The 72,089-nt window shown below is 35.0% G+C and overlaps 1 protein-coding gene across 1 annotated transcript; it reads left to right on the top strand.

Moving 5' to 3' along the window:
- Positions 1–12,048: 12,048 nt before the first annotated feature.
- On the top strand, positions 12,049–64,722 carry CUNH14orf39 (chromosome unknown C14orf39 homolog). The gene is made up of 18 exons (XM_027111414.1): positions 12,049–12,097; positions 12,195–12,251; positions 13,248–13,374; positions 17,102–17,191; positions 35,149–35,336; positions 35,429–35,471; positions 37,161–37,281; positions 38,224–38,315; positions 39,753–39,886; positions 40,958–41,034; positions 45,511–45,596; positions 45,686–45,741; positions 48,790–48,851; positions 49,910–50,082; positions 51,482–51,487; positions 51,776–51,914; positions 55,806–55,863; positions 64,523–64,722. Exons 1-18 carry the CDS (start codon positions 12,049–12,051, stop codon positions 64,720–64,722), a joined length of 1,758 nt encoding a protein of 585 aa, XP_026967215.1.
- Positions 64,723–72,089: the final 7,367 nt, after the last annotated feature.

Below are 72,089 nucleotides of genomic sequence, written 5' to 3'. Positions count from 1 at the left end.
GTTCATCCCTTTATAATAGCCCAACTGTCATTGCAAAGGGTTAATGACCAGGGTTCATGAGTGATCACCAGCCAAACTGCTCTGAGTTCAGCCCACTGGCTGCTGTGGTTTGTTCCTGTTTCCAGGCATTTGTTTATCAGATATCAGCAGGAATTTCCTCCACTCCCTCTCTATAGGCTGCAGGGGCTGCCACAGGAATAGGGGTGGAGGCATTCAGAGCATCTTCATATTCTACAGGACTTAGTAGCACCTGTATTTCTAGAGACAGTGGGCTGGCAGACAGGGTGCTCTTCTGCTGCATATAGGCATGCCACTTAGTCAAAGTGGGAATTTGAGCCATGACAGAAGTGGGTTGATGAAACATATTCTCCATCCACCCTTTGATAGAAAGGGAAGTTCTTACCATGATATGCTGTTCTTTAGTAAGAGAATCTACCCTGAGGAGCACTGTATACACTGTCAGGAGCTGTTGCTGTATGTGTGTGTTGGTGGTGGGGTGGGTATATTGGGTTTCTGCCCCCTTCCAGGACTGGGACCAAAATCCTAGGGATACTTTCTCATTCTGTTGCCCCTGCCACAGCACCCAACGCAAAGCTTCCAGAGTCACAGATACATCTAACTCAAATGGTAGCCCTGCATGAGAGATGCCCAGAGCTTTAATCTGCTTCACTAATATTTTTGTCTTTTCAGAGGTAGCTTGTTGCTCTCATTCCCAGTCCCACACATGCCCTTTCTTCAGCAGGCAGATAAAGGATGGAGGCACTGTACTAGGTAGGGAATAAAACCAAAACCCCCAAATTCCTACAAAAGCTTGGACCTCTTTCATGTTCTTAGGGCTTGGATAGGCTTGCACCTTTTCAATCACAGCTACAAGGATAATGCACATCTTACCCAACCAAATAACTCCCCCAAACTCTGTGGCCGTGCCTGGGCCTTGAATTTTCTATGGGTTCACCACCCATCCTTTCCCTCACAGATGTTCCAGCAAAGTCTGCAGAGTGTCCTACAGCAGAGGCAAGTCTTCACATGTTAACATAATATCAGTGTAATGGGCCCGTTTTACTGTAGTGGGGAAGGAGAACAGGGACAGATATTGGGCTACCATCCCATAAGATACTGTGGGGCTGTGCAGGTAGCCTTAAGGAGATATTTGAAAGGTCTATTGTTGTTCCTCCCACATGAAAGCAAATTGATCTTAATTATCAGAAACCTGTACTGTCAGAGTCTTTTCCTTAAAACACCTTGAAGATGAAGCACTTTTGCAGGAACATTTATATTAATAACATACATTTATACAAAATAACCTAACGAAAGTTTAGCATCACTTCTTATTTGACAGTGCTTCCCATGTAATTTAATATATCAAATAAGCCTAATTAATTTAATTCTCTTTTATAAGGAGAGATTACATATCTCTGAGATGTTCCAAGGGCCCTCTAGAAAATCCCAGTTAGTTCAAGGTCAACAGGACTTTGTTAAGAATTTGATTTGGGGTAAGTTTGTCAAAAATATCAAAAGGTTTAAAACACTTGATTGAATAGGACCATAGGTCACCGTGAAACAGTACCTAGTTATCCAGTTAACCAAAGTGATAATTAGAGACTTCAAAGGCAAATACATAAAGTTACGTAGTTGTAAAAACAAAAACACAATGTACCTCTTTTAATAGAGAAGACTCAGTTTTCTTAAGTAATCAAAGCCTGATAAAGACAACATGAAGCACAGAAAATTATTTTGATAAAACACAGAATCTCTGTTTTCTAGGCAGATTACTTAAAAGGTGAAGAAAAACCTTTCACAGTCCCACTAAGAACAGACCAACAGTCCAAAACAACTTTGTCCTTTTAGCAGACAAAAAAAATTGTTTCATTTTTACATAAGTACACTATTGATATTAAAGCTTATTTTTCTTTAAGCCAATTAAATAGAGCTCATTTACAGATTAATTTTGACAACACCCTCCAGAGGTAGAAAAATGTCACATATATGTAATGTATATTCATAGACATACATCAACATACAGACAGACACAGAGACCCCATAGTTTTCATTCTAAAACTTTAGCCAAGAATCAGGTACAACAATATAAAACTCACTAATTTATAAGCCAGTTGAATCCAAATGTGTTTCTGGTAGATGGAACAAGTTAAGTTTACCCACTCACATGGCTAAAGCTTTTTACTAATATTTGTGGAGAAGACTTTTAAAATTAAAATTTGTATTTGCCCTTTACCGGTAATCTTATAGAGCTGTGGACTAGATTTTGAGCAAGGGAGCTTCTGTAGTCATCTGTATTTTAAATAGTCTCTTTCCCTCCTTTTTTCTATTCAGTCTCAGGCAATCATGGGCTGTTTTAGTTATCTCCTTAGGTATTTACATTTCAGATAAAATTTAGAACTTGAAGGGACAGAAAATGAATGCAAGTTTTCTCCTGGGAGTTTTGGGGTGTATTTCTCTATTATCAAAGTCTAGGGTAATTACTATTTAAAATTTTTCTTGTATTAAAGGTCGGATGGCATGGGCCTACTCTGCCTATTTCATTGTCAATCGCCACAATACCCTCCTCTTTGCTCTCCTCACTTTCCCAAAGATTCTACCTCTTACTGTCCTAATCAGGCTTTATCACAAGCATACGGACTTTAATCAATGGCAGCTTGTGATCTCCTAGCTTTCCAAAATAGCATTCTAAGGTCTCCAGCTTATTATTCTGGTCTTCCAAAATTGTCTGCCGCTCCTGAAACTAGCAGCGTAGTGGATAACTGCATGTCCTTTTCTAACTTCAGCTCTTCTTCCAACTTTCTAACTTGAGTTAGTCTCTAGTTGGGCATCGATGGTCAGCCAAACTGCCCACAGTACAGGCCAGCCCACTGTGGCAGCCATTTGTTTTCCTTCTTTACTTAAGTTCTCTCTTAAGTGTAGTTTCTCAAACAAGCTCATTAAAACAGCCACATTTTTGGGGTGTCCTCATACTCATGGGGTGGTCCACATGCATCTGACATATGGGCCACCTCTCCTCACATAGAGGTCAATGGCCAACTCAGGATTTCCCCCACAGATTACTCTTTCTCAAAGCCAATTTATTCCATCTCCTGGCTGGCTCACCAGTTGTTGGTTTGCAAACTGGCCCCCTGAACACAGACAGCAAGGAGAGAACAAAGAAAGAGGCAGACTACTCCAGATTGATAGCTGGCAGGTTTAATAAGCAAGGGAACTTGCTTACAAGATTTGTCTTCGGTGACTGCAATTTGAGTAGGTCTCTGAACCAACCCACCAAATCTTAAAAGTTTATAATAGAGGCCTTAACTGGGTTCAGTCACATATACAGTCCAGATGGTCTCAACAACACCTCACTCTCTTAAGGCTTCATCCTTGAAGATGAGCCCCACTGTTGGAATGGTAAGCAAAGTGTACATTCCATGGACAGAGGAGGGGGTGAGGAGCTTCCAGTTGCCTGGGTCCAGCTCTTGGGTCAACTGACGGTCATGTCCTCTTGATGACCTCCTGCAACAAGTTTCATTACATAGATTAATTTGGGATAAATTGCATCTTTACAATGTTGAATGCTCCCATTCAGGTACATAGACTGGCTCTCATTTATTCAAACACTCTTTTATGTCCTTCAATAAAATTTTATACTTTCCTCATGTAGGAAAAACAGACATGAGAATTGAAAAAGCATCATGGCTTGAGGTTATTATAAAGGTCTTAAGTCCTATACAACTCTGTGGATTTTGAAGGCATCATTGTATTACAGCATGGTACAATAATTAACATTTACTATTGTTTAAAATGAATGAGGAAGTTTTTCCGTTGAGTCCCCCTGAGTTGGTAGATATAGATAATTGGAACAGGAAGAGGAGCAGAAAATGAGGTTAGAGCTTGAGGAATTGTCTAGGGCAGGGTCTTGATAATTGGCCTTTCCTATCTGCCCCCTACTCCTGTGAAAGCACCCAGACTGAAGCCTAAGAAATAGTCTTTAATGAAATTGAGTGGTTAGCCTGGGAAGGTATAGGTCTTTCAAAGTGGAGAATTTATGCTTACTCAGGGCTTAGAAATTATGCTAGTACATTCAAAAATCAGTAAGGAGCCTGAGGGATTTAGTGATATGGTAAAGAAGACATATGGTTCTTCTGTATACAGGGGGAAAAAGTACACTTAGAAACTCTGGGGAAAACAAAATCTGTATAAGAAATCAAGGATCAAATGTGAAACAAATGAAAATATGGCATGGTTATAATCAATTGGTGGAGACTAAACAAAGAAAATTTAATTGATTTTGATGCTTGGAAATTTTATACTTTTAGATTTTTTTTGATGTGGACCATTTTTTTAAAACAAATTTTATGACACTTTGGTTTTATTTTATTTTATTTTTTAATATTTAGTTATTTATTATTTATTTGGTTGCACTGGGTCTTAGCTGTGGCACACGAACTCTTAGTTGTGGCATGCATGTGGGATCTAGTTCCCTGACCAGGAATTGAACCTGCACCCCCTGCAATGGAAGGTGAAGTCTTAACCACTGGACCACCAGGGAAGTCCCAATGCTTGGAAATTTGATGCAAGTAAATTTCAAATGGCATGTGTAGTGACACGAAATTTCATCATCTCTACTTTTCTGCTTTCTTTAAAAAGACTTTCAGGGTGCAGGCAATATAAACCCAACTCAGGCTATCTTGAATGAAAAGAGAATCTCTTGACTTACAGAACTGACTAGCTGACTCTTCTATATCTTGCTTATGCGTTCATCTGTGTTGCCTTCATTATAGGGCAGATTTTTCCATGTGGTGAGAAAGATAGTTATCATCTGCTCCATCTTTACAAGGTTTTTGGAGTTCACCAGCTCAGAGAGACAATTTTCTTCTATTATTCTACATGTACCAGTTAAGGAAAGACTGGCCTCAGAGGTGGAGTGCTGTGATTGGCCAGGCCATTCCCTACCTAGTCACATGTCCATTTCTGAGATCAGAGCCCTGTGGGAGCTAGATAGTAGTGTTACTGATTACTGTTATGAAAGAGGAGTTCTGTTGTCTGAGAAGGGAGTCTTGGATGTCCTGAGACTTTAGCTCTTTATAACTGATTGAATCTTTCTTGTGAGCTTCTACCCTGCTGGATACCAGGGGCAGTCAGGGTGACAACTTTAAACTTCTGATAGATACTGCCAGTTTAAAAGTTTCTTTTAGATAACAGTCTGCTTCAGATGTATGCTAAATCTTTTAGATTTCCTTTGCCTTCCTCTCTAAAATGGCATTTTAATGTATGGGGAGTGGAGTAAAAGTGACTTCATTGTGGGGTAGATGGGGCTTCAGATACATTTGGTTTTCTTTGGATCCTTTCTGGTCTCTGCTTTGGAATGGATGGTTTTGCAGTATGGATTGGCCCCATATGGCTTTTTGGAGTGTTGAACAGCCACCTGTTGCTAGAATCTGGGTTTCTAGACATTTACCTTTATGAGTGAAACACCATACACCTTGTGCTCTGCCTGTACATTTATAAGAAGTCTCTTCAGTAAAGTCTTATCACTTGAATCATCTGGGGCGATTTTTGTTTCCTGCTGGAACCCTGACTGGTACAGAGTTGCTGACTGACTTTGAATTAAAGGTCACTGAAGTCACTGATTTAATATCCCCAAACTATCATCCCATCACATATGTGTATTTATATGATAGTAGTCATAACTATCAATATCTGTCTTCACTGTCAAATGGTGAGGTTTTTGAGAGCAAGGACTTTGTTCATCTTTATAAAACCAGTGTTTGTTAAGTAGTACACACAGTGCCATATACTTCAGAGAAAAGGAATATCTATAATAGTCAGGGAAGGCTTTCTTGGGAATTGAACTCTGAAGAATCGTAGATCTTGATTGGATCAAGGAAAGAAGCTTTCCAGTTGGGAGGAACATTGAACACAAAGCCATGGAGGCTTAAATAAACATAATGTCTTCTTGGATCAGTGAGGGAACAGCTTAAAATAGAGAGATTTTGTTGAGAAATAAAATTGAGGTCAAATTGTAGAATATCTTAAAATAGTGCAGAGGCATTCCAATTTGAAGCAGAGGAAAATATAATCATTAATTTCTTTGAATTATATGAGAATCATGATGAAATGCATGTAAGAAAAACCAGTATTGTTATAGGATGGAATAGGAAGAATATAGAATAGATCAAAGGGGAAGGGTTGTCCCCAGCCTGTTACAGTAACCCAGATGTGAAATGATGTAACCACTTTTTGAGCATTTACCATTCATTCATTTATTCCTTAAGGTATCTGTTGAGTTTCTATCATGTATTAGGCACTCTGCTAGGTGCTGGGGATAAATGATGAGCAAAAAAAGAATAAAATTAAAGAATTATGTGACATAAAGGATAGTATAGTGAAGAGTAAATTAAAATTTAAAATCCCACTTAATAGGATTTTAGAAGTAAGTAGACATATTTGAGGGAAATAGCCTTGCAACAAGAATAAAATCAAAGGTACATGAACAGTAAAGCAATGGATGAGTCAGATTAATGTTAAATGGCATCTACAAGAACAAAAAACGGCTGTTTTTTTTTTATTTGCCTAATATGGTTTGCACACACTTGGAAACCTACTAGTGTTAGAATTACTGTCAAGAAAGGTCAGCAGAGTTGTCAGACAACTACCTATATTTTATTGACTTGGTAATTCAAGGAGGTGATGAAGGTATAGACCTAATTTGACCGGGAAAGTCAACTAATTTCAACACAGGGGATCAACTGAGAAAACAAAGGAGAGGTTTTTGTTTTAATATTAAAATGTAAATTTAATCATACATATTTGAAAATCCTGGCACACTTTAATCCTGTTGTTTTTGCCACCGACCTGATTTCTATTCATGTAAATAAATTTGTGTTAGCAGATTCACATTTCTTCACTTCCTATTTTATGACTATTTTCCCTATAAGGACTGTTCTTAGAATGAAGTGGCATTTATTCCCTTGGAATTGCTTGTGAATTGAATTAGGACTATAGCCATTATAACAAAACACTGCTGTAACCTATTCTTGTGGCTGCCAAGATATTTGTATGTGTTGGGGGAGGGGAAAAAGGGGGGCCTGTTTTCATGGAGCCTACAGTATGGTAGATGATATAGATATTTATACAATACCTGCACAAATACTTTATAACAATGTGAAAGGCTATGAAGGATAAGTACAAGAACTTTGAGAGTTGATAATGGGCATTGCTGAGGCTGTGATACTTTAGTTGAGATTTGAAAAATGAGTAGGAGGTTATTAAATGAGGAAGGATAGAGCATTCCAGCCTGAGGAGCCAGCAAGTGCATTGTCCCTGTGATGGAAAGAAGCATGTTAATGCTGGATTTCAGGAGGAAGATAAAGTTGGTATAATATGAAGAAGCAGAGATAGATGGGGACAGGATCATAAACGGCCTTGTAAGCCATGATAAGAATTTTGTCCCCTATTCTTAGAAGAATAGGAAGCCATTGATGTGTCTTAAGTTGTGTGTGTATGTGTGTGTGTGTGTGTGTGTGTGTATGTGAGAGAGAGAGAGAGAGAAAGAAGGAGAGAGACAGAGACAGAGAGAGAGTCAGAGAGAGTACAAAATTTGCAATTAAGAATTGCTCTGTTGAAGGATGGATGATTAATGGACAAGAGGGCCAGAGTAGATATGCATTAAAACCATTTTGGAAGCTATTACAATAATCTAAATGAGAGACCGGTGGTAACTTGGCCTAAGATGGTGGCAATTGAGATGGAGAGAAATGGGTGGATTTGAAAGATACTTAAAAGGTAAATTTGGTAGGATTTGTGATGGATTAGTTATGGGGGATGATAGGAGAGGAAGGCTGTCAAGGATGATGCCTAGGTTTCTGGTATGTACAGCTGGATACTGATCCCATTCATGAAAAGAGAGATGATAAAAAAGGTCCAGGATTAGTGGGGGGAACACACGAGTTGTGTTTTGACTTATCATGTAGGCAGTTAGATATGTGGGTTTAGAATTCAGAGGTTAAATATCATGGAAAGTCCCTATTGTTTTTGACTTCCCAGCATTTAAATCCACTTCTTATGTTTGGAGTTCATACCTTAACAGTCTGAAAGGACAAAGAAGTGGAGTATGGGCCTAGGCTTCTCTAATCAAATGTATCCATCCAAAATTTTGGATTGGGAATAAATGACACAAAGAAGTATGCCCTAGGAAGAACCCCCTCTGGCAGTGGAGGCAGTTGAAATAAGATCAAGTTTTTAGGGCGGTTGTGGTACTGAAGCATCTTGTGCCGGTAGTAGTGGTGTGAGCTGCAGCCTGTAGCTCTTGGTTGTGATTGGGTATCTTGACCACCAGTTCTGTAGTATGAGTTTGGGCAGTGATCCTTGCTCTGCTGCTTCCTTGCTAGAGCTTGGATCTCAAGCTTTTCTGGGGATTGTGTGTTACACAATATCCTCTTTAACAAATTTGATATTAGCTTAAGTCAGCCAGAATCAACTTCTGTTATTTGCCACTAAGGACTTGAATTGATACTAGAGGTCTGTGCTAGAGATACACATTTGTGAGTCATATGTATAGCGGTAAGCTATAGACAGTGATGAAATTACTTAAACATAGAGAACAGAATGAGAGAAAAGGGCTAGGACTGAGCCTATGAAATTTATGACAGTTAATGACTGAGTAGAAGAGGATGAATCTGAAAGAGGAGATAGAAAAATTATTAGAGATAGAAGAAAAATCAAGTAAATACTGTGTCTTAGAAGCCAAGATGTAGAATTATTAATGCTCACTTTACGTTTGAGGAAACTGAAGTTTAGGTTAGAAACTTGCCCAAAGTTTTGACTTAACAAATAACAGAACCAGAAGTTGAATCCATATCTAACTACAAAGACTATTTACAGAGTTGATTGGATGTATACAAGGGATATATCAAAGAAAAAAATCAACAAGATTTTGTGAATAATTATTTATAAGAGGGAGTAATGAGTCATGTAAGATACCAACTCTTCATGTATTGATTTTGTGGAGAATTACTCTGCCACTGAGACAGGTATGTCAGAGGGAGAGGAAGAGATGACTTTGGATTTGGATCAGATTGAACCCAGATTGATGGAAAGGCATGTAAATGTAAATATTGGATAACTCTCAGATAATAGGATACAACTGGGAATATAGATTTGGGAGTTTTAAGCACATTTTGAATGAATAATCCAAAGAATGTATAGAAGGGAGTATAGTTAAAGAAAAAGCTTAGATAAGAGTCTATAGTTGTGTAGTGATGGTGAGAGGGAAAGAAGTAGAAGCCAAAATCAGAAGGGCAGGTAAGAGAAGTGGGAGAACTTTAAGAAAGTAGTGTCTTGGAAGCCAGGGTTAGGGTTGCAGAGAATTTTAATGGGACCAAGTATGGAAGAGAGTTAGGAAAAAAAGAGGGAAGGATAAGACTGAGAAAATACCATTATATTTGGAATAAAAGTATTTTATTGATTATCTGAGAAAGCAGTTAAATGTGATGGGGTACAGTGGTTGAGTTGAAAAAGTCAATGAAGAAAGGAGTGGAAAGGAATTGTAGGTAGGAGACGTGCTTTCTATTGATAAATTTAGCGGTAAATGTAACAGTGATACAGTGCAATTAGAATGGGCAGCAGTTTTAAACTAAGAATTTCTTTAGATTCTGATTTACATGTGTGGAGCAAGAGGGGAAGTTGCTAAAAATAGGTAGGGAGAGATTTTAATGAGTTGTTAGGATAAATGCTTACCTGAGTCAACATTCTACAATTTTTCAAACAGAACATTATATATCATTGAGGGGATTTAGACGAGAGAATAAAATTTATTATTTAAAACTCTCCAGTAGATGGAACATCTTCATCTTCATTGCTTTTCCAGAAGGAATTTTCACAATGGAATAAGGGGTAGTGGAGTTGGTAGAACTCAGGTATATTTTTATGAGAGTAATTAGGATATGCATAAATGTGAATGTAAATGCAAATAAATTGATTTTCAGGTCTCAGTAAGGTGGTGTTTCTCGGTTTCCACAATTTTACATAAGAGAATCTACTATTAAGTTGAAGTGGATCAGCTCTTTTGACCTGTCACATTTTCTTGACAGTCATAGCAAAGCAGTGCTAGCAAGACTAATGATAACTGAGACTTCATATCCATTCTCTCATACCTTCCTAAAAAGGGATAGCTAATAAATATAAACAAGTATAAGAATAAAGCTTCTAAATCTCTTATGTCATCAAATTAGCCTTGATGACTATCATTAATACTAATGAGCAGCATTACATCACATTATAATAAAATTGGTTATGCATATATGATCTGAAGTACTTAAGCAAACAAATCTCTGAAAGTATCTTTTTCATTTTAATAATCTGTGAAACAGGTTGTTGGGAATTGAGGCAACTATTTACATCATTTAGTATTAAGAATATTTTCACCAGAAATACACCAATAATGAAGGCAGTTTGGGGGACTATTTGTTTAATTATTGTGAACAAGTTATAAACCATAAATAATTTATAAATTATAAATAAAGTGAACTCTTTATTTCACCTTGTATATGCAAAGTCTAAGCATAAATTACCCAAAGACAGCATTTTGGACAGAAAATATTAATGTGCATTTCATTTCAAACTAAATAAATGAGTCACTCTCAAAACATTTTGTTGAAAGAAAACGTATTTGAATTCTTATACTTGCTTTTCAAGAAGTTTTGAATGCTGAATGCGAAATTGAATTTTGACGATTGGAGTGGTTTTTGTTTTCATGTTAAAAGTTAATATAAATTTTAGTGCTGTTCTCCACAATATATTTTAAACTGTTATTTCACAAGCGGAATGGATAGCCTTAAAAAAAAAAAAGAACCAGCCCCTGACAGGTTCCCTAGCCTGGTTTTAGGGCTTCTGACCCCAGCACACCCTTCTGGGGCGGTGGGATGCTGGGTTCTCGCTTCGCCGCGGGAGGGAGGAGGGGGCGCCGCCGCACAGATCTCGCGTGGAGTTGCGTCTTTCTCTTCAGCGTGATCTGCAGCTCCGGCCGTGGGCTTTGTCGCGCTGGTTGGGCCCGAGCGGGGCCGAGCGGGGTCAAGGTTGGGCTTGGGTCGTTCTGTGTCGCGACCTGCTGTAGTGTCCTCGGCGCTCGCGACCCTGATTTAGAGTCTGGGATCCGGGAAGGAAGGGTTGGCGTTCGGGTCCCAGAGGGGCGGCTGAGGTGGGTGGGAAAGAACTGCGTGTGGCGGTTATTCCTTAGGCAGGCGGCCCTGAGGGGTTTGGGGGGTTGGCGGGCCCTGTCCCCGATGTACGACCGGAGGTCGCGTTCTGGGGGCTTCCCAGCGCGTGGCCTCGCCCTTGGCCACACTGCCGCCCGAGGCTTCGGGGGCCGCCGTGTGGCCGGAGTTTCGGGGGCGGACTCGGGTGAGGAGAAGCGAGTAGGCTGTGAAGGTAGTCGGCGAGCGAACTCCCCGCTTCAAAACGCGCGGGAAGAGTAGCTCCTCGACTCTGCGGGTAGCGAGTGATCCAAACCCCGCCATACGCGTTTTTTTTTTTTTTTTTTTTTTTAATGCGTCTTGGCAGTCCAGTGAATACCTCCGCTTTTGGATTCTCGGTGGTAAATTCGCAAGTGTCAAATTGCACGGTTCCTGTAGGTTTTACTTCGCTATTGGTGACTGACTTTCTCTAAGAGTTTTTCAGCGTGTAGTAGTACGCACGCCGAGAAAGGACATATTCAGAGATATTTATTTTAAAGGCATATCCTTTTAAGAAATCTGGATGTCCGTGGACTCCAGAATATCCAATAACTTATGGCACGACCATGTATAAACAATTATGAAGTTTCAGTCATGCAACGACATTCAATTTATTTTATTATAGATAACTGTATACATTTATTTTAATATATATAACGACACTCATTTATTAAATACCTGCTAGAGCTCTGCCCAGTACCGGGATGAAGGTGTCTCTTCCCTCCCCACTTCGTGCCCCACCCACATTTTTATGTAATAATGCTATGTCAAAAGGTTGTTTTTAGAAAACCCTTCCTTATTATTATTTTTTTTTAGCAAAGTATCCAAGATGAATGACAGCCTATTTGTCAGTTTGGACAGACTTTTGCTAGAATTTGGTAGGTATAAAATGGAAATAAAAAGTAGATAACTATTTGTATTATCATTGGACATTTTAACAATAAAATGAAGTCACAAAAGAGTAATTTATTTTAGTTTTCCAGTATGAACAAGATATAAGTACTAAAGAAGATATGATTCAACGAATTAATAGTAAGTAGTTTTGCATGACAAAGATTTTTTTTTTTATGGAATGTAAGGTATTATGCTGTTGCCTTGTTTAGGGTAATTTATAGTTGGCATTAGAACTTTTCCCCTGGTTCTATCTAGTGACTAATAATGAGCTATTTACCCTATGTTTTCAATAATTTTCTGTATTCAGTGTTTAATTATTTTGTGTTTAAGAATTTTGTTTTAAGTAGATATCACCCTTAATGAAATACAATTGAAAATGTTATTTTTCTCAAGTAACACAGGTTATTTTAAACATTTGAGTGAAAATTTTAAAATATTTTTAGAAATCATCAAAAGTCAGTGGCCAGGATTAATGGAAGCCACATTTTCAGGAATGCTAATTATGAAAATTAATATTATGAGTGGAATGACAAAGCAAATTACATAAATATAGTATTTTAAGATCCTACATAAAAACTATCAAAAGAAACTACACTCAATAATTTCTTAATAGTTCTGAAAGGTATAGAATTTGGTTATCTTTTCTGCAGCAAAAAAGGATATTGGATATTAAGAATTTATTTTAATCTTTTTAAGAAATTACATTTTATTTTTAGCTTGTGTTTACTCACTATAACAAAGAAATAAGTGAGTTGAAGGTGCATTAAATAATGACATGGAACTGATGAATAGAAATTACACATTTGTCAAAAACAAAACTCTTATGTTAGTATCATATGAGTAAATGTTTACATGAACTCATAGCATCATAAGATGCCATTGATCTTAGATATTACTAATCCAGCCCTCTTACATTAAAGATGTGGGACAGGGGACGTTTATTTCTCTTCAATCTAAAACACAAATTCTTAGCTTCTGGGTCTAGGAGCAAGCCTGACTCTGGTCCTGTGCTTTTTAGTATAGAGCCCTTCCCATCTCAAGCTTCACTTCCTCTCCATTCTCTGGTTCTCCTTTTCTAGGTCAGTTGCCATACCTTTTTTTCTACTGTATTTATTTTGAATTTATGATTTCCAGAATGCTTTGAAGATATTAAAGAAAACAAAGCGACCATTTGTAAGATACATGAAACTATAAATACAACAGATGAGGAAATCGGTCATTACTGTAAACATAGTAAGGAGATCGAAGACAACTGTAGTAAGTGAGTATTTTAAAGAAATTTTCAATAGTTGTCATTAGATTCTCTTATTCGAGGTTTTTGAGTTTATAGTTGAAGACACTGTTGCTTTAAAGTAGTATTTTATATTAGGAAAATGATGAAGCAAGTCTTAAATTTCCTTGTTACATGCCACTGTAAAAGGGATCACAGAAGTTTCAAAAGAAAAATAGAAGAGCTGTAAGATCTAATTCAGATCCAGTTAGTCTAAATACAGTATGTTGAATAATCTAGGCTCAGTATAGAAAATTCCGATTAGATAAATAAATTTGAAATAATTTCCATCTTCGAATTTTCAAGATGTTATTTTTGTCTAAGGGAACCTAGCCTAAAATTAGTAGCTTTTCAAAATAAAACTATTTAGTAAGTTAAGAATTCTTTCAATATAGCTTCAGGTTCTGGATTCTAGTAGTTACATCTATTATAAGACAAACATTTTGAAACAAAGACTTGTTAATGGAACTTAATTGTATGGACAGGTACTTACAAAAATAAAATGTTTAGTTTTCTGTATTTAATTTTATATTGATCACTGTCTTTGTAATAAGTACTATATTAAGAATCATATTTGTTTTAAAATATTTTGTTATTTAAAAATTTCATAAACTTTTTGGTTTTCCCTCATTACTTTTTTTATATTGGTTTTAAAATTTTATAAAAGTAACACATGCCTAGTATAAAAATTCAAAGACTATACAAATGTATGGAGTAAAAAGGTTTTCCCTGCCTGTAGTCCCCATCCCCACCCTGTCCTCTTCCTTACAGGTGATCACTCTTAACAGTGAGTACCCTTCCAGACCTTTTAAAATATATATTCAACATCACTATTACATATGCTTATATATACATCTACCTGTATATCTGCCTTTCCTTTTTTAAAAAATGTGATCATACCATACTTATTTTTCAACTTGTTTTTTAAATTTAACAATATGTAATGTAAATGGTACTATACATGTAATGATTATGTATGGATTTCATTCTTTTTTTTTTAACAGCTCCATAGTATTTTATAGTATTGATGTATCCTAAGTTATTTAACCATTCTCCTATTAATAGACATTTAGGTTATTTCCAGTTATTTCCTATTATAAACAACATGTACAGGTATCCTTCCATATTTCTAGACCAGTTGCTATAGAATGACCTCCTGGAAGTGAAATTGCCAGGTTGAAGAGTATGCATGTTTAAATATTTGATAAGTAATGCCAAACTGCTCTCCCAAAATAATTATACTAATTTATACTTTCACCAACAATATATGAGAGTTTCTATTCCTCACACCCTTGCTAACACTGAAATTATCAATGTTTAAATTTTTTGGCAATCTGATCAACGAAAAAACTACATATTGTTGAACTTTTTCTTTTAGTTTGATTTAGGTTTATGGTAGTTAAGTTTTACCAGTGGTTTCCCTCAAGTAGCTGCAAAGGGTGCTGGAAAAGTACTGGTAGTTTCCCCGCAGAACCTACTGTGTCCAAGATGTACTTTACTTTAAACAAGATTATTCTCTGCTGGGTTCTGAGGGCAGTTAGTAGGATCTGTTGATTTTAGGATCTGTTGATTTTAATGCATGAATACCTCTAGTTCATGATTTCAGCATGCTGGTTAAGAGGTTTAAATGTGAAATATGAATTCATGAAAGTATTAGAAGAAAATATAGGTGACTATAATCTTTGAGAGAGGAAGACCTTCCTAAGTATGTCATCAAAGGTAGAAACCACATAGGAAACAATGGATAAATATGACACATGCAAATTAAAAAGAAAAACACCTCAAAATGATACAAAAAGCAAAAGGATAAGGTAGGAAAATGTTAAAGAAGGGTTAATTTTTAAAATATAAAGTGCTTGTAGAAATTAATAAGAAAGAGCCAAAGTCCCATTAGAAAAATAAGCAAAGAAGGTAAACAGGTAAATACCAAAATGAAGAAATGTATGTCTAATAAATGTGAACAAATGCTCAATCTTACTAATAATCAAAGATGTCCAAATTAAAGCAATAATAAAATACTATATATTCTTTTGCCTTTAAGTTTTGCAGAAATTTAAAGAAGGATAATACCCAATGTTGACCAGGAAATAAGAAAATCACCCCTCTCATACACTGTAGGAATGTACACTGGTATATACCTTTTGGATGACATATAAGTATACTTCAAAGGCTTTAAAAATAAGCATGACTTTTGATTAAACGGTTCCATTTCTGATAATTTTTCATAAGGAAATAATTAGGCATTTTCTCAAAGATGTACAACAAGGTATTTATTTCAACTTTTTTACAATAGGAAAACATTGCAAGCAACTCAAATGTTCAACATTAGGTGATTGTTTAGATGAATTTTGGTATATCCATATGAATGAACAGTAGGCAGCCCATTAGTTTATGATATAAGTGAATATTGACATGGAAAGGTGTTAACAGTATATTACAAATTGAACAAAACATTAAAACAACATTCATAGAATAAACTCAATTTAGTAATTGTGTATTTATGTGTAATTTAAAAAGTCTAGAAATATGTACATCAAAATGGTTACAGTGAATATCTTTTTAGTGAACATGTATTTCTTATGGAATTTAAAAAATATTCAGAATGTGTGTATATATAACCTTTGACCTTATAATTCTATTTTGGGGAATATTGCCTAAGGAAATGGTTGCAAACTCAGACAAGTGTTTAAGTACAAGTTTTTAAGAGAAACTTAGACTAACCAAAATGGCCAACAATATTGGAATGGTTAGATAAATTGTGTAATATGTTGTATTTATTAAAACTTTTACAATGAATTCTTAGTGACAAAGAAAATGTATATATTGATAGTTTAAAAGTAAGTGATAAAAGATGATATGTTGTATATGTGAATATGATCTCAAAGATGTTAAACTATATACTTATGGTAAAATCTGGAAATAATTTATTAAAATAATATCAATATTAGTAGTTATTATTCAGTGTTGAGAATATAGATGATAATTATTTTCTTATGTATACTTTTCTGTTCTTCCAAAATGGGTATGCATACTTCTTGAATCTGAAAAAATAAAAAAGATTAGAAAAAAGAGCTAGAGGAAATATTTGAACAATACTTAGAATGTAAGCTGCCATGGTGTATACTTAATTTTAGATTTTTCACACTGACAACATTTTTTGAGTCATGTAATAAAACAAATGTATAAGTTGAATATTCATTTTATTCTTACTATCTGATTTTATAATTCATTATGGTCTAGTTTCTTTCTTTCAAGTTCAGGAGGGTATAAAACCTGACTTTCTAAATTTCAAAGGAGAAAAAAGCCTCTCTTTATCCCTTATCCTAGCTCTTTAAATGTTTACTCCAAAAGAATTTCTTAGCTAAGATCTTAGAAGTATGATGAGGAACAAAGCCTGATGTTGGAGCGTTGCAGAGTATATTCCAGAAATGCCATAGTAATACACAGTCCATCCATGTCACATTTGTTCCTTCCCTAGTCATGGTTCCAAAACAAGCTTTATGTAAAAATTAATCGATATTGATATTTGAGCATATGTATGATTGCATGAATGGTCATAGTGGTGGTGATCGGAGATGGGAATGTTTTTCTTGATGTAAGCTTGTTTTTTCCAGGAAAGGAAAGATTTGTTTATCTTTAAATGGTTACATTCATTTTTATTATTTCTTAAATTAGTTTATCATTCTGAGATGCTAATTACAGTATTTTTTTTCCATAGCTGGAGGCCAACATGTGATATATTTCATAAACATGAAGACTATATGAAGGACCACTTTACTGTTTATCAAGAAACTGTTGAAAAAGACAGGTACAGATATTAATTTAAGCTTATCAATTCTATAACTTAGTATTAATAAAATATTCTTTGCAAAAATATTAATTGAAAAATTTTTTTAGTTTATTTATTTTTAAAGCAAATTCAGTGTTTTGGACTCTGGTTGTCACTGTTGGCCTACCTATTTGTTATAAAGCTCTATCCAACCTTTGATATATTTAAATATATCCTTAGAAACTATTTATCAGTAGCAGTTATAAGGCAGAGTGCTTCAATTAATATTTTTTATGACTGAATTGCTATAGTCAAACATCTGGGGGAATAGTTAGCTGTATAATTAGCTTATGAAAAATTTGGAGTGTTGACTTTTGAAGGGTATATTTATATTGAACTTGTTTTTCGGAGTGCTGATTTAGTGGGGTGTTATATTCTGACAGAGAAATACTATTGGGTTGGCCAAAAATTAAGATGTTACGGAGAAATCCGAATGAACTTTTTGGCCAACCCAATAATATTTGTGTGGGCTTATTTTATTATGTGTTAAATCACCTGGTTTGGGGGAGTAAATGTAATTAATGAATATAATGAAACAAGGTGAGGAACTTTGAACACGTTATATAGCATTATAATTTCACTTAATTTAAAAAATTGAAATGTTTTTATTTTTAACATAATTGGACAAGAGCAGTGTTGATTTAATTTTTATTTATTTATCTTACTACTTTCCCCCTAGCTTTATTGAGGTATAATTGACACATAGCAGTAAGTCTGAGGTGTAAAACATGATTTAATACATGTGTGTATTGTGAAATGATTACCACAATAAGGTTAGGTAACACATCTATCACTCTATTATATTTTTTGTAGTGAGAATATTTAAGATTTACTCTTTTAACAACTTTCAAGTATATAATACAGTATTATTATATTCACCATGCGTTATATTAGATCCCCAGAACTTATTCAGCTTTTAACTGGAAGCTTGTACTCTCTGACCAACATCTTTTCATTTCCTCTACCCGTCAGCCCCTGGAAACCACCATTATACTCTCTGCTTCTATGAATTCAGCTTTTTTAAAAGATTTTACATATAAGTGAGATCATAACAGTATTTGTCTTTGTCTGACTTATTCAGTTAGCATAACACTCTCAAGGTCCATCTGTGTTGTCACAAATGGCAGGATTTCCTTCTTTTTTAGTGGCTAAATAACATTCCATTTTTATATATATCACATTCAAAAAATCTATTCATCTGTCAGTGGACACTTAGGTTGTTTCCATGTCTTGGCCATTGTGAATAATGCTTCAATGAACATGGTGCAGATATCTCTTTGGGATAGTGATTTTATTTCCTTTGAATATGTAACTAGAAGTGGGATTACTGGATCATATGGCTTTTCTATTTTTAATTTTTTGAGGTGCCTCCATACTGTTTTCCATGGTGGCTGTATCAATTTACATTCCCACCACCGGTATACAAGGGTTCCCTTTTCTCTACATCCTTGCCAACACCTATCTTTTGTCTTTCGGTAATAGCCATTCTACACATATGAGGTACTATCTCATTGTGGTTTTGATTTGCATTTCTCTGATAATTGGTGGTATTGAGCATCTTTTCATGTACCTGTTGACTATTTGTCTTCTTTGGAAAAATGTCTCTCAGCCCTTTGCCCATTTTTAACTTGGATTATTAGTCTTTTTGCTATTCAGTTGTGTGAGTTCCTTATGTATTTTGGATATTAACCCCTTATTGGATATATGGTTTGCAAACATTTTCTCCCATTCTATAGTCTGCCTCTTCATTTTGTTGATTGATTCTTTTGCTGTGCAGAAGCTTTTATAGTTTGATGTAGTCCCACTTGTTTATTTTTGCTTTTGTTGCTTGTGCTTTTGGTATCATATCCCCAAAAATCATTGCCAAAACCAACATCAAGGAGATTTTTTCCCTAGGAGTTTTATGATTTCAGGTCTTACATTTAATTTAAGTCTTTAATCCATTTTGAGTTCATCTTTATGAGTGGTATAAGATAGGGGTCCAGTTCCATTCTTTTGCATGTGGCTATCCAGTTTTCCCAGCATTGTTTATTGCAGACTATCCTTTCCGCATTGAGTATTTTTGGCTTCCTTTCCAAATATTGATTGACTGTATATGCATGGATTTATTTCTGGACTCTTGATTCTGTTCCATTGGTTTACCTGTCTGTTTTTATGCCAATACTATGCTTTTTTTGTTTGTTTGTTTGTTTGTTTTGGCGGTACGCCGGCCTCTCACTGTTGTGGCCTCTCCCGCTGCGGAGCACAGGCTCCGGATGCGCAGGCTCAGCGGCCATGGCTCACGGGCCCAGCCGCTCCGCGGCATGTGTGATCTTCCCAGACCGGGGCACGAACCCATGTCCCCTGCATCGGCAGGCGGACTCTCAACCACTGGGCCACCAGGGAAGCCCGATGCTATTTTGATTACTATATCTTTGTAGCATAGTTTGAAATGAGGAAGTGTGATGCTTCCACCTTTGTTTTTTTTTGAGATTTCCAGAAATTGACTATTTGGGGCCTTTTGTGGTTCCATACAAATTTTGGGATTTTTTTTCTATTTCTGTGAAAAATGCCATTGTAATTTTGATGAGATTGCATTGAATTTTTAGATAGCTTTGGGTAGTATGGATATTATAACAGTATTAATTCTTATGATCTGTGAGCACAGAATATCTTTCCATATTTATGTCTTCTTCAGTTTCTTTCATAGTGTCTTATAGTTCTCAGTGTACAAATCTTTCACCTTCTTGGTTAAATTTATTCCTAAGTTTTTAAATGTGTTTGATGCTACTGTAAATGGGATTGTTTTCTTTATTTTTTTTTCAGGTAGTTCGTTGTTTGTGTATAGAAGTGCAGCTGATTTTTGTATGTTGATTTTGTATCCTGAAACTTTATTGAATTTGTTGATTAGTTCTAATAGGTTTTTGGTGGAGTCTTAGAATTTTCTATATATTGATATAAGGATATACTATTTACAAACAGACCATTTCACTTTTTCCTTTCCTATTTGGATGCCTTTTATTTCTTTTTCTTGCCTAATTGCTTTAGCTAGCTCTTCCAGTATTATATTGAATAAGAGTGGTGAGAATGGCACCTTTGTCTTGTTTCTGATTTTGGAGGAAAAGCTTTTAGCTATTTACCATTGAGTATGATATTAGTTATGGACTTGTCATATATAGCCTTTATTATGTTGAGGTATACCCAATTTATTGAAAGTTTTTATCATGAAAGGGTGTCAGATTTTGCCAAATACTTTTTCTGCATCTACTGAGATCATATAATTTTTATCCTTCACTCTATTAATGTGGTATTTCATGTTTAATTATTTGTGTATATTGAACCATCCTTGCATCCAAGGATAAATCCCATTTCGTATTCGTGTATGATTCTTTTAGAGTGCTGTTGAATTTGTTTGCTAGTATTTTTTTTTGAGAATTTTTTCATCCATATTCATCAGGAATATTGGCTTCTAGTTTTCTTTTCTTGTAGTGTCCTTATTTGGCTTTTTATCAGGGTAATGCTGGCCTCATAAAATGAATTGGAGAGTGTTTTCTCCTCTTCCATTTTTTGGGAAGAGTTTGAGAAGGATTGATGTTAATTCTTCTTTAAATGTTTGGTACAGTTTACCAGTGAAACCATCTGGTCCTGGGCTTTTCTCTGTTCGGAGGGTTTTGATTACTGCTTCTATCTCCTTACTAGGAATTGACCTGTTCAGATTTTTAAATTTTTTTCATAATTCAATCTTGGTGGGTTGTATGTTTCTAGAAATTTATCCATTTCTTTTAGGTTATCTAATTTGTTGTCCTATAATTGTTAATAGTAGCCTCTTAAGAGCTTTTGTATTTCTTTGGTGTCAGGTATATTATCTCCTCTTTCATTTATAACTTTGAGTCCTCTCTCTTTCCCTTGGCTAGTCTAGCAAAAGGTTTGTAAATTTTGTTTATCTTTTCAAAAAAGCATCTTTTTTTTTTTTAAAAAAAGCAACTTTTTGTTTCATTGATGTTTTCCTGTTGTCTTTCATGTCTCTAGTCCATTTATTTCTGCTCTAACCTTTGTTATTTCCTTCTTTCTGCTATCTTTATGGTTAGATTGTTCTTCTTTTTCTAATTCCTTGGGAAGTGACCTTCTTTGTCTCTTGTGACTGATTTTGACTGAAAGTCTATCTTATCTGATATAAGTATAAGCACTTCTGATTTCCTTTGGTTACATTTGTATGGAATATCTTTTTCTATCCCTTCACTTTCAGCTCATGTGTTTCATTAAAGCTAAAGTAAGTTTCTTGCAGGCAGCATATTGTTGGGTCTTGTTTTTTTTAATCCACTCAGCCACTCTTTGTCTTTTCAATTTAGTCTATTTACATTTAAAGTAATTATTGATAGGTATGGACTTACTATTGCCATTTAATTAATTGTTTTCTGAGTGTATTTTTAGTCCCTTTGTTCCTTTCTTCTTCTCTTGCTGTCTTCCTTTGCGATTTTTTTTTTGTAGTGGTATGCTTTAATTCCTTTCTCTTTCTTTTTTGTGTATCTACTATAAATTTTTTCTCTGTGGTTACCGTGACGCTTACATAAAACATCTTATAGATATAACAGACTTATTGATAACAAGTAACCTTCAATTGCATACAAAGACTGCACTTTTACTTCTCCTCCCCCCACATTTAATGCTATTGATGTCATACTTTATATTGTGCATCCATTAACAAATTATTGTAGCTATAATTTTAATAATATTTTAAACTTTCATACTAGAGATTAAAGTGATTTGCATACTATCATTACAGTATTATGGTATTCTGAATTTGAGTATATATTCACCTTTACCATTAAGTTTTATTCTTTTATATGTTTTCATGTTGTTACTTAGCATCCTTTTATTTCAGCTTGAAAAACTCCCCTTAATATTTTCTAAAAGGTAGTAGTAATGAACTCCTTTAGTGGTAATGAACTCCCTTAGCTTTTGTCTGTCTGGGAATGTCCTTATTTTTCCTTCATTTCTAAAGGACAGTTTTGCTGGGTGTTGGCAGTTTTTTCTTTCAGTACTTTGAATATGTGATCCCATTCTCTTCTGGCCTGGAAGGTTTGTGCAGAGAAATCTCCTGATGACATTACAGGGGTTCCCTAGTGATGAGTTATTTTTCTCTTGATGCTTTCAAAATTCTTTTTGTCTTTGCATTTTAACATTTTGATTATAATGTGTCTTGGAAAAATCTTCTTTGGGTTGATCTTGCTTGGGGTCTTTTGGGCTTCCTGTACCCAGATGTCTATCTCTTTCCTAATATTTGGGAAGTTTTCAGCTATTATTTCTTTTCTTTTTAAAAAATTTTTGTTGGGGTATAATCAATTTACAATGTTGTGTTAGTTTCAGGTACACAGCAAAGTGAATCTGTTATACAAATACAGATATCCACTCTTTTTTAGATTCTTTTCCCATATAGGCCATTACAGAGTATTGAGTAGAGTTCCTTGTGCTATACAGTAGGTCCTTATTAGTTATCTGTTTTTTTTAAAATAAATTTATTTATTTATATGTTTATCTTTGGCTGCGTTGGGTCTTCATTGCTGCGCACAGGCTTTCTCTAGTTGCAGCGAGCAGGGGCTACTCTTCGTTGTGGTGTGCGGGCTTCTTATTGTGGTGGCTTCTCTTGTTGTGGAGCATAAACTCTAGGCGTGTGGGCTTCAGTAATTGTGGCACATGGGCTCAGCAGTTGTGGCTTGCGGGCTCTAGAGTGCGCTCTCAGTAGTTGTGGTGCATGGGCTTAGTTGCTCTGTGGCATGTGAGATCTTCCTGGACCAGGGCTCGAACCCATGTCCCCATGCAGGTGGATTCTTAACCACCGTGCCCCCAGGGAAGCCCTAGTTATCTGTTTTATATATAGTAGTGTGTATGTGTCAATTCCAATCTTCCACTTTATCTCTCCTCCCCCAACCTCTGGTAACATAAGTTTATTTTCTACATCTGTAACTCTATTTCTGTTTTGTAGATAAGTTCATTTGTAGCCTTTTTTAAGATTCCACATATAAGTGATATCATATGATATTTGTCTTTCTCTGTATGACTTACTTGACTCAGTATGAGAATCTCTAGGTCCATCCATGTTGCTGCAAATGGCATTATTTTGTTCTTTTTTATAGCTGAGTAATCAGCTATTATTTCTTTAAATAAGCTTTCTGCCTCTTTCTGTCTCTCTTTTCTCCTTCTGGGACTTCCGTGATGCAAATATTTGTTTGCTTTGCAGTGTTCCATAATTTATGTAGATTTTCTTCACTGTTTTTCATTCTTTTTCTTTTTGTTCCTCTAAGTAGCTAATTTCAAATGAATAGTCTTTGAGTTTGCCGATTCTTTCTCTTATATGATCAAGTCTATTATTGATGCTCTCTATTGAATATTTCAGTCCTGCTATTGTGTTCTTTAGCTCCACAGTTTCTGTTTGGTTCTATTTTATGGTTTCTATTTCTTTATTAAACTTCTCATTTTGTACATGCATTGTTTTCCTGATTTCGTTTAGTTGTCTGTGTTCTCTTGTATTTTATTGAGTTTCTTTAAGATGATTACTTTGAATTCTTTTCAAGGCAAACTGTAGATCTCCATTTCTTTGGGGTCAGTTACTGAAGATTTATTACTTTTCTTTTGATGGTGTCATGTTTGCCTAATTCTTTGTGATATGCTTAGCCTTGCATTGGTGTCTGTGCACTTGAACGAACAAACACTTCTTCCAGTCTTTACAGTCTGGTTTTGGGAGGTAAAGACCTTCTCTTGTTGGTTTCCTGGGCTGATGGGGTTACCTATAGAACTGCAGTTGTGCTGGGTTGGAGCTGATTTTGAAGCTGTCATTGAGTTTGTAGTGGGATCCATGGTTGGTGTGCTTGTTACCAGGGGCTCAGGCAGGTATGGATCCTGTCTGGTCCCTGGGTGGGTGAGACTTCCTCCAGTACTTTGTTCAGTAGAATAGTACTGGGACAAAGGTCTGATTCAGGTTCCACAGTTGGGTCCTTAGTCAGCAGGCATATTACCAAGTGTGTAGACAAGTTTGTCTCCCAGCAAGTCCCTGGGAGAGTTCATGCCTAGTCACTGAATGGATTCATGGGTGGTCAGGACTGGCCCTGGACTGTGGCTGAGAGGGGCTAGAACTGAGTCTCAGGGCTGTTTCAGATTCTGCAAACAAAACTGAGGTCTACAGTCCTGGTTCTCAAGGCACAGATAGGCATGTCTCCAACCAGCTCTCTCCGAGGGCTGGACTGCTCCCTGATTGTGGCTAGAGGGGCTGGAGCCAAGTATAGGGCCCTTTCAAGATCTCCAGGGGAGCATATAGCAGTATCTCTTTGGGTCCCTGGGCCAGAAGTTCTGTTAGTGCTAGACTGCTTGAGATCTAGAATCAAGTATGGGTCCTTTCATGATCTATGGGGTGCAGACAGGAGTGTCTCTTGCTTGAACCCTGGACCCGCAGTACTGTGGAAAAACTGTGCTGTGAGAGGGCTGGAACCAACTATAGGGTGCTTTAGGATCTTTAGGGGCATAGACAGGAGTGTCTCCTGCTGGGTCTGTGTGCCAGCAGGATTCTTCAGTGACTGTGGCTGGGACAGGTTGGAATCTAGTTACAGGGCCCTTTCAGAATCTACAGTCTCACTGAGCTTGGCAGGTTTATCTCCTGGTATTCCCAGACTGTGGCCATGAAGGGCTGGAACTGGTTCACCTGCTACTTCTGAGACCACAGCCAGGACCAGGGTCTGTATGCCTATTGCCTGACACACAGGTAGGTGTGACTTCTCCCAGGTCCCTTGGTTTATGGGGCTGGTTACAGACCCAATGCTAGATAGGCCTGTAGCTGAGTTCTCAGGGGTACAGAGATGTTTTCTGGGTCTGTAGCCAGGACCACAGTCAGCAAGTTAAACCACCAAGATGTGAGTCCGTTTTATCAAAATGGCTTTCCTCAGTCTTGGACTGCACCAGGATTTCACAGTCTCCTACCTGGATTCCAAAGCTTCCACAAAGGCACTTTTGTCCATGGTTTGATGGCAAACTTTTATTGCTGAGGGGGGTGATATGCGCAAGGGGCATTTTATTTTGCCATCTTGCCGATGTCACTCCTATTCTAATATTCTAATTAAAAACACCCACACAAAATCTAGAATGCAGTACATTTCATATTAAAAACTGGGTCTTAAGGTAGGGACTGAGGTATAGATTTGGACTTCATTGGCATTTGAAATCATGAAAATAGATGAGATTGCCCAGGGAAAGTATAAAGCAAAAAGAAGAGAAAGCTGGAGTACATGATCATCCAAGAAATAGGCAGAGGGTAGAATTAACAAAGGAGACTTACTTCGTTATTTATAGGCCCCACTTCAATTCAAAAAGAATTTGAAATGATTTATATAAATAATACCATAGTGTTAAAATAAAGTTAGACATACAAATTGAGGCTATAGGGAAGTTAGGGTAATATAGGAAGATGAAGCCTTTGATCTGGATAGAAATTCATACGATATGGTCTTACACATTTGTTAGATATAGGCAAAATTAGGCTTTGAAATTCCTAATAGTAGTCAAAGCATTGTGGAAGTGTGATCAATTTGGAATTCAGAATATTCGTTTAAAAAACAGTTCAGGGCTTCCCTGGTGGCGCAGTGGTTGAGAGTCCGCCTGCTGATGCAGGGGACACGGGTTCGTGCCCCGGTCCGGGAAGATCCCACATGCCACGGAGCGGCTGGGCCTGTGAGCCATGGCCGCTGAGCCTGCACATCTGGAGCCTGTGCTCCGCAGCGGGAGAGGCCACAACAGTGAGAGGCCTGCGTACCGCAAAAACAAACAAACAAAAAAACAAAAAAACAGTTCAGTTGCTTAGGATAAGCAGAGGTTTTTTCCCTAGTACTCAGACTTGAGAGAAATTTGTTCCCTGGATTCTCATAAAGGGGAAATTGTGCGATATGGTAGTCAGTATCTTCAGTGGCCTCCCTCAAATAAACACAATATGTATTACTGCTTTTTATAACATCTCTCAGTGCAAGCTATAGCTATAAAATATTATTTAAAATGATTCTATGAGGGACTAAAGCAAACCAGTCCAATAAGTACCTCTCTGATAGTGTTTGTTGTGATGACTTCTCTTAGCTAGCCAGAGGTATGGAAGTGAAAACAGCTATCCCTTTCTTTCTTAAACCAGCCACATAGGTTGATTGACTTGATGACTCAATACTATTATTTATAAGAGGAAAAGAGTCCATTTGTTGGTATCATGGGTAATGAAGGAAGTAGAGGCACCAGCTACTTATTTCTCCTAATCTCCCATCCCTGTCCCAGGCATTCACGAAGACTAGCATTGCTGAGATGAGATAGTAATGGCTCTTCTTGAATCATGGCTTGGGGTGGCAAGGTTCTTGTATGGAGTATATTAGAAGAATTGCCGTGAATATGCAGTCTGAACAGGGTAGATGGGGTGTGCTAATCTCATCTGAAACTGGTGTCCCAGACTCAGTTTTCTTATAGGTATTTCCCTCCTTTTGGACTATTTTCCCAAAAAGTGAAGGCTTAATTAGCAAATATGCATTTAGAAGAATAGGAAGAAACTTGTTTTAGGCTAAACTACTTTATTTTGCATAAGGGGACAGAGTTTAGTAATATTAAGAAATTAAAACATTCTTAAGATTCAGACCTGCTGACCAGTAGAAGGCTGTTATCCTTTTCTTCTTACTATACAAGCAGTTTATGAATACTTCTTTTCTCATCTGCTAAGGCAAGATAATCATTGAAGTATCTTTTAAGAAATTCCCCCATATAGTATGGCTTGATTTAGAAAATTTATAAACTTTTGAGGAATATAAGGACTATATATTTTTAGAAAATTTTCTATGAATGTTATTTTTTGAAAGTATGTATTTGTTAATAACTGGGTAAAAAAAGGATCCAAGAATATATTTTCTTTTTTTAAATTGAAGTATGGTTGATTTACAATATTTACAATATTGTGTTAGTTTCAGTGTACAGCAAAGTGATCAGTTTTATATATATAAATACATATATTTATATATACATATACACATTTTCCGATTGTTTTCCATTATAGGTTATTATAAGATATTGAATACAGTTCTCTGTGCTATACAGTAAAGCCTTGTTGTTTATCTGTTTTATATATGGTAGTGCATATCTGTTAATCCCATACTTCTTATTTATTCCTCCCCCTCTTTGGTAACCATAAGTTTGCTTTCTATGTCTATGAGTCTGTTTCTGTTTTGTAAATAAATTTATTTGTACTATTTTTTTTTTTTAGATTCCACATATAAGTGATATCATATGGTATTTGTCTTTCTCTGTCTGACTTACTTCACTTAGCATGATAATCTCTAGGTCCATCCCTATTGCCGCAAAAGGCATTATTTCATTGTTTTTTATGTCAGAGTAATATTCTATTATATATATATGCCACGTCTTCTTTATCCATTCATCTGTTGATGGACACTTAGATTGCTTCTATATCTTGCCTATTGTAAACAGTGCTGCTATGATCATTGGAGTGCATGTATCTTTTCAAATTAGAGTTTTCATCTTTTACAGATATACGCCCAGTAGTGGTAACTCCATTTTTAGTTTTTTAAGGAACCTCCATATTGTTTTCCATAGTGGCTGCACTAATTTACATTCCCACCAACAGTGTAGGAGGGTACCCTTTTCTCCATACCCTATCCAGCATTTATTATTTGTAGACTGTGAGGTGATACCTCCTTGTAGTTTTGCTTTGTATTTCTCTAATAATTAGCAGTGTTGAGCATCTTTTCATGTGTCTGTTGGCCATCTGTATGTCTTCTTTCGAGAAATGTCTATTTAGTCTTCTGCCCGTTTTTTGATTGGATTGTTTGTTTCTCTGATATTGAGTTGTATGAGCTCTTTGTATGTTTTGGAAATTAAGCCCCTGTCAGCTGCATTCTTTGCAAATATCTTCTCCCAGTCCGTGGGTTGTCTTTTTGTTTTGTTTATGGTTTCCTTTACTGTGTGAAAGCTGTTAAGTTTGATTAGGTCCCATTTGTTTATTTTTGCTTTTATTTTGCCTTGAGAGACTGACCCAAGGAAACATTGGTACGATTTATGTCAGAGAATGTTTTACCTATGTTCTCTTCTAGGAGTTTTATGGTGTCATGTTTTATATTTAAGTCTTTAAGCCATTTTGAATTTATTTTTGTGTGTGGTATGAGGGAGTGTTCTGACTTCATTGATTTACATGAGTCTGTCCAGCTTTCCCAACACCACTTGCTGAAGAGACTGTCTTTATTGTATATTCTTGCCTCCTTGGTCGAAGATTAATTGGCCATAGGTGTGGGGGTTTATTTCTGGGTCCTCTATTCTGTTCCATCTCTATATGTCTGTTTTTGTGCCAGTACCACCCTGTTTTGATTACTGTAGCTTTGTAATATTGCCTGAAGTCTAGAAGGGTTATGCCCCCAGCTTTGTTCTTTTCCCTCAGGATTGCTTTGGCAATTCTGGGTCTTTTGTGGTTCCATATAAATTTTAGAATTATTTGTTCTAGTTCTGTGAAAAATGTCATGGGTAATTTGATAGGGATTGCATTAAATCTGTAGATTTGTTTGGGTAGTATGGCAATTTTCACTATATTAATTCTTCCAACCCAAGACCATGGGATATCTTTTCATTTCTTTGAATCATCTTCAGTTTCCTTCATCAGTGTTTTATAGTTCTCAGCATATAAATCTTTCACTTCCTTGGTTAGGTTTATTCCTAGTTTTTTTTTTTTTTTTGATGCAATGTGATTTTAAACAGGATTGCTTTTTTACTTTCTCTTTCTGATACTTCATTGTTAGTGTAAAGAAGTGCAACAGATTTCTGTATATTAATCTTGTATCCTGATACCTTGCTGAATTCGTTTATCAGTTCTGGTAGTTTCTGTTTGGAGTCTTAAGGGTTTTCTGTAGAGTATCATGTTATCTGCATATAATGACAATTTTACCTCTTCCCTTCTAATCTGGATGCCTTTCATTTCTTTTTCTTGCCTGATTGCTGTGCCTAGGACTTCCAATAGTATGTTGAATTAAAGTGATGAGAGTGGGCATCCTTGTCGTATTCCAGCACTTAGCAGGAAGACTTTCAGCTTTCCACCATTTAGTATCATGTAAGGTGTGGATTTGTCATAGATGGCTTTTATTATGTTATGTTCCCTTTATACCCACTTTGGTGAGAGTTTTTATCATGAATGTTGAATTTTATCAAATGCTTTTTCTGCCTCTGTTGAGATGATCATGTGGTTTTTGTATTTTCTTTTGTTGTTGTGGTGTATCACATTGATTGATTTGTGTTTGTTGAACCATCCTTGTGACTCTGGGATGAATCCAATTTGATTATGGTGTATGGCCCTTTTTATGTGTTGTTGGACTTGGTTTGCTAATATTTTGTTGAGGATTTTTGCGTCTACATTCATCAAAGATATTGGCCTGTAATTTTCTTTTTTGGTAGTGTCTTTTTCTGGTTTTGGTATCAGGGTGATGGTGACTTCATAGAATGACTTTGGGAGTGTTCTCTCCTATTCAGTCTTTTGGAAGAGTTTGAGAAGGATAGATATAAGTTCTTTGTATGTTTGGTAGAATAACCCAGTGAAGCCATCCAGTCCTGGACTTTTGTTTGCAGGGAGCCTTTTTTATTACAGATTCTATTTCACTTCTAGTGATCAGTCTGTTCAACTTATCTGTTTCTTCTTGATTCAGTTTTGGCAGGCTGTATGTTTCTAGCAACTTGTCCATTTCTTCTAGGTTGTCAAATTTGTTGGCATATAACTGTTCACAATATTTTCTTAGTAATTTTTTGTATTTCTATGGTGTTGTTACTGAGTCCAAGCTCACTCTGCTTGCCACATGGCAGGCCAGTAAATCGGGAGAAGAGGTGTTGAGGCAAGGAATAGTGACTTTATTCGGAAAGCCAGCAGACCAAGAAGATGGCAGACTAGTGTCTTAGAAGAACCATCTTATTGGGGTCTGGATGCCAGTTTCTTCTATAGAACAGAGAGGGGACAGAGGTGAGGAAGTAAAGTAAAAAGGCCATAAGTCTTGCAGATATCTCCTGGAATAGCCAGCCTAGGGAAGGGGATGTATTAATTTCTTCTTTCTTGCAGCCATTCATAGGTGGACAGGGTCAGGATGTTTCCCTGAACAAAGGCACTTTGGTTTAACATTCAGGCAGAGGGGCAGGTTCCCTGAAGCAGACCATTATGTATAGACAGTAACCTTTTAGTGAACAAAAGCAGCAGGAAACAAAGGTTAAAGTAAGAGAAACAGATCCAACATGTAGTCAGATTTGTTCATCCCCGTAACAATATTGGTTATTTCTCCTCTTCCATTTCTTATTTATTTGTATCCTGTCTCTTTTCTTCTTGGTGAGCTTGGCTAGAGGCTTGTCAATTTCATTTATCCTTTCAACTATCTCTTGGTTTTATTGATTTTTTTCTTTTTTAAATCTCCATTTATTTATTTCCTCTCTGGTCTTTATTATTTCCTTCCTTCTGCTGAATTTAGGTTTTATTTGTTGTTTTTTTTTTCTAATTCTTTTAGGTGGTAGGTTAGGTTGTTTATTTAAGATTTTTCTTGGGGCTTCCCTGGTGGCGCAGTGGTTGAGGGTCTGCCTGCCGATGCAGAGGACACGGGTTTGTGACCCGGTCCGGGGGGATCCCACATGCTGCGGAGCGGCTGGGCCCGTGAGCCATGGCTGCTGAGCCTGCGCGTCCGGAGCCTGTGCTCCGCAACGGGAGAGGCCGCAGCAGTGGGAGGCCCGTGTACCGCAAAAAAAAAAAAAAAAAAAGATTTTTCTTGTTTTTGGAAGAAGGCCTGTATTACTATGAACTTCTCTCTTAGAACTGCTTTTTCTGCATCCCATAGATGTTGTATGGTTGTGTTTTCATTGTCGTTTGTTTCGAGGTATTTTTAAATTTCCTCTTTGATTTCATCACTGACCCTTGGTTTTTTAGTGGCATGTTGTTTAGTCTCCATGTAATCATTTTTTTCTCATTTCTCTTTCTGTGGTTGATATCTAGTTTCATACCGTTGCACTCAGAAAAGTTGCTTGAAATAATTTCTGTCCTCTTAAATTTGTTGAGGCTTGTTTTGTGTCCTGGTATGTGGTCTATCCTAGGGAATGTTCCATGTGCTCTTGAAAAGAATGTGTATTTTGGTTTTTTTTTGGATGTAATATCCTGTAGATATCAATTAAGTCTGTTCTATTGTGTCATTTAGGACCTCTGTTGCCTTATTGATTTTCTGTCTGGAAGATCTGTCAATTGATGTCAGTAGGGTGTTAAACTCTCCTACTATTGTTGTATTCCCATCAATTTCTCCCTTTTTGTCTCTTGATATTTGTTTTATGTATTTTGGTCCTCCTGTATTGGGTGCATATGTGTTAATGAGTCTGATATCCTCTTCTTGTATTGATCATCTTATTATATGTTGACCTTCATTGTCTTTCTTTGTGGCCTTCGTTTTAAAGTCTATTTTGTCTGATGTGAGTATTGCTACCCCCACTTTCTTGTCATTTCCTTTTGCATGAAATATCTTTTTCCATCCCCTCACTTTCAATCTATATGTGTCTTTCACCCAGAAGTGGGTCTCTTGTAGGCAGCATATTGTAGATTCTTGTTTTATTATCTAACCTGCCACTCTATGTATTTGATTGGTGCATTTAGTCCATTTATATATAAAGTAATTACTGATAGTATGTATTTATTGCCATTTTAAACCTTGTTTTCTGGTTTATTTTGCACATCTTTGTTCCTTTCTCCCCTTTCTGTTTTTCCGTTTGTGGTTTGTATTATGCTTGAGTTCCTTTATTTTTGTTTTTTGTGAATCTATTTTATGTTTTTGATTTGTGATTATCCTGGTTTTCAAGTATGTTATCTCATAACTGTATCTACTTCCTTTAGAATCATAGTCATATAAGCTCAAACACATTCTAAAAGATTTGCATTTTCTTACTCCCCTCCCCCACATTTTGTGATTTTAATGTCCTGTTTTACATCTTCATGTTTATCTTTTTGCTCTTCATTGTATTTATAATTGCTTTCACAGAATTTTTTTGATTGTTTTTTAATCCATGTACTGGCTTATTTAAGTCATATTCAATCCTTTTATATATTTGCCTTTCCTATCGTGAGTTTACCTTTTTTATTGATTCCTGCTTCTTTTCTATTTAGAGAAGATCTCTCAATATTTCTTTTAGGATAGATTTAGTATTGCTGTCTTCTTTTAGTTTTTGCTTGTCTGAGAAATTGTTTATCTCGCCTTCTATTCTAAATGACAGTCTGGCCGGGTAGAGTATCCTAGGTTGCAGGTTGTTGTTCTTCAGGACTTTGGATATATCTTGCCCCTCCTTTATGGCCTGCAAAGTTTCTTTAGAGAAATTAGCTGGTAGCCTTATGGGGGTTCCCTTGTAACTGACTCTTTGTTTTTTCTTTTGCTGCCTTTAGAATCCTCTCTTTATCTTTCACTTTTGCCATTTTAATTATGATATGTCTTGGATTTGGACTGTTTGGGTTCATCTTGTTTGGGAACCTCTGTGCTTCCTGTACCTGTATTGCTGTTTCCTTCTTTAGGTTTGGGAAGTTTTCAGCCATAATCTCTTTGAAAACATTTTTGATCCCCCTTTCTCTTCTTTTTTTCCTGGGATTCCTATTATGTGTAGATTGGCTTGCTCTTATTATTCCATAGATCTCGTATGTTGCTTTGTTTCATTTTTTCATTTGTCTTTCTGTCTGCTGTTTTGCTTGGGTGATTTCAGTTATTCTGTCTTCCAGATCACTTCTTATTCTGCATTATTTAGTTTACTATTTATGCCTTTTGCTCAGTTTTCATTTTGGAAATTGAGTTGTCTAATTTCGATTGGCTTCTTTTTATAGTTTCTAATTCCTTGTTACAGTGATCTGCATTTCTATTGATAGTCTTTCGTAGTTCCTTCAACATTTTTATTACCTCCGTTTTGAACTCAGCGTCTGGTAGATTGGAGAGGTCTGTTTCATTGTTCTTTCAGGGAATTTCTCTGGTTCTTTTAATTCAGAGTAGTTCCTCTGCTTTTTTCATTTTACTTATATTTCTCCAACTCTATGAATTTTGGAGAAACAGTTATCTACTGTGGTCTTGAAGGTTTGTTTTTATGTGGGAGTGACCCTTGTGTAGACTGTGTGAGTGCAGTATTTTCGGTGCGAGGGCTGTTTGTGGTATGGATGCTTGCCAAGACTTTCCTCAGGTTGTGCTGGCCCTTGTCTCCTTGATAGGGGATGTGTTTGGTGTTGTGGTGACCAGAGCCTGCACTGGATGTTCGGTGGGGCCTCCTCTTTGCTCTGGTGGTTGTCACAGCCCTGTCAGGGTCAGGGTCTGCTCCCCAGTTGTTGGAATAGAAGCCCCCAGATCCGGTTCTAAGCTGTGATGTGAGGTAGGTGGGACTGGGAGCTCTCCCTCTGAGAAAGGAGCCACTGCGTGTTCTTCCATAGGAGCTGTCCACTGGGACATGCAACTCTGTGATGCCACCTGCTACTTGGTGTGCACGCCCACAAAGAAATCTGTTGTTAGCGCTGCCCTCAAGGGGCCACATCCACTGCTGAAGTGCTCATAATGAGCTCAGAGGTCCTTTAGGCATGCACGTGTGCTTGCAAATCTGCCTGCACAAGAACTTGCCCGAGCCTCACCCCCATGCCAAAGCGGAAGTGCAGGTAATTGGCTCAGATTTCAGCCCTTCTGCAGGAGCAGTGGTTACATGGGAATTTTTCTTGTAGCTTTGGTTGTGTGAGATCTTCTGCAAGTTTTCAGTAGGTATTCTGTGAGAATTGTTCCACTTGTAGATGTAGTTTTGATGTGTTTGTGGAGGAGGTAAGCTCCACGTCCCTCTACTCTGCCATCTTTTTCTCCTCCCAAGAATATGTTTTTTGCAATGAACCTGGATTGAACATGTTCAGTGTTGTAGATGAGGACTGACAAACTTTTTTTTGTAAAGGGCCATATAGTAAACGTTCCAGGCTTTGTGGGAATATACAGTCTTTGTCACAGCTACTCAAGTCTGATACTGTGGTACAAGAGCAACTTTAGGCAGTACATAAGTGATTGACTGTGTTCTAATAAAACTTTATTTATGGACATTACAGTTTGATTTTCATATAATTTTAATATGCCATGAAACATTATTATTCTTTTGTTTTTTTAATCATTTAAAAATGTAAAAATTGTTCTTAGCTCATAGGCTGTACAAAAACAGGTGGCAGATTAGATGTGGCCCATTGATCATAGTAACTGACCCCTATTGTAGATCAAGCAAAATTCAAACGAGAAGGAAGAGTTAATATCCTTTTGCAAGAATTGACCATCTCATTCAAGACTGGTTCCGAAATAGATGACCAGGCACCTCTACCTTAGTTGTACTTGAAGGAGTTCCTCCAAACAGTGCTGAAATTTTCTTATAAAATAGTTCTGGAGTATACAAGAATGTTTGTGACCCCAGAGTTCTATCACCTAGAACATGATAACTTTAGCTTAGAAAACTGAAGAGATTTAATAGCATAGTTATAGAGGTAGCTGAACTGGGAAGAATAGAGATTCAGAACTCAGGGAGGATAGAGATTCAAGAAGTCATCAAAAGAACCAGGTTCTGCAGTGTCATTTAGGATGAAAAGTGAAAAGAGATCACTAAGGTGGACAAATTAGATCATTGATAACCTTGGGAAGGGTAGTTTCATTAAACTGGTGGAAGTGGAAGTTTAATTGAAAATGATTAAGGAGTGAGTAACTCAGGTAGTGGAGAAAAAGAGTAGAGAATTGAAAAGTGTAATAGAGTTAAGAAAAAAATTTGAAGGACAGACAGTATTGAGGGAAGCAGAATAAGTAGATTTTTAACTTGTCTGTTATGCTTAATTTAGTAGACTTTAACAAGTGATTTTAGATATACTTTTGTTATATTGACATCATTTCTTTTAATTTTAACAGAAAAATGTACCACAGTTATATATGTCAGTATAAAGATGTTTTAAAGCAATACCAACAAAAATACTCAGAAACACCTCTTTCACATGAATATTATGAGAAGAAAAGAGAACATGAAGAAATTCAAAACAGAGTGTTGGCATGTACTGAACAACTAAAAATGAATGAAACTATTTTTATGGAATTTTTAGGTATTAATGGTTTTGTTACATACTGTTTTAATAACATTACTTTTGTAATAAAAATATAATAAATTAGTCTAAAATATGACTTTGTTTTTCAGTGCCTGCTCCCTTTCCATCACTTACCAGTTGGACATTACATATGTATCCACAGTAGTATTTCTACTTAGAATTTTTATTGGATAAGTATTATTTCTGTATTTTAATTGTTATTGCATTTCCTTGTGAGAATCACATTGATTTGGTATTTTGTTTAATTAAAAAATTTAGAGATTACTTTAAAGATCATTTGGGATTAGTTTTCATACATGTGCATGTCATCAGAAGCAAGAAATTTTAATGCCAATAAGTGGTATATGTATCTGTCTTTAAGTGGCATATCTTATCACCCAAACCAATGAAAAAGTCATCTGCTCTGTCTTACCAAAGAGTTCCAATTAAATCAATTGATTATTACTTGTTAAGATGGAAGATGGTAAGGAGGTGAGTCACAATTCATTGGGTACCTACTTTGTGCCAGGCAATACTCAAGAAGATACAGAACTTTCTTATAAGGAGCTCACAGTTTAGTAGAGGAAACAGACATGTAAACAAGTAATACAGTGACATTGTATTAGATGCTTAAGTAATTCTTAATTGGTCTAAGTCTCATCTGTTTGTCAAGGAGACCTTCCCTGATGATGAACTTGGAACTTTAATCCTCTTCCAACCTCCACAATCCTTCATATGCTTTCCTATCAGATTATAACTCCACTGTTTGTACTAAGTCTTCTTTATCCCTGCATTCTACCTTGCTTCATTCTACTTCATCCCAAATCATCCTTTTAACTCCTTTGCTGCTTGCTCTCTCCATGTTTGGGTTTTAGCTTATTCTGTACTTAGTTGTTCATTTGCTGCCCTTCTGTGTTTAGGAAGAGGCAGAGGTTGGTAGATGCATAAGGCACAGCAGGGGTTTAGGGAGTTGGATGTAGAAACGGATGAGACATAAGATTACATGACATGAAGAGGTGATGGAGGTAGGGAGAATTGAAGATTAGGATTTAAATGTCTATATCTGAAATTTTAAATTGATACTTTTGATAACAGCATAGCATTATAAATAATGTTCATCTGAAATTTCATGTGCTAGCATATAAATCATAAGTTTTAGCGAAATAGGAAAGGTCTGATAAAGATTTTCTCTGGAATTCTTGTTCATTGACACTGTTTTATTCATTTTTAAATTCTCCTAAATGGATTGTAGAGTAACTTAGGAAATGGTAGTAGCTAATAACCATGCAGGGTGTCTATTAACAGCTGAGAAATTCTCTACTTGAAATTGGGTATAAATCCAGTTCAAGCAGAAAGTTCAGATAGAAGATGCAGCTCTCTTTTGAGTTCTGCAGGGTGCACTGATGGACCTTAAACAGCAAGAAAAGGAAAATTGAGTGGATTTTTAATGTTAACTTTGGAACAAATAAATTATAGAAACACAAGATGTTAAGTTTGGACCTGAATTGATTATGTTCATCATGCCAAATGACATGATAAAGTTGGGTAAAAACCAAAAGTAAAAAAACCACCCTGTGGAAATATTTAACTGAAAGAAAAAATCCTGACACATATTTTTGAAGAAATGTTATTTTTAAGCTAAATATATAACATAGATGAACAATAAATTGTCTTTGTCAGTTTGCCAAATGTTTGTACTAGTCTTACAGCTATTTTCAGATATTGTTATTAATATTGCTTATATGGTACATATACAAATAATGTTACATAATACTAATTATTTTTATATAGTGTATGTAAGTGTGAAAGTTACTTGTATAACATAGTTCCTTAACATAAAAGGGTTAATTTGAGATGTAAGACACAAGATACTCTTAAACATGCCAACAAATTTTCCAAAAGATCATATGAATTGAAGAAAGAAGTAAATGATGTGGAAATAGAAATTAATTATTTAAACCAGGTATTAATTTTGTTATATGTTTCTAATATATGTGTTAATGTATAAGTGTAATGGTGTGTTAGATGAATGTCTAAGAAGAGCTGTTTCTAAAGAGCCTCGATATGGAGAAAAGCTTATAATAATTTATTTGCCTCAGATTACCATTGAAGCCAAAATGTGTTTTAGGTATTGAGTGTATTCAGCTCTGAGTTTTGGGAAATAGTTTAACTTTCTTTGGGTGCTAAGGAAAGAAGATAGGAAGGAACAAGATGGAGCTTAATAATAGGTATTTAAAGGCATTAGCAGAGCTTACAACAGTGTTGTCAAAAAAGAGAACAAGGCAGTAAATAATTTAAAAGACTTAATCTAGAAAATTTATGACTATAATCTTTATAAAGCTAGTTTAGCCTTTAAGATTGATGGTGCATGATATCTTCATGAATACATTTTTAGTATTGTATTGAAATGTGGCTTTCATTGATGGATATGAGAACCCATCAAAGTCACTTCCAAATCTTGAAAAAAAGTTGAATAGCTGATTTTCTAAATTTTCTGAAAACTGTGTAAAGATGGTATATTTATCATTCATAGGCATGAGGTTCCAAGTAGTATTAATATCATTTTAGTAATGAGAAGAAAGTGGATGCTACTTTCTTTAAAATATATGGTAACTACATCTCTATGTAGGTAATCAATGTCTACTTTGCTTCTGACTGTCCTTTTTAAAAAAGAAGATGAAAGTTCATTGAAATCTAATAGGTTTGCTAATGGAGTTGTAAGAAAAAAGGAGTATGATTTATTGTTAATTTTGACTCTTTTCACTAAAAGATTGCTAATACTACCAAAAATATGTCTTGTGATTATGTAGAAAAAATCATATTCATTAGTTAGGATAAACCATATGTTTATCCTTAATGCTTTGCAGGTAATTATTTTGTTTTGCTTTATCATTTTTCCTTTTAGCAGATTACAAGACTTTATGAAATGAAGAATCTTTCAGAAACTCGGGAAGAAAAAAATAAAAATATAGAAAAGAGAAAGGAATCGAAAGAAAGGTATAAGTAAACTTTAAAATGGGATTTTATATGAACAGTTATTCTGCATTTAAAATTTGATTACATATTCTAGCCCAAGCCACTAATATTTACATAGTATCTATAAACATTTATTGTGCAGGCTGTTTTCTATTCATTTCTTACAAAAAATATTAATTTATACCTTTAAATATTATGGACTAATATTCAAAATTGCTTATTATTTAGTAAGGTAAAGGATAATGTGTAGAGGGAAATAGGGTAGCAGCAGCCCGTTTGCTGTTCTGTAACCTGTCATTTGTACATTTCATCCAGTTTTCCATTATGGGTCACCAAAAGGAGTAAAACAAGAGGAAAAATGATGGGAACAGCAATGTATTTGCCTTTTTATCATCCTGTCACCAGCTTGACCAGTTCTCCTTTGCCACAGAGAGTGAAGATGAATCAAAATGTTACTGAATCTGTGGCATCATATGTTTCCTTGTCTTTCATCCTAATGGTGATAAAATAGACATCAGTGGTGGAGGCACTTAAAAAGAAAAGATTGATTTTGTCTGTTATTGTGTGACAGAAAAATAGATGTATTACTGTTGCTGTTTTTGCTCTGTTGCTCTTTCTGCCTATACCCTTTTAAAATCTTAAATTCCTCTTCTCAGGCTATATTGCTCTTAATCTGATTTTTCAACACACTCTTCTCTCAAGTTAATTTCCCTTATCTTATTTCCTTGGATCTGTTATTTTTATTGATTTTCCCACTCCCACGTCTCACATCCATGGTAATGTGTCTTTAATTTTATAATGAAATTGATTAGAAAAATACAGAAATGTACAGAATTTCACTTTATTGATAACTTTTTAATATAAAAATTCTCTGTTGAGAGAAACTTATATAACTTTAGTTATTTTTACTTATATTTTCATAGTTATTATCAAATAATACCAGTATTTACATTATTATTTAACTATCAATAATATAAATTATTTCTCTAATTTAGGAAAAATTCAATGGAATTATTCTTCCAGTAAAATATTTAAGAGATCCATTTATGATTGTAATATTGCTTTAATGATGTCTGTGTTCATGCTAGTTGATTTTTTTCTGAATAAATCTTTTTAAAGTTTGAAGTAGTACTTCAAAATCTAAAGCATGCTATTTGCAAATACAGTTTTGGTTTAAAATGTTTTTCACAGGTTTAGAAAGTCTTTTAAAATGATTATGTTTTAAAAATGAGGGTGTGGTACATTGAGAAGAGCACTGGACTTAATCAGGAAATGTGTATTTTAGTTGTGACACTAGTAAGTAATTTAATAATATTGGGCAGGTTTGTTAAATTCTCTGGAACTTCTTTTCATTATCTGCAAATTGAGGAGTTTTAACTATATAATATCTAAGTATCTCTTCTAGCTTTAAAATATGTTAATTTTTTACTTAGCTAATATTTATAATTCACTCTTTAGAATTTTTGAAAAAGATGAACAGCATGTACTTGTGTTGAATAAAACCCCTCAAAGCAGTCAATTATTTCTTCCATATGAATCTCAGAAATTAGTCAAACCAATAAAGATGCATCCTTCAGAACCAAGAGTTAAAGGTACAGTATCTGTTTATTATTCAAAAACTTAGTTTTCTTTGAAAACACTTAAAAGAAGAAATAGAAAGGAGCAACTTTAGTTATCATTTGGTGTAAGCAAGAGCAAACAATACTGGAGACCTATAGACTCAGTAAAGTGCCACTTTGATTTTTTCTGAGAGCAAACAAGATGTGCCTTCTATACATAACATTTTTCTCTTTGAGAAAGAAATCACTCATACGATATTTTTTTTTTTCTTTTTTTTTTTGATATTTTTTTAAAAAGTGTTTCAGCCTGGTTTCCAGCTGTCAGGGGAGGATGAATAATTATATATTTTTCATTTCATAATACAATAATTTCATATTGTATTATCAGTATGTATGATTAAAGTGAGTGGCAGACTTGTGATAATATTTATGACTTAGTCACTGAGATATTTCAATGTTTCATTCAATGGATAGATTAACTACATTGTGTTAGGTTAACTGTATTGGCTGTTTTAGTCCCCCAGTCATTAATATCACCACTCTTTGTTCTTTGGTTCCCCATTATAAAGATGTAGTCCCATTATAAAGATGTAGTTTTGTCAGCTGTTTTTTTATTTTATTTTTTTTCCCTTTTTTTTTTTTTTTTTTTTTTTTTTGCGGTACGTGGGGCCTCTCACTGTTGTGGCCTCTCCCGTTGTGGAGCACAGGCTCCAGATGCGCAGGCTCAGCGGCCATGGCTCACAGGCCTAGCCGCTCCGCAGCATGTGGGATCTTCCCGGCCCGGGGCACGAACCTGCGTCCCCTGCATCGGCAGGCGGACTCTCAACCACTGTGCCACCAGGGAAGCCCTGTCAGCTGTTTTTTTAAATTTAATTTATTTATTTTTGTCAGCTGTTTTTCATTTTACGTTCATGGTTATTGTAATAGCTATTATATATATTGAGGAATTAAGAATATGTAGTGATTCATAATTCTTTATTTTAATTTAAATTAAATATTAATGTAACTTGATTTTTTAAAATTACAAGATTAGGTTAAATATTGGGCATGCTATTTGATTCTATTTCTGGAATTGATTTGAAGTAGTACCATCTAATAACCTAGATAAAAAAGAAGAAAGTTCTGTGAAGCAGTCAAAACTTGCCAGTATTGACTTCAGACAAAAAGAAAGTGATACTCAGGTAGGTATTTCTTTTTTAATAGTACAAATTAAGTGCTTGCATTAAATGAGATAGTGAATGTATTGCATTTAGGACGTGTGTGTGTGTGTGTGTTATAAATATATTAAAGTAGCCATTAGTTCAATCTCAGGATCTAAAAGACTTAAAAGAGTTTCAATATGGCAGCCTGAGCACATACTGTAGCCTTCTCCCTTACTTCTAAAAATAAAAGATACTTGAAAATACCAATCTCTGTACCCAGTAGACCAAAAACGGTAAGACATTTCTAAAGGAATTGTATTGAAGAGGGAAATTGTGGCACCATCTCCACAATGTCATCATTTCTCAAGCTCCACTGGTGTTTTCTTTCCCTGCTATCCTTAATGCTAAGCTTTCACCTCAAGGTTATTTCATGGTCAGAAGCTAACCATTACAACTTGTCATCATATCTTCCTTCTAGGCAGGAAAGAAGAAGGGGAGAAAGGCTAGTTGAGTCAGCCTCATTTTAGGGATCTTTTATGGAAGCTTCTTAAACAATTTATGTTAATGTTTCATTGGCCAGAACTTTGTAACATGGCTACCTCTATCTGCAGAAAGGTTGAGAAATATGATGGGTTTTTTGTTTGTTTGCTTTTAAAATCACAACACAAAGGAAATGTAGATATTGGATAGGATAGAAAACTGGCAGTTTCTGTCATAAGAACAAATCAAATAGATGAAAAATAAGTAAGGATGTAGAGGATCTGAGTAGCACAATTAGCAAACTTTTTACCCAACATACACAAAATTCAGTTAAATTTTGTTTGCAGTATTCACCAAAATTGACTATTTACTAGAACAAAAAGGATATCTCAACCAATTCTAAAAAGCTGCTCTCTTCACTAACCACAGCATAAAAAAATACAAGTTAAACGAAAACATAGCCCTCTCCTCAAAAAACTATTTGGCTGAGAAAATCACATACTTTGAAATTACTTTTGGGTTATAGAAGAAATCAAAATAGAATTTAAAAACTACTTAAAAGAATACTATAAACCCAAACCTGTGAAAAGTAGCCAAATTGGTCCTCAGAGAGACATTTATATTTGAAAACAAATATACTAGAAAATAAGAAAGATTAAAATTAGCTGAACTTTAAGTATGAAAAGTTGCACTCAAAGTATGAAAAGCTTAACTCAAAATACAGAAATAAAATAATAAATGCAAAGAAAGTAGAAATTAATGAAATTTGAAAGTTGGGTTAATTAATATAGCCAAAAGCTAATAAGTTTCAGCAAGTGTAGAGAAAAAAGAGAATACCCCCCCAACAAAAGAAAATAATAAAAAGGGGGAAAGGTGCATACCTCTACACTTATGTAAGACATCTTTTCTAAGTCCTAAAAGGATACTATAAAACCAAATACCCATAAATTTGAAAATTTAGGTAAGATGGACAGGTTTTTAGCACAATATAAATTGCTAAATAGACTGAAAAAGAAAAACATGAATAGATCAATAACTTAGAAGAAACTGATGTAAGTGAAATGGAAGTGTATATAAATACCTATTTCCCTCTTTTCTCCCTTATTTCCCTCCCTTTTCCCTCCACCACACATGCCCTTCAGAACACGCCAGACTCAATTTTTCAGCTGAATTCTACCAAACTGTTAAGGATTAGATCAGAGTTTCTCAATAGTGGCACTGTTGACATTTTGGGTCAGATAATTCTTTGTTGTGGGGTCGTCTTGTGACCCACTAGAGTCCAGTAGCACCTCATCCCCAAATTATGACAATCAAAAATATCTCCAGACATTGTCAAATGTCTCCTAAGAGGCAAAATTGCCCCCAGTTGAGAACCATTGGATTAAATAATCTTTTTATACAAACAATTCCAGAGTATAAAAAGAGTCGGAAACTATCCAACAAATTATAAATGAATAATCCATTAGATAGCAAGGACAAGGATAGTGAAAGAAAAGAAAAATTATGGTATGTAAGAATGAACATAGATGTAAAAATCCTAAATAAGTTACTAGCAAACCAAATTTTGCAATGTAACATTGAAAGAGTAATATATTGTGACTAACCTTGGTTTTCCCAAAGAATACAATGATTGTTTAGCATTAAGAAAAATCTAACAATATGATTTCCTATATTAATAGATTAATAAATGATTTTAAATAAAGATTTTTAAAAGAATGTTAGGGAGACTCTTACTACCAGATATTAAAATGTTTTTTTTAATTTTTTAATTAATTAATTTTTAAATAACTTATTTATTTTTGGCTGCATTGGGTCTTCGTTGCTGCGCGAGGGCTTTCTCTAGTTGGGGCGAGCGGGGGCTACTCTTCGTTGCGGTGCGCAGGCTTCTCGTTGCAGTGGCTTCTCTTGTTGTGGAGCACGGGCTCTAGGCACACAGGCTTCAGTAGTTGTGGCACGTGGGCTCAGTAGTTGTGGCTCGCGGGCTCTAGAGCACAAGCTCAGTAGTTGTGGCACACGGGCTTAGTTGCTCCGCGGCATGTGGGATCTTCCCGGACCAGGGCTTGAACCTGTGTCCCCTGCATTGGCAGGCAGATTCTTAACCACTGCTACACCAGGGAAGTCCTAAAATGTTTATTTTTAAACTTTCATTACTGAGATATAATTCACATATAAAATTGATTGTTTTAAAGTGTACGATTCAGTGGTTTTTAGTATATTCACAAGATAGTGTAACCATCATCACTGTAATTTCAGAACATTTTCATCATTCCCAAACATTTTTAAACATTATCAAAATGCAGTTATTATAACAGTGTGGTACAATAAAAGACAAATTGATGAATGGAGTATATCAAAATAAAAAAGCTTTTGTATGGTGAAAGACACTAACAGAGTTAAAAGAGCGACAGAATTGTCACTTAGGGGATTGGTATCTGTAATGTATAATATACAAAGAAATACATAATAATTCGTCAAAATTAATTTAAAAAACTATAAAAATGGTCAGAGGATAAGTCAGCTTACATAAAAGGAAAGACTAAGGGTCACTAAACATAACAAGATGCCTGACCTCAGGAGAACAGGGAAATGCAAATTAAACCAATGAGATACCTGGTTTCACCTGTCAGATTTGCACACATTAAAACATTTGATAATGTCTAGTGAAGTCAACACCAGTGGGAGTATAATTTGGGACAACTGCTTTAGAGGACTGGTTCACAGTACTCATTAAAAATAAAAATGCACATACTCAGCAATTTCACTTCTTGGCACCTACTCTAAACAATTACTTGAAATACTTGTACAAATACTTGTACCAGGAGGAATATACAAACATGTATATTGTTTAAAACATACATCAAGGGCTTCCCTGGTGACGCAGTGGTTGAGAGTCCGCCTGCCGTTGCAGGGGACATGGGTTTGTGCCCCGGTCCGGGAAGATCCCACATGTCGCGGAGCGGCTGGACCTGAGAGCCACGGCCGCTGAGCCTGCGTGTCCGGAGCCTGTGCTCCACAACGGAAGAGGCCACAAGAGGCCCGCGTACAGCAAAAAAAAAAAACCAAACAAAAAAACATACATCAAAACTGTAACAACACTTGTTCTTTAAGGGCCAAGTGTTCTTTGAGGGACAAGGTCTTTTTCTTATGATCTAAAGGCACATAAGATGACAGAATTAAGACCAGTGGCTGTTATAACAAATATAAATGGATAAACTTTCCTATTAAAGGTATTTTAATTTCAGGTCAAATAAGAAATATCAGTGACTCTTCAAAATGAGTGACTCAGGGAGAATGAAAGACTTGAAACAGACAATACAAACATTAGTAAAGTAGCGATTTAAATATTAGTATTAGTGCTTTGTGACTACCTAGAGGGGTGGGATAGGAAGGGTGGGAGGGAGGGAGACGCAAGAGGGAAGAGATATGGGAACATATGTATATGTATAACTGATTCACTTTGTTATAAAGCAGAAACTAACACACCATTGTAAAGCAATTATACTGCAATAAAGATGTTAAAATAAATAAATAATGTTAGTATTAAATAAAGTTAAAAATGAAATATTAGCTTTGTCATACATATTTTGAAAAGAAAGTTTCAGGCTTTAATCTTTTAACCTACTGCTTTCCTTTCCTATAGTCAATTTGTGAGATTATAGGGGATGGAGAGACACAGACATCAGGTTATTAGTTGAGAAAATGGTAAGATTCACTTGATTAATCATGAATAAGGAAGAAAAATTTTAAAGTTTACCTTAAATGAAGAAATACTATCAGGCATAGTTATTATACTTGTCAAAAACATCAAATTCCTTGAGAGTTAAACCTTTTTTGTTTCCCAGTGTTTGACTTAATGTTTTGTATGTAGTTGTTTCATTTAATTTAATGTTTTGTTTGTAGTTGTTGTTGATGTTGATAATAACAGTGAGGATGAGGAAGATGACAGTGTTCTTGGAGAGCCCTGAGTATCCATGGCAAGCAAAACATTCTGTTGTTTTGTGTAGTCAATTCTAATGCTTAATTTCTTTTGTTCAGGTATTGAATGACTCTGCTGTGAATAACCATTCAAAGTGTTCACATGTTACGGCTTCTAAAAGTTCACAAAATTTTATGCAGTTCAGGTAACCTTTAAAAATAAGAAAATGCTTTATTTTCTGAAATAATTTATCGCTCAGTAAATAATATAAAAATTTTGTTTATTGTATTTTAGATTAACTCCACCGAAACAATCAGATTGCAATCAATGGTTAGAAAAGGGAGATACAGGTATTTGCTGTTTATATTTTTCCTAAGAAATGGGAGTAACAAGTTATATCAGGTTTTTATACTAGTCAAATAAATTATTTGTATTGGTTGCATCTCTGGTTAACTGACCATGCATGCCTGGTTTTTAAATACATTTTTCTTAAATATAAAACAAATACATTTTATTGTAGAAAATTTGGAAAATGGAGAAAAATATAAAAGAAACAAAAATATGACCACCCAGATATAACTGACACTACATAATACTGTTGTATATTCTTATATTTTTTTCTATGCATATCTGTGTTTTGTTCTTTTAGTTTATTCCTCCAAATTTGAAGCATACTATGTATATTATTGTGTATCCTTTTCTTTCCACTTGATGTACTGTTAAGGATATTTTTCCATGCCATTAAATAGATTTTATTTGTGATGACTTATAATAGGTCTTTGCATCGGTATGCTGTAATTTATTTAGCCATTCTCTCACAGTGAATATTTTGTTATTTCCAGGTTTTTTGCTGTTATAAATAACGCTACTATATTCTTTTATATAAATATTTTATTATCTTGGATTATTTTCTTTGAATAAAATCATAGAAAGGTCACAGAATATATATGTATGAGTTTTTTATCCTAGAATCAACTAGCTATTGGAACTTTGATGCACCCTTGAGAGACAGAGACTCATTCTCTGTCTCTATGTATATATGTATATGTATATGTATACATGTATGTATATGTATATATAAAATATATAATATATCATAGAGACACATAGATATGTATATATATATATATTTTTTTGGTAGCCCAATAACGCATAGTAATTATTCTATTCATTAGGCATTAACAACATTGAGGTTAGTCTTTACCTCTTCTTGTCTATAGCATGTGGATTACTGACTTATTTTGAAATTTAAAAAATGGCTTATTCTGACAGTGTAGTTTTCTGCAAATATATGCACATTCAGAATGGTCATATAATATACTATGAGTCTATTCCTCTCACTCTCAATATAGGATTCAACCAAGACAATATGCTTATTTAATGCAGATGGATAGTCTTCCTGCTTTCTTCTGGAGAAAAGAATTATATCTTATCTGCCCAGGTGATATATTTCACCTGTTTATAATCCTCTATATATGCTAAGCTGACAGAGTGTTGGACAGGGAGGAACAGATAATCTCTAGGAACAATATACCCCCTAATACAGATATATGGGGAAATGCATGTATCTGGCATAGTCCTAGTTGCCATTGAGCATGTATGGTGAGGCTTCACACCCAAGAAGGCATATAATTATCTTCCAAGAAGAAAAGACTCTTCAACAATCTCCAACCCTATCTTTTGAAGAAGTTAATATGTTGTGAAAATAGTACTGTGACTGAACTCAAGAGACAAAACTATAAAACATTCAGATGACCAAATAGGGAAACATTTATTCAAGATAGGAAAGAATTTCTTAAAAAGAATTAAAAAGCCAAATCATAAAAGAAAAATTGATAAATTTGGCTATATTAAAATTAAGAATTTCTGTTCATCAAAAGACACTATGAAAAGAATGGGAGGCAAGAGAATATATTTCCAATACATAAAACTGTCAAAGGACTAGTTTCCAAAAATGTATAAAAAACTTCTACAAACGAAGAATAAAAATATGGACAACCCAGTAAGAAATATGTGCAAAATAAATGAATAGGCACTTCAAATAGAGAAACTTTTGTGGCAGATAAACATGAAAAGTTGTTCAACAAATCAGGAAACTGAAAAATAAACCCACAGTGAGATATTATACACCCATCAGATGAGCAAAATTCGGAAAGTCTGACAATAGTAGATGTTGATGAGAATGTAGGACAGTTAGAACTCTCATAACTATTGGTAGGGACTGTCATTTATAAATGAAATATATTGTCATATAACTAAATTATAATTGGAACTAGTAATTTTGTCTGGTGAAATCGAATGATTTCCTAGGATAGCTCAGGATGGCTAGCTGCCACAACAAAAATTGGTGAATAGTTTCAAAACTAAAGTTTGGAAAATAGTTTAACATCTGGTAAAATGAAAGATACACTACCCTATATTTTGTAATTCCACTCCTAGGTATATACCTAGAGAAATACAAGTACATATGTACAAGTATATATATAGAAGAATGTTAACAACATTGTTTGTAATAGCCTCAAAGCAGAAACACCCCAAATGTCCATTTGCAATAGAATGGATAGATAGATATATTGTGTTTGTACAATGGAATACATCCGTAAAAGGAAGCAAACTATGTCTATATGCAACAATACATAACGAATCTCATAAGTGTATACTAAACAAAAAAGCACGACAAATGTATTATTATTTCATCATATAACATTTTAAAACAGGAAAAAAAACTATATTGCTTAGGTGATGAAACTGTATAAAGCAAATCAGAGTATTGATTATTACAGAAGTCAGGTTAGTGTTTACCGATGAGGAGGAAGATATGTGGAATATGGGGCCTTATGGAGAACTCATAATGTTCTATTTCTTTACCTAGGTGGTGGTTACATGGGGTGTTCTCTTTATAATTTCGTTCGTTAAACTGTTCATATAGGTTTTATTCTCTTTATGTATTGGGTTGAACTATCTAAAATCTCCATTTTTAAAAAAAATTTTATTTATTTATTTTATTTTTGGCTGTGTTGGGTCTTCGTTTCTGTGCGAGGGCTTTCTCTAGTTGTGGCGAGCGGGGGCCACTCTTCATCGCGGTGCACGGGCCTCTCACTGTCACGGCCTCTCTTGTTGCGGAGCACAAGCTCCAGATGCACAGGCTCAGTAGTTGTGGCTCACGGGCCTAGTTGCTCCGCGGCATGTGGGACCTTCCCAGACCAGGGCTCGAACCCATGTCCCCTGCATTGGCAGGCAGAGTCTCAACCACTGTGCCACCAGGGAAGCCCTAAAATTTCCATTTTTATAGACCCAGAATAGTTAAATATTGGCAATTTCATATGGTTTGGCTAATATGTTTTATTTACAATTAAATTACAAACAGAAAATATATTTTGTTCTCATATAACAAACAGATGCTGAGTGTGGAGATAAAGAGACGGTAAAACAATTGAGAGAATCAAAATGTACTTCACAAGTAAGTCAAATGTTTGGTTTCTAATTTCTAAGCAAAATATTACAATTTAAAGTATTCTGTTTCCATTTTAATTTCAGTTTGGTATAATGAAGATTATTTATGTGAGGTCTAGATCTTATTAGTTTGGTAATCAAGTTGCTGTGATGTTACAGATTCTATCCCTTGGAGGAGTTATAGATTTAAAAATGAAGCCACAAAAAGTTTACATGAAAATTTACACAAAAAAATTGTCATTAATAATTGACTATATATAATTGATACCACAACAACTAAATCATAACTGAAGAAAACAATTTTGTTTGGTAAGATTGAATTATTTGCCCAGGCTGCCACAAAAGTATCTTCAAAATATTTTTTAATAGTGGAAAGCTTTAGTGATGATAGGCGTAGGCAATGTACCGTAGCTACTAAGGGATAAGACAGGAGAAACAAGAGTAGTATTCTGCTGTAAAGAAATACAGGTAAAAAGCACATTTTCATTTTTTTGCTGGAGGGACCCAAACTGTTTCCGTAATGGGATTTGTTAACAAAACATTTGAGAAATCATATTCCTAAGCCTACAAAATGATATAAAGGAAAATTAGTATTCAAGTTCTCAATCTTTGCAGGGAAAGTAGTATAATGAATTTATTAGGGCAAAAAGTGCAAAGAACATAAGAAGTGAGAGCAAGATTGCTCTTTTCTTTCAAGGGGATATCGTATACAAATCTTGACCCAGAGTATGATGTGGAAATTTTAAAAGAAAAATCATTCCTAACCATTTTTCTTCATCAATCTGAGTATGTCCTGGTTATGAGTTACTTTTTCAGGTAGGGGTAGGTGAGATAGAGCTGGGAAGAAAAGAAAAATTGGAAAATCAAAAATAATTATTTTCCTGTTTTTTGAACAGATATATTTTGATATCACTTTCACCAATTATTATTATTTTACTTATTTTGTCTATGAAATGATAACATCGTATGTTAATAGGATGTTTTTAACCTCATATTTTTACATATATGAGTTTATTAATGCAATAACATTCATTTTTATAGTTTTCTGTTACTTTGAATTTGCAGGTTACATATGCCGAACATTTGGGAAAGCCAATAGAAAGTAATAGTGATGAAGTAGAAGAAAGGGCTGAGATTTTTCCACGAACTCCTGAAATTCCTTTATTTTTAAGGACTCCTGAAGCTGTAAGAACACCTGACTCTGTGGAGAAATTACCTAAAACCCCCTCATTTGAAATGTAAGATTTTAATTAGTAATTATAATGAAAGAATCTACATATTGAGTTATGTAAGTAATTGATAGGAATAGTAAAATGCCTAATACCTGTAACTTTTAAAAGTTTTTATTATGGAATATTTCAAATATACAAAGGAGAGAGAGAGAGTAAGTATAATGAACTCTCATGTACCTATCACTCTGTTGGAACAGTTATACACATTCTGCCATCTCGTTTCATAGATCCTCTTCCCCATTTTCCCTGAAACATTTAGCTGAAGGTGGACTAGATCATGAGTACTTATCAAGTTCAATAGTATAAGATTTAAGATTTTCAGAAGAATAAAAAATGTATGGAAAAATTTTAAACGTCGAGCTAAAAAGTTACTATCACATTTGGTAGGTTGTGTACATCATTGAATAATGTTCCAGCAGTCATTTTTCCTTAATGTTATAGTGTCTAAAACAAGAGTTACCATTCTTTTAAGTAACCTTAGTAGACATAAATATCTGTAACATCATTATTTAACTTTGGAAAATACAGATTTGTAGTTTACAGCCAAGAAAATAGTGCTGCATTCAAGCTCTCTGTTTAGTTCAATCTTTTCTTAAATCTGAACCCTGAGATTCTTCTAAAATGTATGTCAAACAGATTTCATTTCATCAGGAATCTCTCACCTGTGTTCTACTCTGTTTTTTAAATTGCTACTAAGATTTTTATATATGAATGTCATGCTGTTGACTCAAACACAGCATGTTCAAAGTGGAACTCATCATCAAATCTGAGAACTGTAAAAGTATGTGGCAATTGTATACTAAAACCTCTCTTTATGGATGAGAAAACCAATCTGTAAAGTGACTCATTAATGGTCATGGAGAGAGTTATAGAAGTATCTTCAGACTTCTATTATTTAACACGCACTTAATAACACTATGTGTAAGCATTTAATAAATATTGCTCCTTTCATATTCACAACGGCTTTATGAGATGCAAGTACATTATTATCCTTATTTTATAGATGAGGAAATAGAATCACAGGTGATACAACTCATTGGTGGCAGAGTTGAGATTTAAACCCAGGCAGTTCTGCCTCCAGAATTCATGTTTTAACCACGTGTTATATACTGTCTTGTCTAATTATTTTTCCCAAATCATTTTATAACTTAACTCCCTTATGAAGCAATCTGTCATGGCTGGCTTCTCATTAAGACTAAAATTTTGTGACTGCTTTCAAGATCTTGGGGACAGTATAGCATCAGGCTTAAGAGCTTAGACTTTGAATCTTTGTTGCTACATTCAAATCCCAACTCTGGCACTTACATTCTTTTGAGCAAATCATTTAATCTTCCTATGCTTCAAAATCCTCTTCTCTGAAATGGAGATGATAATAATGGTAGATATCTCATAGGGTTATTGTGAGGAATAAGTAAATTAATGATAATGAAAATACATAGAATAGAGCCTGACAGTATATTCTTAGTAGGAATTCTTTATTATCATTTCATAATTGATTATTCTACTTTAGTTAATATTATTCTCCACCCAAAACCATAGGTTTGTTTTTTTCTCTATAGGTTTGTCACTTCAATAACTACTTCCTCCCTTTTCCTGCTATGCTAATTCTTACCTCTATGCCATTGCCTATGGTGCTTACCAGTCTGCAATATTTAATAATATGTATTTAACATTTTGATGATTTATTTCTCTGTATCAGAAATAGAAATACAGCTACTGAATGTCAAACGCAAAAGGAATCCCCTGGATTTTCTTTTCTTATGAGTTATACTTCTAGATCTCCTGGATTGAATTTATTTGATTCTTCTGTATTTGATTCAGAAATCTCATCACATCAGGTAATATGAGAAGCTAAAGTTTTATTTCTAAAAAAATTGTATACTGAAACCTCAAAAAGTTTAATTCTTTAATACTAAACTTCCTTGGAGCACAGTACAAAACAGAGGCAATTTATTTTATTTAAAAAATTTTTTATTGATGTATATTTGATTCACAATGTTGTGTTCATTTCTGCTGTACAGCAAAGTGAGTCAGTTATATATATTTTTTTGTATATATATATATATACATATTCTTTTTCATATTCTTTTCCATTATGGTTCGCCACAGGATATTGAATATAGTTCCCTGTGCTGGACAGTCAGAACTTGTTGTTTATCCATCCTATATACAAAGTCTGCCTTTGCTAATCCTAGACTCCCAATCCTTCCCTCCCCTCCCACCTCCTTGGCAACCACAAGTCCGTTCTCTATATCTGTGAGTCTGTTTTTGTTTTGTAGGTATGTTGACTTGTGTCATATTTTAGATTCCACATGTAAGTGATATTGTATGGTATTTGTATTTCTCCTTCTGACTTACTTTGCTTAGTATGATAATTTCTAGGTTCATCCATGTTGCTGCAACATGGCATCATTTCATTCTTTTTAATGACTGAGTAGTATTCCATTGTATATATATATATGCCGCATCTTCTTTATCCATTCATCTGTCGATAGACATTTAGGTTGTTTCCACATCTTGGCTATTATAAGTAGTGCTGCTGTGAACACAGGGGTGTATGTATTTTTTAGAATTATAATTTTGTCTGGATATATGTCCAGGACTGGGATTGCTGGATCGTATGACAACTCTATTTTTAGTTTTTTGAGGAACCTCCATACTGTTTTCCATTGTGGCTGCACCAATTTACATTCCCACCAACAGTGTAGGAGGGTTCCCTTTTCTCCACAGCCTCTCCAGCATTTGTAATTTGTCAACTTTTAAATTATGGCCACTCTGACTGGTGTGAGGTGGTATCTCATTGTACTTTTGATTTGCATTTCTCTAATGATTAGCGATATTAAGCATCTTTTCGTGTGCCTATTGGCCATCTGTATGTCTTCTTTGGAGAAATGTCTGTTTAATTCTTCTGCCCATTTTTTGATTGGCTTGTTTGTTTTGTTGTTGTTGTTGAGTTATATGAGCTGTTTGTATGTTTTGGAAATTAAGCCCTGTTGGTCACATCATTTGCAAATATTTTCTCCCAGTCTGTAGGTTGTCTTTTCGTTTTGTTTAAGGTTTCTTTTGCTGTGCAAAAGCTTGTAAGTTTGATTAGGTTCTATTTGTTTATTTTTGCTTTTATTTCTATTACATTGGGAACCTGACCTAAGAAAACATTGGTATGATTTATGTCAGAGAATGTTTTGCCTATGTTCTCTTCTAGGAGTTTTATGGTGTTTTGTTTCATATTTAAGTCTTTAAGCCATTTTGAGTTTATTTTTGTGTATGGCATGAAGGTGTGTTCTAACTTCGTTGATTTACATGTAGTTCTCCAACTTTCCCAATACCACTTGCAGAGGCAGTTTTTAAAAGATTCTGAGTATTGATAGCATAACAATGTTCCCCCATTATCTTTATGTTTTCAACCTCAGGTGGCTCAAATTGACATCAGTTCATAAAACAGAATCTCAGGATAGCAATGATTTAAATTGCAGTTAAAGGCAGTTTAAAAATTAATTTGGCTTTGTAATTCTAAACAAACTTCATATATTCTCAGTGTGAAAAAATTTTCAGGTAGGTAGTTGGTCTTTTCAACTACATGTGTATGTAGAAACAAAAATTGACAGGATTAAAGGGAGAAATAGACAAAAACACAAACTTAGTTGGAGGTTTTTAATACTCCTTTCTCAGCAATTGATAGAATTAGGCAACACAATCAAGAAAGATCTCATATAAAATCTGAACAACCCCATCGACCCCCTTGACCTAACAGACATTTATAGAATACCACATCTAACAACTGCAGCATATTTATTCTTTTCAAGCACTGATGGTACTTTCACCAAGATAGACCATATTCTGGGCCATTAAATGGTTCCTAATAAATTTAAAAGGATAGAAATTATACGGAGTATGTTATCTGATCATAATGGAATTAAATTAGAAATCAATAAGATATTAGGAAAGTCCTAAATATTTAGGCCATGGATCAAAGAAGAAATTAGAAAAGATTTTGAAATGAATGGTTATGAAAATTCAGCATATCAGAAACTGTAGGTTGCTGCCAAAACGAGAGCAAAATAACTTTAAATAATTTAATTAACCATTTAAATAATTAAATTAATAGAAAAGAAGAAAGGTCTGTAATCGGTGACCTAAAGTTCCACCTTGAAAAGCTAAAAAAAGAAGAAAGTAAACCCAAAGTAAGTAGAATGAAAAACTACGAAGAATAAGAAGTCAATGAAATAGAAAACAAACAATAGAGAAAATTAGCAAAGCCAGAGTTGGTTGGTTGAAAAAAATTGACAAAATTTATAAACTTACTAGATTGACAAATAAAAAGATAAGATTTACCTGTATTAGGAATGAAAGAGAGGATATTATTATGGCTCCTACTGATTTTAATAATAAGAGAATAGTATGAAATAGAAGACTGATAAGGGAGAACTTCACTTTTACATATTAAAATATCCTATAAGCCTAGAGCAATCAAAATAGTGTGGTAAAGGTACAAGGATTGATTGATTGATCAATGGCATGGGAAATGTCTTGAAACAAAAGAATTTAGAATGCAATATAGATAGGACCACAAATTAGTGGGGATAAATTAGGCATTTGTCTTACACTGTACACCAATAGATATTATAGATGTATTACATTTTAAAATGTTAACCATAAAATATTTCAGAAGAAATATACATGAATATTTACCAGATCTTAAGAGAAGGAAGTATTCTCTAAGCATGAAAACAGTGGAAGAAGAGCCAAAAGAAAATAAAGAGGGTTTTGGTTTGGTTACATACAAAATTTTATATGTTAAAAAAATTTAAAGGCAAAATGATAATGTGTTATAAAATATTTGCAATAATATCACAAACAGTTAAGGTCTTTATTGTATAAAGAGCTTATATGTACCAGCAAGAAAATTACTGCCTCAATAGAGTTATGGACAGAGTCTATTTGGTGAATAGATAATTCACCGAAAAAGAAATTCAAGTGCCTTATAAAATCTCTGGGAAAATCAGCTTTCCTTATTAATTGTCAAAGAAGTATAAATCTGTGCATAATAGTATATATTCAAGTGTGATTTATATTAGAAAAAAATAGAAACAACATAAATGTTTTAAACAAAAGCATGATTGAAACTATATTGTATGTCCATATTAGAGGAATAATAAAATGCCATAAAATAAGGTTTTGGAAGAATAGTTATGTGGAAAAATGCTCATAATGCAATGTTAAAAGGAAAAAAAAGAGGACAGAAAACTATGTTTCATGATCCCATTTTTTGAAAACCCTGTTTTACAGAGAAAATGGACTCTTTTGGCAGCAAAACTTTATTTGAACTGACATGAAGCTGTAATACTTTGTATTATTTTTATAGTCAGGAAAGCAGTAACAACAACCTGATTTGTAAAAGGCCTTCAGAATAAAACAAAGTTAATTAGAATTTTAGGTTATATTAATATTCCAAAGTAGGAAGTATCCTTGGTATAATATATATATATATAGCCTATTAATATTTTATCTATTGCCAGAGTCAAATCAATAAACCTTATTTTAATATAAGTCAGTGATAGTTTTGAAGATAGATCTCTTTTTAATTACAATAATGTGCTATAAAGAATGTTGCAATTTTGTCTACTCTAATTATGCTTATTAGACAAACTAGGCTTTAGAGTCTAATATAAATGCTATACCTACTGTTCTACTGATTTCATGAGTAATATTTAATGGAAATTTTTTTTCAGTTTCATGAACATTATTCTGCAGGAAATTTAAATCTTCTCTCATCACAACAAGAAATTGGTAAGTGATTTGAAGTTTGCTATATATAAAACCATGTTAACTTTCACCATTTGTGTTTAGTTTGTCTCTGATTTTCTTAGGCACTCAGTTTATTCTTTAAAAATATCCGTTACTTCTGCACCATTCACTAATTATTATTATTTTTTTTTAGCAATTTAGCTTCTTCTCTCACTACTCTACCAAAACTTGCTTTTTCCAATATTACTAATGACTTACTAATTATCAAACATTATGAGTATTTTATTTTTATTATCATATTCGGTCACTTTGCAGCATTTGATATTGTTGACTATTCCCATCTCCCTTCTGCAGTTTTTGGATTTTGTCTTGTCTCGCTGGGGCTTACTTTTTATTGGACCTTCTTTCTTCATTTATCCGTTGATTAGTTCATTTATTCAACATATAAAAATAAATGTATTTATATATAGTATATTTTATATCAGGTACCACTTCTGGCTCTGGTGATAGAATAGTGGACAAGAATGCAAAATTCTCATAGGGTTTATGTTCTAGTGGGATAAACTGAAAATAGACAATGATTATATGTAAGGTAATGCACTAAAAAACAGTTGATATGGATTTGAATTGGCAGTCAGACTCACTGTCACAATTTCTAGTCTTAGATTTACTTAACTTTATAGAAAGATATAGGATAGGAGATAACAGCATGTACAGCATCTTTATCTTATTGAGAGGCCCACCGGCAACCCAAATAATAAGCTTTCTTTTGCTACCTCGTCTACATGGGATATGTAAAGCTGCTAGGACAGAAGGCATGATGCAGGTAAATCACCTTGACACACAAAAGCTGCAGGCTTGGTTTCCCACCTGAAAGCTAGGAAGGACTATATACCAAGTCACAGGTCCTCTAATTCAGGTGTAGTCCCACCCAGTAGACTAGTCAAATACATCATTATACGTTTACCTTAATTCTTATTTTCTAAGAAAACAGTGCTGTGAGGAGTCAGACTCCAAGGTCATTCTTCCAGGTGGGCCTGGATCAGCACAGGCCTGATGTTTACTCACTTGTGGGGTTAAATATTATGAAGAAAACTAAAGCAGAGTAAGGGAAATAGGGAGTATTTGGATTGGGAAGATAGTTGCTGTGTTCCAAGGGAATCAGAGAAGGCATCACTAAAAGGCAGCAATTTGAGCAGAGACCTGAAGGAGGTGCAGGTACAAGCTACTGGGATAACTGTTCTAGGCAGAGGGTTCAAAGGCCTTGAGATGGGAGTGTGCTCAGCGTGTTCATTGAACAGCAGCTTAATTGATATGATTGGAATAAAATAAGGAAGGAAAAACTGGTAAGAAATTAAATCAGAGAAGTTGGAGGGAGAGCAAACTATAGGGGACACTTAGACCATTTAAGGACTTTGGGGTGTTTTTTTCTCTGTTTGAGATGGGAAGCTATTGGAGAGTTTTCAGCAAGGACTGAAATGATCTGACAGGTTTTAAAAGAATTGTTTGGCTCCTATACGGAGAACAGACCATATGGAAACGTGGGGGAGATCAGGGAGATTGATCAGGGAGCTATTGAAATAGTACAGGTGAGAACTGATAATAGTGCGGATGATGTCAGTGGAAGTGGTGAGAAAGATCAGATTTTGGTTATTAAGTTTTCTGAAGGTAGAGTTGTAAGGATCTGCTTATGGACTGGATGTAAGGATTAAGAGAAAGAAGGATGATGCCAAGATTTTGACCTGAATAATTTTAAGAATGGAATTAACATCTGTTGAAATATAGAAGGCTGTAGAAGTTGATTTGAGATTGACAGGAGTTTAATTTTAGAAGTGTTATCACTGAAAAGCCTATATTAGATATCTGAGTGAAAGTAAGTAGGAAATTTTATATATGAACCTGGAATTCATTGGGGTGAGACATAAATTTTGGAATTGTCATAAATGGTTATTAAATGCCATAAGACCAGAATGAATCCAGCAATTGTAGACATTCTTTAAATGCGACTATCTAAAATATTAAATCTATTTACATTCTCCCCTTTGACACTCTCATTTGACACTCATTCACTTCAGCATTTTCAAATATTATAATACATATCTTCCCTGCCTGACTTCTCCTAACTCTCTTAAACTCCTGGACCTTACTTTTCTTAGGCTCCCCCCACGTTTTATTTTACTGAGATAAAATTGTCATACACCACTGTATAAATTTAAGGTGCGTTACATAATGGTTTGAAGTACTTATATTGTGAAATGATTCCTGCAGTAAGTTTAGTTAGCATCTATCGTCAAATATAGATACAATTAAAAAATTTTTTTCTTCTTTGTTATGAGAACTTTTAGGATTTAATCCCTTAACAATTTTCATATGTATAACACAGTAATGTTAACTATGGCATCATGTTTTACATTACATCCCTAGTACTTATTTATCTTATAACTGGAAGTTTGTACCTTTTGACCACCTTCTCCCAATTTCCCCTCTCCATACCCTCACCTCTGGTAACCACAAATCTGATCTCTTTTTCTGGGAGTTTGGTTTCTTTCTTTTCTAATTTTTTAGTTTCTACTTATAAGTGAGATCATACAGGTCTGACTTATTTCACTTAGCATAATGCCCTCAAGGTCCATCCATGTGGTTGTAAATGACAGGATTTTCTCCTTTTTTATGGCTGAATAATATTTGTATATGCATGTATACATATTTAGATATCTCACAACTTCTTTATCCATTCATCCATCATTTCACACACAGGTTATTTCCATATCTTGGTTATTATAAATAATGCTGCTATGAACATAGGGGCGCAGATATCTTTTCAAGTTAGTGTTTCATTTCTTTTGGATATATTCCCAGAAGTGGAATTGCTGGATCATATAGTGGTTCTATTTTTAATTTTTTGAGGAACTTCCATACTGTTTTCCATAGTGGCTTTAGCAGTCTATAATCCCACCAGTAGTGCACAAGAGTTCCTTTTTCTTTTTCTTTTTTTAAATTTTATTTATTTATTTATTTATTTTTGGCTGTGTTGGGTCTTCGTTTCTGTGCGAGGGCTTTCTCTAGTTGCGGCAAGTGGGGGCCACTCTTTATCACAGTGCGTGGGCCTCTCACTGTCGCGGCCTCTCTTGTTGCAGAGCACAAGCTCCAGACGCGCAGGCTCAGTAGTTGTGGCTCATGGGCATAGTTGCTCCGCAACATGTGGGACCTTCCCAGACCAGGGCTTGAACCCGTGTCCCCCACACCTGCAGGCAGACTCGCAACCACTGTGCCACCAGGGAAGCCCAAGAGTTCCTTTTTCTGTACATCCTCTCCAACATTTTTTATTTCTTGTCTTTTTGATGATGGTCATTCTAACAGGTATGAGAAGATATCTCATTGTGTTTCTGTTGTTGTTTTTTTCTTTTTGGCTGCACTAGGTCTTCGTTGAAGAAAGACCGCAGAGAAAGCACGCAGGCTTTCTCTAGTTTTGGCAAGCGAGGGCTATTTGTTGCGGTGTGCGGGCTTCTCATTGCAGTGGCTTTTCTTGTTGTGGAACATGGGCTCTAGGTGCGCGGGCTTCAGTAGTTGTGGCCCATGGGCTCAGTAGTTGTGGTGCGCGGGCTCTAGAGTGCACGGGCTTCGGTAGTTGTGGTGAACAGGCTTAGTTGCCCCACAGCATGTGAGATCTTCCTGGACAAGGGATCGAACCCATGTCCCCTGCATTGACAGGCGGATTCTTAACCACTGGACCACCAGGGAAGTCCCTCATTGTGTTTTTAATTTGCATTTTCCTAGTGACTAGTGACATTGAGCATATATTCATGTACCTGTTGGCCATTTGTATATCTTCTTTGGAAAAATGCCCATTCAGATTGTTTGCCCTTTTTTTTTTTTTTTTTTTTTTTTTGCGGTACGCGAGCCTCTCACTGTTGTGGCCTCTCCCGTTGCGGAGCAACAGGCTCCAGACACGCAGGCTCAGCGGCCATGGCTCACGGGCCCAGCCGCTCCGTGGCATGTGGGATCTTCCCAGACCGGGGCACGAACCCGTGTCCCCTGCATCGGCAGGCGGACTCTCAACCGCTGTGCCACCAGGGAAGCCCTGCCCATTTTTTAATTGAATTATTTGTTTGTTTGCTGTTGTGTTGTATAAGTTCTTTATATATTTTGGATGTTAACCCTTTATTGGATATATGGTTTACAAATATATTTTCCCATTTTGTAAGTTGTCTTTTCACATTGTTGATTGTTTCTTTTGTTGTGCAGAAGCTTCTTAGTTTGATGCAATCCCATTTATTTTTCATTCTGTTGCTTGTGCTTTAGGTGTCATATCCAATATTGTTGCCAAGACTCATATCAAGGATCTTTTTTCCTATAGTTTCTTCTAGGAGTTTCATGGTGTCAGGTCTTACCTTTAAGTCTTTACTCTGTTTTGAGTTAATTTTTGTGAGTGATGTAAGGTAGTGGGTCTAGTTTCGTTCTTTTACATATGAATATCCTATTTTCCCAGCACCATTTATTGAAGAGACTATCTTTTCTCCATTGAGTATTCTTGGCTCCCCTGTCAAATATCAGTTAATTGTGTGTGCTTGGGTTTATTTCTGGGCTCTCAGTTCTGGTCCATTGATCTATTTGTCTGTTTTTATATCAGTACCATTCTGTTTTGATTACTATAGCTTGAAATCAGGAGTGTGATGCCTCCCTTCTTGTTCTTTCTCAGGATTGCTTTGGCTTTTCTTTTGTGGTTCCATATGAATTTTTGGATTTTTTTTCTACTTCTGTAAAAAATATCATTAGAATCTTGATAGAGATCATCCTGAATCTATAGATGGCTTTTGGTAGTATTGGCATTTTAGCAATATTAATTCTTCCAATCTGTGAACATGGGATACCTTTCCATTTATTTCTGTGTTCAATTTTTTCTGTGAACATGGGATACCTTTCCATTTATTTCTGTCTTCAGTTTTTTTCACCAGTGTCTTGTAGTTTTCTGAGTAGAGGTCTTTTACCTCTCTGGTTAAGTTTATTCCTAAGTATTTAATTGTTTTGGTGTAAATGGGATCATTTCCTTTATTCCTTTTTCAGATAATTTGTTAGCGTACAGAAATGCTGCTGATTTTTGGATGTTTATTATGTATCTTGCAACTTTAGTGAATTTGTTGTTTAGATGTAACAAGTTTTTGGTGGAGTCTTTAGGATTTTCTATATATAAAATCATGCCATCTGCAAATAGAAATAATTTTACCTCATACTTTCCAATTTTGAGGCTTTTTATTTCTTTTTCTTGCCTGAATGCTCTGACATGGACTCTCAATACTATGTTGAATGGGAGTGGACACTCTTGTCTTGCTCCTGATCTTAGAGGAAAAGCTTTCAATCTTTTATTATTGTGTATCATGTTAGCTATGGGCTTATCGTATATAGCCTTTATTATGCTTATTATGTTGAGGTGAGTTTCTTCTATATGTAATTTTTTAAGAGTTTTATCATGAATGAGTTGAATTTGTCAAATGCTGTCTCTGCAACTATTGAGATCATATGATTTTTTCTTTCATTCTATTAATGTGATGTATCATGTTGATTGATTTGCATACATCAAACCATCCTTGCATCCCAGGTATAAATCCCACTTGAGCATGATGAATGATCCTTTTAACATGCTGCTTAATTCAGTTTGCAAGTATTTTAGTGAGAATTTTTGCATCTATATTCATTAGAGATATTGGTCTGTAGTTTTTTTTCTGGTGGTGTCCTTTTCTGGCTTTGGTACGAAGGTAATGCTGGCCTCATAAAATGAGTTTGGAAATGTTCCCTCTTTGATTTCTTTGAAGAGCTTGAGAAAGATTGACAATTAATTCTTCTTTAAATGTTTGGTAAAATTCACCAGTGAAGTCGTCTGGTAGGACCTTATTTATAATTGTATAATTGATATCTCTTTATACCTAAGGCATCTGTTGACATTAAAAACTCAGTATATCTGAAATCAAACTTGTTCTCTTTCTGATATACCTAATGGTCTCTCCATTATTCTAGTTGCCAAGACTCAGAACATCAGGGTTAATTTTAACTTCTTTCTGTGCCTGTGACTACATTCAGCTAGTCATCAAGTTTTATCAGTTCTCTCTCTGAAATATTTATTTTCTTTTCTATTTTCATTATATGGAAATCATTATATTTCAAAGTCTTATTACCATTCACCTGGGCTATTGCAGTAACATTGTGATTGGTCTTTTCATCCTTTTAGCTTACTTATAGATCATACCCCAGTTACTCTCCTTATGCATAATGTTGGCCATCTCATTGCCCTGGTTAAATAAGTACCTTTAGTGGCTCCCCTGGAGTAGCAAATTATGCTCCCAGTTTTCTAACCTAGCTCCTAAACCTTTTCTCCTATAAAAATAATCTGTGCTTTAGCCATACTGAAGAACTCACTGCATCCCAAATCTGCCCACACTTTCTTACCCACTTTTTCTTCCTGAAATCCTCAACTTCTATCACTTTCTAACCATCTTTTCAAGACCAAGTTCTCTTCCACAGAACCTTTTATTTTTCCCCTTTGACATTCCATTCCAAAAAGCTCTCTCCCTAAAAGGGCCTAGATGAAGACTATTCCCCAAGCTGTACAACTTGGGGCTCTGGTTGCCTAACAGAAAGTAAAGAGGATATTATCTGAAGACTAAGTAACTGAGTCTATGAAAACTTCCCAGATCAACAACAGACAGACAGCAATTGGAATTGACTTTCCATTAGTCATTTTTAAAACATGGTAAAAGTAAAGTAGCCATATTTAATTAGGTTATTTCTAGGTATATGACTTCTGCACATACTATCACAAATTATAAATTTTTAAGATATTTTTCTGAATTTTTAGTCATCGTTATCATAGAAATAAAATTTATTTTCTATTTTGAAAAAAAAAGCTCTTTCACTTTCCTGAATGTCTTTTTTAAAATACTTTTTTGTATCTATACCATTATTATACTGTCATTATTTATGAATATATATAAAATCTTTTCTAATCATAGGTTCTTTGAGGACAGGGACTCTTGTTTACCTTTGAATTCTCCACAGCACCTAGACTACACAGTAATCTTGTACACTAATCTATTATTTTATTTAAGGTGATCACAGGAGTTTTATGAAGACTTCATATGAACTTCTTTTGTTCTGAAATTAAAATAATGTCAAATTCATTTTTCAAAGGGAGATTCAAGATTTTTAGTTCTTTCTGGATCTATAGCTATGTTATAGCTGTTTTCCTTTGTTTAAGTCTTATGGATATGTACTGAAGTGAGAAAGGGAGAGAGGAAGAACCCAAGGATCAGTCCATCCTGATCTGTCCATCCCTCCAGCCGTCCATCTACCCACCCACCCTATTGCTGGTTGGCTCAGCTTTATTTAGGGTAAAATAACTGAGATATTTGAAAATATATGAAATTTCAAAGTGGCACAAAGTAAATTGTTTTGCTTAACATATTAATTGAATTGGTTCTCTGTGGAAAAAATATAGATGCTTTAAAAGACTTATTTCAAGTAAGTCTTTGGATTACCGTACATTTGAAATTGTTTAATAGTAATTAAAAATTCTAATTAAGATGTTGAAAATATATTTTTATAATTGTAGTCTTAAATAATATAATGAATGAAAAACAATATTTTTCCTTAAAGGCAATTCTGGGGATCATTAACCAAGTAATTCTTTATGTAAAGTTGATTTCAAAAATTCCTTTTAAAACTGTAAAATCCTTTTCACTGTTCTGTCAATTTCCTTGAACAATGCCATAAACAGTATGTTGTAGTTATGCAATAAGTAATAGTTGAATAAATTTGACTTATACAGTATGTCTCAAATCTAGCATTTCTTTCTCCATTCCCTTTTCTATGATTGTAGGTAATGCCAAGCTTTCATCATCTCTTTCCTGTTAGCCCCATTTCTAAACATTTTCCTGTTCCAGGCTTTCTACACATTCTCTCCTGAGTAATCCTTATAAAGCAGTTCAAATCTTGTCATATCTCTGCTTGTAAACTTTTTTTTTTTTTTTTGCGGTACGCGGGCCTTTCACTGTTGTGGACTCTTCCGTGCGGAGCACAGGCTCCGGACGCGCAGGCTCAGCGGCCATGGCTCACGGGCCCAGCCGCTCCACGGCATGTGGGATCTTCCCGGACCAGGGCACGAACCCGTGTCCCCTGCATCGGCAGGTGGACTCTCAACCACTGCGCCGCCAGGGAAGCCCTTCTGCTTTTAAACTTTTAATGAGTTCATCTTATCTATCAAATAAAGTCCAGATCCTATAGCTGGAAGTTCAGCAGTCTTTACAAGCTCATCTTTATTAATTCCATTTTAATAACTCTTTGTTATTTCTCAATGGTTCTGATAAGCTGAATTGACTTCTGTTACCCTTATATTTCCTATGTACACCTATTTCTGCTCCTCTGTGTTATTCTCTCCTTTTGACATTTATTACTCCTCTTTCTACCTTATATACTAGTTCTTTATATACTTGAATTCAAATTACATGTAAGTGGGGTTTAAGTTTGGACCTGTTTAACCTTCCACAGTACAAAGGACAATGCTTTACACATAAGAGAAAAACAGTTAAGTATGTGATTCAATGTTACCCTATTTATTGTGTGCAATATACTGTAATTTGGTAGATTATAACCAAATTAATCATATTATGTAACATGAATAGCATGATATTGTAATATTTATCTTCCTCAGGAAACTTATTTGGGAAACCAGAAGGAGAAGATACCTTTACTTTTTCTTTTCCATTGGACTCTTCAACTCATACATTGGGAGCTGGAAGAGATGATTTTAGTTTTGCGTTTCCATTTGAACAGGATCAAAACTCAACACCTTCTTCTGAAAAAGAGTTTTCATCCTCCTCACAAAATACCACACAATTTACTTTATTTTGAACTAGTTACTAATTTATTGAATTATTTTACTACTCTGTAATCATCTAGGGCAGAAATTTACATTATTACTTAAACTATGAAGACCACTTTCTTTTGTTGATTAAAGAAATGGTTACCATAGTAACATTATTTGATTATATTTATTTAAATATTGAAGGAAATTAAGACTGTGTCATCTACTTTTGTTTTTATTTGCAGCATTAACTATCATTATTTATTTTGGTTTTGATTTTGCAAGTTATATTCATACAGAACCTATGCTTCACTGCTGCAGTAAAAGAGTGGTACTTTAATAATGATCTCAAAGAATTTATGTTATTGATAGTGAATAAAATGTGTTATTTTCTTCTAATACAACAAAAATTAAAATATTATCATTTATTCTAATAGCTTTAGTAGAAGGAAATTAAATGTGAAAGGCTAGAGTAATTTCTGAAAATTGGTTGGTTGCATTAATTGTGATACCATTAATATTTTTGCTTAAACTTTTTTGAAGAACATTTAAAATTTTGTTTCCTGTCTTCAACAAAAAATTCACCTTTATGTTTTATATGTAGTATTTGCTTGTCAATTATATAGCTTAAATGAAGATAATTAAAATTTGATGAAATTATATAAACATAATTGCTCAATATCTTTGTATTTGTGCTTTTTAAAATTAGTTGTATTGAGTTATCAAGAAATAAAGAGTCTGATCCATATCTTGATGTGTGACTGCTGAAAGATTTTGAGCCTCACCCTGTTTTCTTCCCCTTCTGCCCCACATCTGGTCAAGCTGGTAAGAAAGCACAGGTGTTTCCTTCTTTGGCATCAGTGGGAAGTTCAAACCATGTATAGGAACTTTTGCCATGGCTCACCCCTAACCACCGTAAAAACCCAAAGCCAGTCTCCCTTCTCTGCTCTATCAAGCCATTTTCAGACCAGCTTGTGAGGCCTGGTCTGCTCTCCCCAGAAAATGTTATTATATGAATAATAACTTTTTCATACCCTATTGGAATGTGTGGTGTCATCAGTCTCAATATCCAAACCAAATTTTGGGTGAGAATCAATCTTACTTCTTCAGGGTATCCATAACATATCACAATTGTATTAAAGTAAACCTTCCCAAACTTTTTAGAAGTCAATGTAACTAATGATAGAATTTAAGGAAACTTTGGATTGTGTTTTAAAAAACCTTCAACAGCTGGTTGAAAGATAAAAATTTCAGTTAAAAACCTGGAATTTTTCTTTTTATACCAACTATTAATTTTATTGTTCCTATGGTTTAATTAATTGGTAGTTTTGATGTAATAAAGACATTTACTATATATGAGAAAGGATAAAAATGTTGTAACTGGCTTATTATTTAGTAAGAGGTTCAAAACTGGTTTTAGCCTTGGAAAACCCACTGATTCCGTGGTTTATTTTTACCTTAAATAGAGAAATGTCTAGCAAACCAGTATGGTTAGATTTATCATGTATCAATAAAAGAAGTAAAATAAAATAAGTGCTTTTAAAGTATCTATAGTGTGTGTGACATTTTGAGGGCATATAAAAGAGCCAAAAGATACAGTCTTATACCCAAGGAACTTATAATTTAGTTGAGGAGACAAAACTTAGGAAACAAAAGCACATGCGAATAAAATAGTTGATAATCAGATTCTACAGCTTATAACTTGGTTTCTGCTAGAGAAGAGATTGAGTGCTTTAAGAATTAGAAAAGAAAGTCCATCATGGACTGGAAAGCCTAGGAAGGATTCATTGAAGAGGTAGGACTTGAATTAGGACTTTAAAAGTATGTAGATGATAAAAGTCTTGAGTATAAGGTTGATGCCTTTTCTAGTTTACATTTTTTATTGCTTAACTTCACTGGCTAGTGTTTAGTAGGATTTCATTAAATGCTTGTTGAATTTATAGAGTTGAACTGAATTGGTAAAGGAGGAAGGGAGCACTTTCTACGTAACGGAAACAATATGATGAGCAGAAGAAAAATGCAATCACAAATTTAATGTATGTGGAAGAAATTCAAGAATAGGCCTAATTGGAGTGGAGAATAATACGTAGTAGGAAATTGAGTTTAATAGATATGGTACTGATTTGTAGAGGATCTTCAAGTGTTTTGACTTGATTTCTGAGGCCAATAAGGAACTTAATCTTAAATGCCAGAGGTGCAAGAAAAAAGAAATGGCTAAGAAAGATTAAACAGACAATACAGTTAGAGTTGGGAGAAATTAGAGTTAAACCAATTAGGAGACATTATGCAGTGTTAAGTTCCAGGTGATAATAACATTGTCTTGTTGTTTGATACTCCTAACACCTAAAATTGGAAAAGTGTACCTTAAGTACATTTGATTGAATACCATCTAGGTATAAGGTAAGAGGAGGAAGGAATCAGTTATTTGGTTGTGTTTGAATGTCACAGGTCCTCCAACTGGTGAAGGCAAGTGCAGTGTTTCTAATACAGATCACAAAAATAACTTTGTATGATCAAATAGCCTTCTAAAGGTAATTTTTTTTTTTTTTTTTTTGCGGTACGCGGGCCTCTCACTGTTGTGGCCTCTCCCGTTGCGGAGCACAGGCTCCGGATGCACAGGCTCAGCGGCCATGGCTCACGGGCCCAGCCGCTCCGTGGCATGTGGGATCTTCCCGGACCGGGGCACGAACCCGTGTCCCCTGCAACAGCAGGCGGACTCTCAACCACTGCGCCACCAGGGAAGCCCTAAAGGTAATTTTTTAAAGAGCGGTATTCTCCTAAAGATAGATGAAATCTGCTGTAATCTTCAGAACAGCAATTTGTCTCTACTTCTACTCAACAAGATTTCAGAAATATGAGGTCCAGTTCCAGAACCCTCTCTCATTTAGTTAACAACTAACACTGCATATCTTATCCTGTTTAAGAAAAAAGCTATTTTAATATGTTTAGAATAATTTTTTCTCTACAATTATGAAAGGTATTCTCAGTAGATGAGAGGAATATTCCAAAATCAGTCCAGACTCTGATTTATCCTCAAAGGAGCACACAATAATTACTGGGGTATCACTACTCAGTGGACAAAGCCAGGATCTCTCAGTAGACAGAGCTAGGAAACAGATGAATGTTTACTAATCTATCTGTACATACATGTGTCTATCTAACTGACTAAATGCTCAGAACAAAACAAAACAAACATGAGCTTATACGGATAACTTCAGCAACATGAGGCTCATTTTAGTATTACCCTTTTGCTTATTTGTATAACTCCTTTCTCTGGCAGTGAGAAATCTGGCTTTTATTATCTACAACTTATTTATTTTCTGTTCAACCCTAGGATACATGTAGTTTCAGGATTGTGAACTCAGACCTTGTGAGAAATTTATTATAGGTCATAATAGTTTTCTATGGCTGCTGTAGCAAATTACCACAAACTTGGTGGATTTGAAACAACAGGAATTTATTCTCTTACAGTTGGAAGTCCAAAATCGGTTTTACTGGGCCACAATCGAGGCAAGACCATGCTTTCTCCTGAGGCTATGGGAGAATCCATTCCTTGCATGTTTCAGCTTCTGGTGGCTACTGATATTCCTTGGCTTGTGTCCACATCACTCCAATTTTCCAAGGTCATTATGTTAGGTTTTCAGAGAAACAGAACCAATAGCACCATCCTTTTTCCTCCCTCCCCCTCTTCCTTCCTCCCTTCCTCCCTTTTCTGTCTCTCATCTATCATCTTGATTTATTTTAAGGAACTGGTTTTCATGATTATTCAGGTTGCACTTCTGAAATCTGTAGGACAAGTTGGCAGGCTGGAAATTTAGGTAAGGGTTGATTTTGCAATTTGGGTCTGAATTCTGCAGGGAGACCTGGCTGGCTAGAAACTCAGGCAGGGTTTCGATGTTACAGTCTTGAGGCCAAAACTTCTTTGGGAAACCTGTCATTGCTCCTAAGGCCTTCAGCTGATTGGATAAAGCCATAGCCAGAGTAATCTGCTTTGCTGAAAAGTCTACTGATTTAAATGTTAATCACATTAAAAAATACCTTCACAACAATATCTAGAATGGTGTTTGACCTAACAACTGGATACTAAATCCTAGCCAAGTTGACACATGCAATTAACCATCACAGCCAGCATCTTCAAATCTCTCTGCCCTGCCTTCGCAAGGCTTTCTCTGTGTGAAATCTCCCTCTGCCTTTCTTTTATAAGAACACGTCGTTGCATTAGAGTCCACCTGGATAATTCAGATAATCTTCTCATTTCAAAATCTTAATAACATCTGAAAGACCCTCCCCCTTTTTCTTGTCATATAAAGTAACATTCAGAGGTTCCAGGGGATAGGACCTGGGTATCTTTGGGGAGATATTTTCTAGCCTATTATATAGTATATAGTATTAGAGTATGCAGTCAAAACACTGTTTTCCAAAGTTACTTAGGATAGCTCCTGTCTTCCCTACCCTCTTGATTGTGATTATGTCACTCATTTATAAAGCAGTTAGATTCATTTGTGGTCATCTGCATTTCATCTTGAGTTTATCTGAATTCCTGATTGATTTTTAAGAAGTAAAACTTCTTTGTGGTGTGCAGTGATGTGCAGGTTTTAACAAATAGAGTTTCATATATCCAGCATTACAGAACCATACAGAACAGTTCCATCACCCCTAGAGTTCCCTAGTGTTGACCCTTTGTAGTCAACCCCTCTCTCTACTTCCAAAGCCTGGAAACAGTGGACCTGTTTTCTGCTTCTATAGTTTTGTCTCTTCCAAAATGTCATATAAGTGTAAATATATTCTTTGTAGCCTTTGGGGTCTGGCTTCTTTCACTTAGCAAAATGTATTTAAGCTTCATCCATGTAGTTGCATAAGTCAATAGATTGTTCCTTTTTATTGCTAAGTATTACATTGTATGGATGTAGTTACAGTTTGTTTATTCATTTACCTGTTGAGAGGCATTTTGGTACGTTTTAGTGATTATGAATAAAGCTGCTATAAACATTTATGTATGGGATTTTATGTGAATATAAATTTTATTTCACCTGAGTCAGTACCTGGGAGTGGCATTCTTGGGTTGCACAATAAGTATATGTTTAACTTTATAAGAAACTGCCAAACTTTTTCCAAAGCGACTGTACTATTTTGCATTCCCACCAGCAGTGCATGAGGGTTCCGGTTGCTTCACATTTTTTTCAGTACTTGGTATTATCAGTTTTTAAGATTTTAGCCATTCTAATAGGTATAAAGTGGTATATTGCTGTAGTTTTAATTTGTATTTCCTGAAAGTCTAATGATGTTGAACATCTTTTCATATGCTTTTTCCATCTGAAATATCATTTTCCATATTCATTTTCCATCTGAATATCTGTTTTCATTAAAAATTTGGGTTGTTTGTTTTCTTATTGTTGAATTATGCAAATTCTTTATGTATTCTGGACACAGGTCCTTTATTTGCAAATATTTTCTCCCAATCTGTGGCTTATCTTTTTATTCTCTTAAGAGTGTCTTTCACAGAATAAAAATTTTTAATTTTGATAAAGTCCAATCTATAATTGGAACATGCTTTTGGTGTCATATTTAAAAGCTCTTTGCCAAACCCAAGGTCATAAATTTTTCTCCTATGTTTTCTTTTAAAAGTTTTAGAGTTTTGTATTTATATTTATTTCTGTGGTACATTTTAAGTTTTTATATAAGACGTGAGGTATGTATCAAGATACATTTTTTTTTGCATCATTTGCTGAAAAGACTACCCTTTCTCCATTGAACTGCATTTGTACCTTTGGCAGTAATCAATTTTTTTTCCTTTGGCTGCACCGTGCAGCTTACAGGGTCTCAGTTCCCCAACCAGAGATTGAACCTGGGCCATGATAGTGAAAGCCTGGAATCCTAACCACTAGGCAACCAGGGAGCTCCCTGGCAATAATCAATCGACCATGTTTGTATGGGTCTATTCCTGGACTCTCTGTTCTTTTCTATTGATTTGTATGTCTGTCCTTTTACCAATACCACATTGTTTTGATTACTGTAGATTTATAATGAATCTTGAGATTGGGTGGTGCAAGTCCTCTAACCTTGTCCTTTTTACTTTTTTTTCTTTTCTAAAATGCTCTTTTTCTTTTTTTTTTAAGTTGAGGTATAGTTGATTTACAATATTATATAAGTTTCAGATGTATAACATAGTGATTCACCGTTTTTAAAGATTATACTCCATTTATAGCTATTCTAAAATACTAGCTGTATTCCATATGCTATACAATATATCCTTGCAAATTATTTATTTTATATATAGTAGTTCGTTCCTCTTAACCCCCTACTCCTATCTTGTCTCTCCCCTCTTCCCTCTCCACACAGGTAACCACTACTGTTCTCTGTATCTGTGTTTGCTTCTTTTTTTTGTTATATTCACTAGTTTGTTGTATTTTTTAGATTCCACATATAAGTGATATCATACAGTATTTGTCTTTCTCTGTCTGACTTTCTTCACTAAGCATAATAACCTCCAAGTCCATCCATGTCGTTGCAATTGGCAAAAATTCATTCTTTTTTATGGCTAAGTTGTACTCCATTACATATATATATATCTCTATCTCATATTTTCTTTATCCATTCATCTGTTGATGGACCCTTAGGTTGCTTCCATATCTTGGATATTGTAAATAATGCTGCTATGGACATTGGGGTGCATATGTCTTTTCAAGTTCACGTTTTTCTTTTCATATATATACACCCAGGAGTGGAATTGCTGGGTCATATGGTAGTTCTATTTTTAGTTATTTTAGGGACCTTCATACTGTTTTCCATAGTGACTGCACCAGTTTACATTCCCACCAACAGTGTACAAGTGTTCTCTTCTCCACATCCTCGCCAACATTTGGTTTTTGTGGTCTTTTTTTTTTTTTTTTTTACATCTTTATTGGAGTATAATTGCTTTACAATGGTGTGTTAGTTTCTGCTTTATAACAAAGTGAATCAGTTATACATATACATATGTTCCCATATCTCTTCCCTCCTGCGTCTCGCTCCCTCCCACCCTCCCTATCCCACCACTCGAGGAGGTCACAAAGCACCGAGCTGATCTCCCTGTGCTATGTGGCTGCTTCCCACTAGCTGTCTACCTTACGTTTGGTAGTATATAAATGTCCATGCCTCTCTCTCGCTTTGTCACAGCTTACCCTTCCCACTCCCCGTATCCTCAAGTCCATTCTCTAGTAGGTCTGTGTCTTTATTCCTGTCTTACCCCTAGGTTCTTCATGTCATTTTTTCTTCTTCAATGCCATATATATGTGTTAGCATACGGTATTTGTCTTTCTCTTTCTGACTTACTCTGTATGACAGACTCTAGGTCTATCCACCTCATTACAAATAACTCAATTTCGTTTCTTTTTATGTCTGAGTAATATTCCATTGTATATATGTGCCACATCTT

The sequence above is a fragment of the Aethalodelphis obliquidens genome, unplaced genomic scaffold (genome assembly GCF_003676395.1).
Source record: "Aethalodelphis obliquidens isolate GAN/ISIS:26980383/991018 unplaced genomic scaffold, ASM367639v1 scaffold10, whole genome shotgun sequence".
Taxonomy (NCBI): Eukaryota; Metazoa; Chordata; class Mammalia; order Artiodactyla; family Delphinidae; genus Aethalodelphis; species Aethalodelphis obliquidens.
The sequence above is the reverse complement of the archived record's forward strand: the minus strand, read 5'-3'. Positions and strand labels throughout refer to the sequence as shown.

Bases quoted from the DNA above. Each gene is read 5' to 3' on its own strand.
- CUNH14orf39 (XM_027111414.1), top strand. From the start codon at position 12,049: ATGAATGACAGCCTATTTGTCAGTTTGGACAGACTTTTGCTAGAATTT. The intron at 37,282-38,223 runs GTATTAATTTTG...TTTTCCTTTTAG, and splicing joins AAATTAATTATTTAAACCAG to CAGATTACAAGACTTTATGA. The intron at 38,316-39,752 runs GTATAAGTAAAC...TTCACTCTTTAG, and splicing joins AGAAAGGAATCGAAAGAAAG to AATTTTTGAAAAAGATGAAC.